Raw genomic sequence first — 72,089 nt, forward strand, 5'->3', positions numbered from 1 at the left:
AAATCCGTTAATGAATTATGTTGCTAATTTTTGGATTACGCAACTGTTTGCATTTTTTATTTTTTTTTGTGAAGCCTCGCATTTTTTTCAGTTGCATAAACACTATGCAGTTATTTAGGGCCACAGCCACGAGAGGGTCATATGATCATGGCCTGGGGGTTTGTAAAACAATAATGATTTTTCATTTAAATCCGATGTCATAAACGTTCAGATAAAAATGAAATTTGCTTCAACAATAAGGTTGTTTGAATCCAATTAGGAATGCGTGCAAAAATGAAAAATGGTTCATTCTGGGAGCAATAAACCCAGCATGAAACACAATAAATCACTCTAGAGATTGGATGTATGGCTCTTTGAAGGGAGCTGGATCTTAAGGAGCCGTTACTTTCAAAGAGCTGTTCAAAAGACTGATTCGTTATTATAGTTTTATTTAAATCAAAGAAACAAAGATGTGGGTCACAACAATTTAATGTATACAACTATCAAGTCTATTGGTGAGAATTATTCTGAAATATCATAATACTTTGCATTGTAAACATTCCATAAGGTGGTGTTTGACACTGTCATCACTATTTAGAATTTTCAATCACCAAAAAAAAAAAATGTAGCACAAGAGCATTTAAACACTACAGAAAAAAACCAAACATAAATAGTAAGGCAAAGCAAAATAATAAATTAAAACAATAATAAAAATAAAGACAATCAAGACTTCTATGGAAATGCAAGAACCGAGACTCAGATTTCCCTCGCCCGGACGCGGGTCACCGGGGCCCCCCTCCGGAGCCAGGCCCGGAGTTGGGGCACGATGGCGAGCGCCTGGTGGCCGGGCCTGTCCCCATGGGGCCCGGCCGGGCACAGCCCGAAGAGGCAACGTGGGTCCCCCCTCCAATGGGCTCACCACCCATAGCAGGGGCCATAGAGGTCGGGTGCAATGTGAGCTGGGCGGTAGCCGAAGGCAGGGCACTTGGCGGTCCGATCCTCGGCTACAGAAGCTAGCTCTTGGGACGTGGAACGTCACCTCGCTGGGGGGGAAGGAGCCTGAGCTAGTGCGCGAGGTAGAGAAGTTCCGGTTGGATATAGTCGGACTCACCTCGACGCACAGCAAGGGCTCTGGAACCAGTTCTCTCGAGAGGGGCTGGACTCTCTTCCACTCTGGCGTTGCCAGCAGTGAGAGGCGACGGGCTGGGGTGGCAATTCTTGTTGCCCCCCGGCTCAGAGCCTGCATGTTGGAGTTCAACCCGGTGGACGAGAGGGTAGCTTCCCTCCGCCTTCGGGTGGGGGGACGGGTCCTGACTGTTGTTTGCGCTTACGCGCCAAACAGCAGCTCAGAGTACCCACCCTTTTTGGATTCACTCGAGGGAGTACTTGAGAGTGCTCCCCCGGGTGATTCCCTCGTTCTACTGGGGGACTTCAACGCTCATATTGGCAACGACAGTGAAACCTGGAGAGGCGTGATTGGGAAGAATGGCCGCCCGGATCTGAACCCAAGTGGTGTTTTGTTATTGGACTTTTGTGCCCGTCACGGATTGTCCATAACGAACACCATGTTCAAGCATAAGGGTGTCCATATGTGCACTTGGCACCAGGACGCCCTAGGCCGCAGTTCTATGATCGACTTTGTAGTTGTGTCATCGGATTTGCGGCCTCATGTTTTGGACACTCGGGTGAAGAGAGGGGCGGAGCTTTCTACCGATCACCACCTGGTGGTGAGTTGGCTGCGATGGTGGGGGAGGATGCCGGACAGACCTGGCAGGCCCAAACGCATTGTGAGGGTTTGCTGGGAACGTCTGGCAGAGTCTCCTGTCAGAGAGAGTTTCAATTCCCACCTCCGGAAGAACTTTGAACATGTCACGAGGGAGGTGCTGGACATTGAGTCCGAGTGGACCATGTTCCGCACCTCTATTGTCGAGGCGGCTGATTGGAGCTGTGGCCGCAAGGTAGTTGGTGCTTGTCGTGGCGGTAATCCTAGAACCCGTTGGTGGACACCGGCGGTGAGGGATGCCGTCAAGCTGAAGAAGGAGTCCTATCGGGTTCTTTTGGCTCATGGGACTCCTGAGGCAGCGGACAGGTACCGACAGGCCAAGCGGTGTGCGGCTTCAGCGGTCGCGGAGGCAAAAACTCGGACATGGGAGGAGTTCGGGGAAGCCATGGAAAACGACTTCCGGACGGCTTCGAAGCGATTCTGGACCACCATCCACCGCCTCAGGAAGGGGAAGCAGTGCACTACCAACACCGTGTATGGTGCGGATGGTGTTCTGCTGACCTCGACTGCGGAAGTTGTGGATCGGTGGAGGGAATACTTCGAAGACCTCCTCAATCCCACCAACACGTCTTCCTATGAGGAAGCAGTGCCTGAGGAATCTGTGGTGGGCTCTCCTATTTCTGGGGCTGAGGTTGCTGAGGTAGTTAAAAAGCTCCTCGGTGGCAAGGCCCCGGGGGTGGATGAGATCCGCCCGGAGTTCCTTAAGGCTCTGGATGCTGTAGGGCTGTCTTGGTTGACAAGACTCTGCAGCATCGCGTGGACATCGGGGACAGTACCTCTGGATTGGCAGACCGGGGTGGTGGTTCCTCTCTTTAAAAAGGGGAACCGGAGGGTGTGTTCTAACTATCGTGGGATCACACTCCTCAGCCTTCCCGGTAAGGTCTATTCAGGTGTACTGGAGAGGAGGCTACGCCGGATAGTCGAACCTCGGATTCAGGAGGAACAGTGTGGTTTTCGTCCTGGTCGTGGAACTGTGGACCAGCTCTATACTCTCGGCAGGGTCCTTGAGGGTTCATGGGAGTTTGCCCAACCAGTCTACATGTGCTTTGTGGACTTGGAGAAGGCATTCGACCGTGTCCCTCGGGAAGTCCTGTGGGGAGTGCTCAGAGAGTATGGGGTTTCGGACTGTCTGATTGTGGCGGTCCGCTCCCTGTATGATCAGTGTCAGAGCTTGGTTCGCATTGCCGGCAGTAAGTCGGACACGTTTCCGGTGAGGGTTGGACTCCGCCAAGGCTGCCCTTTGTCACCGATTCTGTTCATAACTTTTATGGACAGAATTTCTAGGCGCAGTCAAGGCGTTGAGGGGATCCGGTTTGGTGGCTGCAGGATTAGGTCTCTGCTTTTTGCAGATGATTTGGTCCTGATGGCTTCATCTGGCCAGGATCTTCAGCTCTCACTGGATCGGTTCGCAGCTGAGTGTGAAGCGACTGGGATGAGAATCAGCACCTCCAAGTCCGAGTCCATGGTTCTCGCCCGGAAAAGGGTGGAGTGCCATCTCCGGGTTGGGGAGGAGATCTTGCCCCAAGTGGAGGAGTTCAAGTACCTCGGAGTCTTGTTCACGAGTGAGGGAAGAGTGGATCGTGAGATCGACAGGCGGATCGGTGCGGCGTCTTCAGTAATGCGGACGCTGTATCGATCCGTTGTGGTGAAGAAGGAGCTGAGCCGGAAGGCAAAGCTCTCAATTTACCGGTCGATCTACGTTCCCATCCTCACCTATGGTCATGAGCTTTGGGTTATGACCGAAAGGACAAGATCACGGGTACAAGCGGCCGAAATGAGTTTCCGCCGCCGGGTGGCGGGGCTCTCCCTTAGAGATAGGGTGAGAAGCTCTGTCATCCGGGGGGAGCTCAAAGTAAAGCCGCTGCTCCTCCGCATCGAGAGGAGCCAGATGAGGTGGTTCGGGCATCTGGTCAGGATGCCACCCGAGCGCCTCCCTAAGGAGGTGTTTAGGGCATGTCCGACCGGTAGGAGGCCACGAGGAAGACCCAGGACACGTTGGGAAGACTATGTCTCCCGGCTGGCCTGGGAACGCCTCGGGATCCCCCGGGAGGAGCTGGACGAAGTGGCTGGGGAGAGGGAAGTCTGGGCTTCCCTGCTTAGGCTGCTGCCCCCGCGACCCGACCTCGGATAAGCGGAAGAAGATGGATGGATGGATGGAAAGACAATCAATTCCAAATGTAGCTATGCTTCCTTTGACTGACTCGTGTTGTAGTCCAGGTGCCAGTCACGAGTGAGGGTCATAAATATCACATGAATGGATGCTGCATTGGGTGCTGTGGCGCAGGAAATTCGGCCGCCATCTTGAACCGGTATTCTACTCCTCTTTGAGCAGCCGAAAGAACAAAGAAGAACACATGGCATCGTATCGTTCTGCGCATTCTTGCACCAACCAGCGGACCCACTGTGAATATTAAACTACAACAATTCATTTGCACTGTATCAAATGACGTTTTCACTGAAAAACGCGTGAAAATCAGTTAAGTATTGAGAAAGTTATGATGGATTAAATGTGCTGACACTTCATCGATCCTGTCACTAGATGGCGATGTATACCTGTTAAAGATGGCGGCCCTACGGCTCGTCAGCGCCAATAGGCAGTAGCGATCGATGCTCGTCTCTCTAAGATATCTATGGTGAGGGTGATCCTGTACGGCTCCCAACGCAAATCGTTCAAAAGACTCGATTCGTTCACTAAAGTCACATCTGTCGTTCACTCAACGTGGACGTCATAACAAGGTCAAAGCTCTCATTTATGCATCCACGCCGACATTTGGGATCCAGAAGGGTACAAATATAATAAATCTATTTGTGCCAGCATTGGAAAAAAATTGTTTATAGTTTGCCTTTTGCATCTCATAGCACATAACTGTGGTGCATTCCGGAACCTTGGTTAAAGTTCGAAAAAAAGCCGTCGCTAGATGTTAACCCCCCAGTAAACGCACCAATAATGTATTGTGATGTATTATGATAATAATGACCTATTAATGATAATCCATGAATCAGATAATCAGAAAACCCTTTTTATCTCCATACATTTGTGACCCATATTTAAAATACCCATTGAAAACATGCATACAGTGCAAAGACTTTTATTGTGGAGGGTTACTTCCTGCCGCTCACTTCCTTTTAAGGAAGTGCTGCTCACTTTACCACCCCCTCCCGTCTGCTGTGGCTGCGGTGCTGTGAGACACGCTTGAGAAGAAGCTTGCAAAATCTTCTCATTCTCACACTTTGCAAACTTCTTAATTAGGTGAGTCTTTTGCCATGGCATAATCAACGGAATTCCAAACTCACAATCATGTGTCATGTCGCCAATATTATTTTAGCATTTGTTTTAGCATAGGCGCTAACCGCTGCCATTCTTCCATAGAGCCGGTGTTGTACCGAAATCTGTTACCCATCGGAATTTGTAACTCCAGGGGGCGATGTTCCCATGGCGTTTGTTTGATGGTTAAACGGCAAGCCCAAAGAGGAGGAGAAGAAGAACGCTTGCGTAAATGGCGGAAACTATCCTTAATGCTGAAACGTCAGTTGTCAGAATTTCAGCATTAATAAATTACACATATTCTGGAAATCAATGACTTACTTTCATTATAGTATGAGTCTATTGTTATTATTAATGCTGAAATTCTGACAACTAACGTTTCAGCATTAAGGATAGTTTACGCCATTTACGCAAGCGTTCTTCTTCTCCTCTTTGGGCTTGCCGTTTAACCATCAAACAAACGCCATGGGAACATCGCCCCCTGGAGTTACAAATTCCGATGGGTAACAGATTTCGGTACAACACCGGCATGTTCGATTATCGGGGCGTGCATGGTATGTTGTTTTGCCTCGATTACTCAGGTAATTATGTTTTATTTTCTTCTGATCATCCAGCCGATTTATAGGCAACAGTTTAGTCTAGCAAAGTGGCAAAGGGCTTTAAACTGCTAATATGCTTTTGCCACTTTGTGGATGCGAATCAGATGGAACGCAGGTGCGTGTATTTAGGTTGTTGCGCAACACTTTAATTTAACTTTGCTTGATTGTTTATCAATTTTGAATGTTTGGATAAGTACTTGAATATGAATTATGATACATTGAGTTTCTAATATCCATCCATTTTCTACCGCTTATTCCCTTCGGGGTCGCGAGGGGTGCTGGAGCCTATCTCAGCTACAATCGGGCGGAAGGCGGGGTACACCCTGGACAAGTCGCCACCTCATCGCAGGGCCAACACAGATAGACAGACAACATTCACACTCTAGGGCCAATTTAGTGTTGCCAATCATGAGTATTATTATGAAACTTGGTTATATAAGTGCACTTGTAATTGAATTTGTAATTGAACTTGTAATTGAATTTGTAATTTAATTTGTAATTGATCTATGATTGAGTTTTATCACTTTAGATAAGAAATCATGATCTGTTTTAGAAATGTTTTATGAATGTTCATTTTAATTGGACTCATGATTGTATATTAATCAACATGGTTAATTATGTCATATCAATTGGTTTATTAATAATGATAAATGGGTTGTACTTGTATAGCGCTTTTCTACCTTTAAGGTACTCAAAGCGCTTTGACACTACTTCCACATTTAGGAGCAAGGGTGAAGTGTCTTGCTCAGGACACAACGGACATGACGAGGTTGGTACTAGGTGGGGATTGAACCAGGGACCCTCGGGTTGCGCACGGCCACTCTTCCACTGCGCCACGCCGTCCCTATTAGTACAACAAATTAGTCATTCGGGACAATTGAATGCTTACATTATGCTTTCAAGTACATATATAATGTACTTTGCTAGTGAAGAGGTAACTAGGTTACTCACTTTGGTTTTTTTGGACTTTTAGGCCAAGTTTTTTTTTTCGGGAAGGAATACCCGTTGACCCAAACAACCTGAGCTTCCTATCCACCTTCAAACTCAACTCAACAAATGGCGAGCTAAACACCTACGCGGTAGGACAAGCATTTTTTTCTCCTCCGCCGCGAACCTTTTTGGATTACTTTTGTTTTTGAACTGAACTTTTGGACTGACGCGAAAGCGTTTGCGTACCTTTTGAACTGAACTGTGAACTGGTTCCGAGAAGGCAGAAGGACTGCATCTTGTATTTTTGTTTTGGGCATTATTTTTTTCTATTGTGTCATCTATATTCGTGTGTTAATACATTTCATGCAGTCGAAACCAAGATAACTAGTTGTCGACATCTTTCATACCTCAGGCTCCTAGACGAACCATCTTCTGTTACACGGTTTATACTTTTAACCCGCCTAGCCCATGTAAGCGTTACACATTACAAGCTGCATGTAAAAACCTTATTCCTAGCAAATTGAGTAGATTCGTTTTTATGTAAATACAGTACACCAAGTGTGTGTATGTGGAGCTATGACGTTAGGTTAAGGGTGGAGTCTCTAATAATTCAGTAGTCTTAATGATATTAAAAACCAAAGTCTTACATACATATACATAAATACACTCATGCATATAAACGTTGTTGCCCTAGGGGAAACTGGGTAACACATGGCACATTGACAAAGCTTAACCTATTGTTACTAAAACAATCTACAAGGTTAATATAGTTGGCTTGTCTTTCTTCCCCTCCATTTATCTGCTTTCTTTTGTATTCCAAATTATCATTACATATATGTATTGTTGCATTTGAAACAATTGTATTGTTGATAAGAGGTAATTATTGTTATTATTCATTATCAATAGTGCTATTTCTATTGGTATTTGTATTGCTCAATTTGTAGTGTAATAATGTTCATTATCATTTCTGTAGTATTATTATTTATTTCACTAACTGCTTCTTTGCTATCAATTTTACCATCATATTTGTACATATCCTATTTGCTGATGTTGTTTTGTTACTGTTGTGTTTGCTGTTGACTCTCTGTCTTATCCCCCTCTTGTCCCTGCAATTTCCCCCTCTTGCTTCCTTTTTTTTTCTCTTTCTATCCCCTCCTGCTCTGGCCCGGCTGTACCAAATAATAAATTCAAATACCAATAAGGCAACAAGAGAAGTATCCCACATTTCTCTTTTATAAAGTGAATCTGTTCAGCCGATATAATGGGCATCTACATCAACAATATTATTTGCCTGTGTAGCTGGGGGGAAAAAAGGAAGCACTTTAGTATGGGGAACACATATTCACCATTAATTAGTTGCTTATTAACATGCAAACTAGTAACATATTAGCTCTTAATTAGTCACAAAGTACTTATTAATGCCTTATTCTGCATAGCCTTATTATACAACCAGTAAGCCATTAACTAAAAGTCTTCCCTCAATAACCTCAGAATTATTGCTTATTAGTAACCCTAACACTTATATGTTCCCCGAGTGTCCAAATAACTCTAAATTAAGTCTGTTACTTTAATAAGCAACTCATTAACGGTGAATATGTTCCCCATACTAAAGTGTTACCAAAAAAATAACATCTTTTTTTAAGGCCACACAAAGCCAAGATCCTCCTTCATATGCACAAAAGCAGTAAAAAAAGTTAAAGTACCAATGATTGTCACACACACTAGGTGTGGTGGAATTTGTCCTCTGCATTTGACCCATCCCCTTTGATCACCCCCTGGGAGGTGAGGGGAGCAGTGGGCAGCAGCAGTGCCGCGCCCGGGAATCATTTTTGGTGATTTAACCCCCAATTCCAACCCTTAATGCTGAGTGCCAAGCAGGGAGGTATTGGGTCCCATTTTTATAGTCTTTTGTATGACTCGGCCAGGGTTTGAACTCACAACCTACTGATCTCAGGGCGGACACTCTAACCACTAGGCCACTGAGTAGGCCTAGTGCAACAGATACCAGATGCCTTTTTATCACTATAATGTATAAACATGTACCGTATTTTTCGGAGTATAACTCGCACCTGCCGAAAATTGCATAATAAAAAAGGAAAAAAACATAAGTCGCACTGGAGACCAAACTATGAAAAAAAACTGCGACTTATAGTCCGAAAAATACGGTATTTGCTATGTCTGTGCTAAATACTCATTACTGTTATTTTCAGTCTGTCACTTAGATGAATCATATTTATCTTACATTGGGAAGTTGCCTGAGATAGGCCCTTACACAGTTCGAGTGATTCAATGAGTCAGATTTGGAGTTGTAAAAATGACAAATATTCATGTTTATTTTGAGAACATTACAAGTAAATGGCACAGATGCAGAAAGATCCATAAATTAAACACACTAAAACATATTTCAAAATAGTATTTTTGGATTTGTGTTGTGCTTTAAAGTCACTTGACCCCTGCAATTTGTGAACAGTCCACAGGGGGAATCTTTACTTGCAATTACGTCTTTAGTGCGGACGGAAGTACCTCTCCAGGTCTTCAGGTAATTTGCTCCTCTTGATAGGTGGAGGTGGAGATGGAGCCATAAGGATCCACCACCGTCTGGGCGCATCGCACCACCGTCACCAGCAGGAAGAAACACAGAACGAAGAGGAAGAAGAGAGCGAAGCCCAGATCCACGTCGACTTCAAACGAGGGTGCAGGATGTCCGCCTTGGTCCATGTGGGTGAGAGGAGCTGCAGGTCCCGCTTTGATGAAACGGATTCCCCCCCAGGGTCGACCCAAGTGTGTGTCGGGCTTCTAAGGTGACGGTGATGACCTCATTCTGTAGAAGTGCAAAATATGAAGATGATAATGCAGTCCCAATACCTACATTCAATATAATACAGTGGTACCTAAACTTGAAAGTTAGAGTTGTCTCTCGACTAATTCTTATGCTTTAAGTTGCAAGCAAACATTTGAGTTGCCATTAGCTTATAGCGGGGGTCAGCAACCCACGGCTCTTTACTTACTTTCTGGTTTATTTGAAATAGGGACAGATACAGAAACATAGATATCTGAAACAGTCATCCAATGTATGCATCATAGTGTTTGTAGCCAAAGCTAATTTACAACACTTAACAACAACAACAACACAGATCTAACATCATTAAAATAGGAAAATAAAAAGAATGAGGCAAAGAGGAGTCGATAATAATGATAATAGTAATAATACAGACAAAGATAATAATGATAATAGTAATAATACAGACAAAGGTAATAATACAGACAAAGTGCAAACTAGATAAAAGCCAATAATAATAATAATAATAATAATAATAATAATAACACAGACAAAGTGCAAACTAGATAAGAACCAATTAGTAAAAATTTGTAAAAACTAAACATGGGAACACGATTGTTGCTCAACTAGCCACAATTTTTTGTTTGTTTTTTGGAAAGTGACAAGTGCAGGTATACTTTTCAAAGTGTCAGATAGAGAGTTCTATACTTGTGTTTAGCGCCGCCCTAGTGGCTCCCTGGACCTCTTTCAGAGATGTGTGAAAATATAATTTAAAAAAAAATATATTTTCTGTTGGAGAACACACATGACACAAACCTTCCTAATTGTTAGAAATCCCACTGTTTGTTATACATGTTTCCCTGATGAAAGTATTTGGCAAGCGCCGTTTTGTCCTACTAATTTCAGCGATCCTTGAACTCATCGTGGTTTGTTTACATGTACAACTTTCTCTGATGCTGCTACAGAAAGACGTGTTTTATGCCACTCCTTTGTCTCATTTTGTCCATCAAACGTTTTATGCTGCGCGTGAATGCACAAAGGTCAGCTTTGTTGATGTTATTGACTTGCTGGAGTGCTAATCAGGCATATTTGGTCAATCCATGACTGCAAGCTAATCGATGCTAACATGCTATTTAGGCTAGCTGTATTTACATATTGCATATTATGCCTCGTTTTTGTAGGTATATTTGAGCTCATTTAATTTCCCTTACTTTTTATATTTGCATGTCTCGTGACACATTATCTGTATGTAATATTGGCTGCGTTTCTCATAGTTGTTTATGTGCCTGTTGTTCCAGACCACAGCAAACGTTACCCAGCTTGCAAAGATAGTAATAAATCCATTAGAAGAAGACAGCCTGCCGTTTCCTTTAACTTGGGCACACACATCTATACCTTCGGCCATTCTGAGCCAGTAATTTCCAGAAGTTATCTCACCCTGTGAGAAGCCTCCATTTTACTAATGTTTTCCAACGTTGCAAAAAATGTGTAGAATAAAAATTTAAATAATAATAAATAATAATAATAACTGGGATTTATATAGTCGCTTTACATGTAGAACCCATCAATCATTCACACCTGGTGGTGGTAAGCTACTTTCATAGCCACAGCTGCCCTGGGGTAGACTGACAACATTTCTGTCAACGAAGATTTGCGTCAGCCTTTGATAGTAGGCTAATATAGCTAATATAGACACTTACGTCATGTGTTGCCTTCATTATAACACTTATATAAGGCTTTTTATTTTTTGCGGCTCCAGACTGATTTTTTTTTGTGTATTTTTGGTCCAATATGGCTCTTTCAACATTTTGGGTTGCCGACCTCTGGCTTAGAGGTAAAGATGGACAAAACTTTACTTTTCCAAAAACGGAAAGACAGAAAGTGGGTTGAATTAGTTGAATTAAAGAAATAAATAATCCAAAACATGGCAGAGCGCGTCGCAAAATGGCCGAAACTATTTGAGCCTATCACTGCTCGTCGGCACCACACTGAAGCAGAATCGGTCTGATGCCAGCCAAGGATGTTAAAATTATATTTAAAAAGGTGACATTTTTATCTATGAAATTATTAAAAAGCTTATGGAAGGAGTTACCAAGATTAAAACCGTAGATTATTATTACATTACTTCCTAAAAGAACTGTAGTTGTTAGAAGTACATTCTTTTCTTATCTAAAAGGTTTTATTTTAATTTTTTTAAAAGGCATGCTAGATGTTCAAATTGTGCTGTTTTGGTGGAGCTTTTAAATTGATCTTAAATATCTAAATGGGAGACTTGATTTGAGAAGTGTTTTGAGTTAAGGGAGACCTGCACTTTTTTGGGGGGAATTTTCCGTATCGTTCACAATCATTATGAAAAACATGACGGATGTATTTTTTAAAATGCATTGTAAATAGTAAATACATTTGATCAAAAGTCTGCTTACAATGGAGCCTATAAAGCCCTTAAAAACATCCAAACACCTCAATTAAAGTTTTACATACATGATGTAAGTATATATGTAATGGGCACATTTATAATACCATTTAATATTTACATATTTTGCTCATTTTAAGCATACGTGGTGCATTAATTTAATAAATGCCTCACAACGTTCGCTTTTTCTCCCCATTACATCACTGATTATTACTCACTGCAGACTTTGAGAGCCAACAAAGCAAACACCACTTACTGTACAATGTCTGCTGTCATTAGGATGCCGACTGCTAGGTTGTTCATATATTCCCATTTAGATGAAGAATGACTCATAATCCTCACAAAGAAAATGGTGTCGTTCTTGCCATTTTTGGGTGTAAATTGGCCTGTCAAAGTGTACCAAATTGTCAGATTACATCATCCACCTTCGACTATCTAGGTGAGAGGCATGATTTATGTTCTACAATAAAATGTGACGAGCAAGAAAACGAATAAACAGCAGTTCATCAATTGATCATGTCAACATAAGGACACACGTTTAGTGATCATTTCGCTGTTCTAAATGATAATGTCATAGCGACACTGAATATAATAATTTATTATTTTATCCTCAAGGATGCCATCTAGGGCCAGTTTTTGCTACGGGCAATGTGGGCGACCGCCCAGGGCGCAATCCATGTGAATTAAAACAAAACTCACCAGTTTTATAGACTACCATTCCCATAGTAACCCATTTTATATTGAGTTCCCAGTACAAATGGAATGCACCATAAAAGCCCGGACTGCAAATGATTCTCGCCCTGTGAGGGTCTCTGCTCTGCTCGCCTGTGAGTGCTTTGGAACAGGGCAGGGGCACACTGCTTTGGGCTTCCAAAACACACAAAAATCTTCAAAACTCACTAGACTTGTAGCGGTTCACAAAAATAATTGGCCAAGAGGAATTGAAAGTCACCAGATATAGCGACATAGTCGCCAAGATGACAACACTGGAAGAGGCAATTTGGCAAGGGGGAGGGGATAATCTGCTCCCAGGCCAGTGAGGCCACACAACACAAACTGCTTCCAAAGAGATTGTATTTCAATCCTAAAATTAAAATAGACCCATATAACTACATGTAATTATTTGGGTTATGTGAAAAATTTAAAAAATTTGTGCTTCACATGACTTCGAAACAGTGAAGCTTATTAAAACGTGCTTGAGATCCTCTAAGTCACAGGAGCATCTATCTGGACTTGCCATAATCAGACAGCATCAATCATACAGATTTGGTATGATGGTGTAATTGATGATATTGCATCAAAGGCGACAAAAGTTAACTTTTAGATTGCACATTCTTTTCTGTTCACATTTTTCAAGTAGAGTGTACATATATACACATACACACATACCTGTATATACATACACCTAGTACAGGGGTCGGCAAGCCAAAATGTTGAAAGAGCCATATTGGACCAAAAATACAAAAACAAATCTGTCTGGAGCCGCAAAAAATTAAAAGCCATATTACATACAGATAGTGTGTCATGAGATATAAATTGAATTAAGATGACTTAAAGGAAACTAAATGACCTCAAATATACCTACAAATGAGGCATAATGATGCAATATGTACATATAGCTAGCCTAAATAGCATGTTAGCAACGATTAGCTTGCAGTGACCAAATATGTCTGATTAGCACGCCACACAAGTCAATAACATCAACAAAACTCACCTTTGTGCATTCATGCACAACGTTAAAAGTTTGGTGGACAAAAATGAGACAGAAAAAGAAGTGGCATAAAACACGTCCTAGAAAGTCGGAGAAAGTTATACATGTAAACAAACTACGGTGAGTTCAAGGACCGCCAAAATTAGTAGGACAAAACGGCGCTCGCCAAATACTCGAATCAGTGAAGCATGTTTAATATAAACAGTGTGATTTATAACAATTAGGGAGGTTTGTGTCATGTTTGTCCTCCTACAGAAACCATATTAAAACAAAAAATATTTAATTTTTTCCCCTCATCTTTTTCCATTTTTCATACATTTTTGAAAAAGCTCCAGAGAGCCACTAGGGCGGCGCTAAAGAGCCGCATGCGGCTCTAGAGCCGCGGGTTGCCGACCCCTGACCTAGTAGAACGAATGATAAATTATGTTGAGATTTACAAATATATAACTGTAGAAATAAAGACACTTACAGGACAATACAAATGTTATCCCAAGTTGGACATGTCTGATTAACATATTAACTTTGTCCAAGAATCTGTCCTTGATTATTTGAAACATTGCAGACAGTAGCTCAATAAATTCAACCAAACAAGACAAGCAAGCCATGTGGTTTAACTTGCACACACACACACACACACACACACACACACACACACACACACACACACACACACACACACACACACACACACACACACACACACACACACACCCCTATACATTTTGTTACACTTCTAAACCTGCCACATTCATGGGGACATCCTAACATTACTGTTGCATCTTTTTTTCAAAGCAAGTACAAGTTCGTCATAAGTACTATTTCTATATTATTGATTTTCTACAAACATTCACACTATAATCGCAACAATAAGCTAAAAAAGTATATCATTTTTAAAAATGTTATAGATTTCTGACTTACCATGCATCCATTCTAGCAGCATGTAGTCCGGTAGACTACTGGGTCCTTCCGGTCTGGGTTCCCATGTCCCGTGTTGGTCCTCTGGGCACTTCCCTATGTCAGTTACACAATACTCATCAGCTTCTGCATACAAGTGCGTGTGCACGCACACACACACACACACACACACACACACACACACACACCTCAGGGAACATTACACTGTATCCCTGATAACATTGTATACGTGTGAACAGATTTATGCCCCTACAACTTGAGGGATAGTGGATACTCACACTCATGCAAGATTCAAGGCGTGCACTTGAATGTTGCGGCCTCCTGTGTACCCGTAAAGCCCTTATTAATACTTGAGCAGGAATTTGATAAGTCTACACAGCTCACAAGTGAATCAAACACCACATACACTGTTCTCCCGGCTCATCCACGGCACCAATAGGGTTGCACGACATTCTAAACTGCTGTGCTACCAAACCAGGTGACATAAGGAGAAATTGAAGAATTTAAGCCAGGAGGAGGGTATGGAAAGCCAACATTGGACCGCAACTGGATAGGAAAGCAGCGTAGAAACTGACCCTGCAAACAATAAAATGAAGTCTTGATGAAGTGTGAAGAGATTGGACATGACTGTATGCAAACAGCATTCAAGGCTTTTAAGGTTGCAAATAAATCAAAGTACCACGGAAGCAGAGGGAACTAAAATTGGCTTTATTTTGAAAGAAGCAAAGCCTGCATATGTTTCTCTGAACATTAAACCAGTGAAAGAGGTGTTCTTGTGTTAAGTTTTACGGCACTCCATATTTGCAGGCAGCTTTCCTCCAACATTTTAAGTGTCTACTGTGCGAATTTGTGTCCATCCAGAGGGTGAAAGAGAACCAGGCTACGAATGTGCGTTGGAACAGGAAAAAACTTTCCTCAACTGTTGGAATTAAGTATTTAAGACTACTGTAGCTTAGTCAAATTTACTTTACCCTTCAAGCTTGTTTAAAATCTTTTTGACTTTACTTCCAGTAAAAAATATTTACTGGATATTCCATTAATATACTCAGTCTGATATTACATCCCAGCAACACATGACACAGACTAAAAACACTTGTTTTCATAAAGGCAAAACTCTTTGAAGGACGCAGGACTTGAGGTGTAAAGGAAAACAAGGTGAGTCGAGGCCCAGAGTGCACATTTTTGTTGGGACACGAAATAGCACTTGGTGACAAAAAAAAAAAAGGAAGTCCAAATGATAAAGGCACTTGTAAAATTTCTTTCAACACCTCTTTACGATGAAACAAATTAAGCTCTTCATTCAACATTCTTTTGACAAACTGAAAGAAAACACTGATGAAAGCCAATCTCTGGTGGATATTAAAGCACAACGCAAAAACAAATCAGGACCCAATAGAGTCAGTCAATTACACTGGGATTGAAATGTAACACTGAATGTGGTTTGAGCCAAAGAGAAAGCCATAAAGTGCATCTTTGGTTAAAAAAAAACACTGAAAAGAAATGTTACGGACTTATGAATATAGGAGTGTCTCAACTTTTACAAACGACGGCTGCATACATGAAAATTGAAGGGTCATTTTGATACAATTTTGTACATTGAAGATGCTAAAATCAATCCAATGTAGCGTAGGTCACAATACATGCTAGGCTAACTGTACTCAGCTTAGCTTTGTGTTGCGAATTTCTGTACTAGAGAGGAAGCCGCTTTTGTTGACGTCCCTCAGACTGACTCACTGTCTCGACTTAAGCAGTTGTCGACGTAAACTAAAACCGATACCCAAACTAGCCATTGCCTGCACACTTACAAATGTTTTAACCAATGGGGTATTTCCTGTATTTGTCCATGCATCATTTTGTTGTATGTCCTGACCAAAAGTTTGGACGCACATTCTCATTTAACGTGTTTTCTTTATTTTCATGACTATTTACATTGTAGATTGTCACTGAAGGCATCAAAACTATGAATGAACACATATGGAGTTATGTACTTAACAAAAAAAGGTGAAATAACTGAAAATATGTTTAATATTCTATTTTCTTCAAAATAGCCACCCTTTGCTCTGACTACTGCTTTGCACACTCTTGGCATTCTCTCGATGAGCTTCAAAAGGTAGTCACCTGAAAGGGTTTTCACTTCACAGGTGTCACAGTTTTGATGCCTTCAGTGACAATCTACAAGGTAAATAGTCATGAAAATAAAGAAAACGCATTGAAATGAGAAGATGTGTCCGAACTTTCGGCCTGTACTGTATGTGTGCGTGTTTTTAGCTGCTGTGGTAGAACCCAAGTTAATACTACTGTGTTTTTAGTTTAGGCTTATTTTGCACTGAACAGGAAGTCACTGTGTGCACGTTTTGATGCTGCGTTACTACAAAGAGTAGCTATGTCGCATTTGTCTTTTCATGCTGCAAGAAAGTAAACAATTAATTTGTCACATAAATTTTGTGTCAACAGAAGCGGTCGACCATGTATGTGGAAGTGGACTTAAGCGTGCACTTTTTAGTATCAACACAGTTGATCGGGTCTTGAAGGGATGGTCGACACATGCGGGACGTCAACATAAGCGGGTTGTACTATATCTAATGACATAGCTCATGAATAATGATTGTTTTTTGTAGAATACGGCCGCACTTTGGACAAGTTTGTAAAAGTTTGAGCGACACTCAACAATTTTTTTCTCATTTAACTGGGAATTGAAAGCAAAAATCATATGAACTAAAAAAATATATAAATTGAAACATCAGCAAGACCAACATGTTAAAATGATTTTGGACCGTGAATGTGTTTTGTTTGGTATCGAGAAAGGCAAAGAAAAATGACAACAAAACTGAATTATTCCTCAGTTTAGACCATGGCAGCTCACCAACTGTTAAACCCTCTTGACTTATTTTGCTCTGCGCATTACTGCAACTAACGCAAATGGCCCATACTAAGACAGTGTACTTGCCGAGAAGACTAGCGCAATTAGCCATAAGCCGTTTGGTTTAAAGGCCGCAGTGTCACATCAGAAACTGTTGCGCAGGGAAAGGAATGTCTGTCCAATCCTCAGCAGCTCCAAAAAGACTTCCAGTGACAAGAAAAAGCTACAAGCAGTGTGGCAACAACAAAATGTGATTGGGTAATGAGAAAAGACACCTTAGTACCAAAGGCACTTGATCATGATATGTTCTTTGTTCAATATTAGGTAAGGTGTGTGTGTGTGTGTGTGTGTGTGTGTGTGTGTGTGTGTGTGTGTGTGTTGCCTCTCTCCAAGCCACACTCCCGTTCGCTGCCTTCCAAGTGCCACTTGAAGGGCTCAGATTTTTGGCACAGTTGCTCTCACAGTCCACTCAGTCCATCTTACTGCGGTTGTTGTTGAGAGGAGCGTGACCGTTCTGCATGTGGCCATTTTTCATCCTTCTATTACCATTGCCACTACCATCTTCTTCGTCAGACTCCGTCTCCTCTTTGTCGCTCCGCTCGTCCTCGACTATGCCCTGCGAACAGAAAACAAGACATGGTCGTCCACGTCTCACCTTCCCTTAATTGAGGTTGTTGGGTTTATAGAAGTGACGCTTCATACGTTGCCGGGGAGGAATTTGATGACCATGCGCAGGATGAGCACTGCCCAGAAGACGTGCAGAGCCAGCAGCAGTATCAATAGCCCGTTGAAGAAGTAGAAGCCAAAAAAGGGCTTGTAGAGGGTCAGAGGGTACACACACGTGGCGTGTAAGATGCTGCACAGGAAGACAAAGCAGAGCAGTGTTCATCACAACCACCAAAGGCCCATAAGACAAGGCCTGCATTGTCAATAATTTGCTTATTGTCCGGGTGGAATTGTTTTTTCTACCATATTACCTTGTTTATAATGTTTGTGTTACTTTCATACAGTGGCGGGCCGTGCGTTTCCCACCTAGGCCTTCAGTACTTTAATGCCATTGTTCTCTGTTTGAATAATTTTAATTGATCAACCATTTCTAACATTCCACAGTATAAATGTATAAAAAGGTATGTGCTATGATTCCTGCTGATACCGTATCGGATTATTATCGATATCAGATGGCCAACACTCAAGACTCCAATATGGGTATCGTATTGGAAGTGAAAACATCGTATCAGGACACACCTAATAATGTTTCTAAGGGTTGCCTTGATGACTATCGTACCTTTCAAAGACGTTCAATGCAAATGTTAATTGTCAGTTGTTGTACCGGTTTTCAAAGTCGTGACGAGGGCTGCGCCCAACAACTATTTTGGCTTGTGACTGACTCATTGTAAGAACAGGATCTTTACCAGAAAGGGAAAATGAAGAGGCGGGTGATGATGAAAACAACAGCAAAGACTGTGAAGATGCAGTTGCAGGTCCTCTTCCAACCTGCATAGTTGAACATCTTGGCTGACTGGAACAAAACACAAGTGTTACCATTTACATGTTTCCACCTCAAGGGGACAGACACTACACATAAAACACATTTTTAGACAGAGAAAAAACCCAAAGACAGAATACGCCAAAGTGATGCTCCCCTTCAGTACAGTACAAAAAGCCTTATTTTAAAAAGGACCATTAACACAGCGGTCCTTTTGACATATTAAAACAACAGTAAGACAGTAGCATTCATTGGGAGGCGGCAGGGGGATGTTTTCTGCAACTTTGTGTTGTCCCATTTGGTGTCTTAATGTTTGTCTTTGCACATTTTTTCAGATAATTAACTGTAGAATTCAGTCTTAGAAATTATTTTAAGGTACATTTTTCTGCATGCCACATGTTTTCTTGTTGCATTGTACAAGGAAAGGAGGTCGCTACAGTACCTATGTCCAAAGCATGTCATGCAATGCTGAAAATCATCAATGTAATTTACGTCAAACTGGCTGACTGAAGTCGACATTATCAGTTGTCGATGTAACCCAAAATAGCCACTGCTTGCCTGCTTGCACTTTTATCTTTAGACTTTTGCCTGAGACGTCTGGAGAATGGGCGTTAAACACCTACAACCAAGTTTTAACCTACGTCATTTTACATGGATGCATTTTGTTAGTTATGGAAAGGGGGATAAAATAACAGCTGACATGTTTCACACAAAAAAGTATCTTTGTCGAAGCTTTGAAGTTAGTAACATTTCATTTTCTGTCTCCCCTCTCACCTTCCTTGTTTTGATAAAGACATAACCACATATCTATCGGACCCACATAAGCAATGAGAAGCCCTCAAGAGAGCACAGACCTCACTCAGCCTGGCATTATTTTGAGCTATATTACTAACAAACAAACAAACCCCAGCATATCAAAGGATAAATTAAATTGCCAAGACCATGTACGTCCGTTGTGTGCAATTGTCGCTTTCAAAAAGGCTGCAAGAGTATTGACCATGTTTGTTCTAAAGCAAAATGAAGTAAACCCTCTTGTCAATCATCCACTATCTTTGTCTCTGTGAGTGAATGCAGCGAAGCGAAGCTCACACACACACACACACACACACACACACACACACACACACACACACACACACACACACACACACAGAGAGAGAGAAGTTCTTCCTTGTAACGTAAACGTAACCTAGTAAAAATAATTTGGATCACCCCCAAAATTTACACTTTTTCCATTGCAGACGTTTTCTTAAAAGTTTCAGCAAAATTAATCCATAACTTTTTGAGTTATGTTGCTAAATAATAGACAAAAACAAACCGACATACAGTTTTTTAGAGAAACTACAACGTAAGTGGGCAATTTTTAGAATAAAAAACATGGTGGACCAGGACTTAATTGGTCAACTGGTTCCACTGTAATAGATTAGGCTTGTCCTGAATTATTTGAAAAAAAATGTAGTTTTCTTCATTTGCCCCATTTAACTGGTTGTTATTAGAATCGTCTTAATTTTCTTCATACATAGTTACTGCATGTTCCACAATTGGATGACATGTTGAGTTAATCATAAAATCCAAGCTCCATGTCAATCACAGAGCTTTTTAGACTTCCAAAGAACGAAAAAGGGTGTGCGTAAGAGTAAGTTGTAATTTAGATAACACCTTTTGGCCATCATCAGGGTTTGGAATGAAGTGTGATGCTGTGATGTGACATGATGGTGTTCAAATTAACTGCTTAAAAAAGAAGAAACATCCTGGTTCTTGTTATATAAAATTAAACATACTGAACAACAAATTTGTAGAATATACCTTTGGCCCATTAAATAATCAGCAAGATCTAAGCTGGGTGTAGTACCTCCATAAGATAGTCAGCTGCGTCGTGTACTACCATGATCAAAGTCCCGCCCCTGACATAGTTGACCAGCCAGGAGAAACTGAGGAGGACGATGGTGGCAACGTGGTGAACTATTTGCTCTTTAAAATCCTGCAGAGAGCAAACAAAATTGTGTGAGAAGAAAAACTTAGTGCTAATCGAATGAGCTGTAATGATCGACATACAAACATTATACATCTTTTCTGACTTAGTAATGTGGTTACAATGTTGGATACTCGTGTTAAACAATGCCAAATCATCAGGTTCATGCAATTTTGGATGCCTCTGTTTGCTGGGTTTTGCAGTCTGACTACGACGTGACGTCAGAGCGAGGTGGACGTACTAAAAACTCAGCAAGAGGGGGAGGAGCGTCATGATGTGAGGAAGCACACAAAAAAGGGACGACACAGTATTATTTTTATGTAATCTTGGCTTGCGCATAGTAACACAGACATGACACATAAATGCTGCTTTTTTGTGCATAGTCTGAACCGATCGGCGAGTGTGCAGATGTACCTAATGATGTGACCGGGCGAATCCATACAATGTTCTGAGGTTTATTTTCGGCCATGTCTGGAAAAAAAATAGCGGTGACAACGCAAATATATATATATATATATATATATATATATATATATATATATATATATAAACTACATTTTCAAAGGATAAATTGGATTATATTGGAGAAGAGGTTTCATTTGCAATCTGGGAACGCCTACAGAATTGAACATGACGCAGACAAACTATCCATCCATCCATTTTCTACCGCTTGTCCCTTTTGGGTTCGCGGGGGGTGCTGGAGCCAATCTCAGCTGCATTCGGGCAGAAGGCGGGGTACACCCTGGACAAGTCTCCACAAAAAAAAAACGATTTCTTAATTTGTCTTGTGGAGCCAAATTTATACCAAAGCATATTCAATAAGTATTATCTGGACCACAAAGAAGTGTTTTAAATTTATATTAAAATCATTATAGGTCCCTTCACCAAAACAGTTGCAAAACATGTTTCAACACTATGGCATTCAGGAAAACCACAGAGGGCCTCAGTTACCGCTTGTCAAACTAGCATCAAAGCTCTTAGTGCCTCTTTATATGTAGCATAATATAGCAGTGGTTCTTAACCTTATTGGAGGTACCGAACCCCACCAATTTCATATGCGCATTCACCGAGCCCTTCTTTAGTGAAAAATTTAAAACAATAATAATTTCAAATTCAAGACAAAGTTATGTTTTTTTTTTTATTGGTGCTTAAATGAACCGTGCATGAACATCCCCTTGTTCAAAGAACAAAACCAACACATGAACTCACAACAAATTACACATCTGCAAATCAGATGGAAAATTAGAGGTAACATTGTTTGTTAGGTTGATAGGTTGATTGGCAACACTAAATTGGCCCTAGTGTGTGAAGGTGAGTGTGAATGTTGTCTGTCTATCTGTGTTGGCCCTGTGATGAGGTGGCGACTTGTCCAGGGTGTACCCCGCCTTCCGCCCGAATGGAGCTGAGATAGGCTCCAACACCCCCCGCGACCCCGAACGAGACAAGCGGTAGAAAATGGATGGATGGATGGATTGTTTGAGGGTATCCATAATACGCCGATAGGGAGAAGTTTTTATTTACACGATGAGTTGGGTGTGTCTTGACCTCCGCGGCGCAGGCTCCGCCGAACCCCTGAGGCCGGCTCACCGAACCCCTAGGGTTCGATCAAACCCAGGTTAAGAACCACTGATATGTAGCATATTAACTATCACCTGCATGAGGAATAGGAGATAATCTTATTCACCTCATGATAATCACAATTTATAAACAACTATTTACTCATGAGAACTTTATTGACTATTAAATTAGTTTGTATGACAAATTAAGCATAGAACTACAAGCGTGTTTGAAATTGCTATGAAAAAATTAATTAAAAAAGCTCTGCTTCATCCTACTCCTTTTCAGACATGCTGTAATGAGAAAGTGGAAATATGCGATGTACCATATTGTAACTGTACGCATGTTTGAAATAAATTCAAACCATAACCACGTAGACCTTGATGGTTACTGGCGATATCGAATTCAACAATACTGCTTGTTCACTGGGTTTTAGTGGTAGATACATTATACTTTTACCATTAGTACGATGTGTTAGTGGTCAAACTAGGCAAAGTCTGTGGCATTAGAGTTTTGTTTTATTAAATTATTCACCACATGGTCTTAGACTAGTCACTTGTTTATGACATTTGCCCAATTTAAGAGCTTGTTGTTAGAACAGGTTTTTTCCACACTAAAATCAATTACCCTTTGTGGTTTTAGCCTTAGTTATTCTGATACCATGGACATGTGTTTATTGATTATGAGAAATTACCATGGCAACGAACACAACCCAGCAGAACCCAGTTACTTTGAGGTTTAAGGGTATACAGTATCTACAGTATGATCATTTTAATGATCATTTTAATCTATAGTCAACACACTTCCAATGTGGTCTGGATAATACGTATTGGATATTCTTGTGTATAACTTCTGCTCCAAAGTCAAATTTTTAGCAAACGGTTCGCATGTGGAGGTGATAGCTTTCGATTGCAAATGAAACCCTCCACGCCCCACCCTATACATAGGTATCAGAATTTATATTTTTCAAAAGTGTATTGTTAAAATATATTTAAGACAAACATCCATCCATCCATTTCCCACCGTTTGTACCGATAGAGATTTTCAACAGTATATAGATTAACAGGTCACATCATTAGGTACACCTGCCCACTCTCAGATCAATACAGAGTCACATAAAAAAGCTGCTTTTACTAACATTTATGCCATTGGTATTGCGCACATGCCACGATTAGATGAAAATAATACTTTATCCTACTTCTATTGTTTCCTCAAACCAAGGAGTAATGTTGCCGTCTTTTTCCATCTGAGTTTAGTGGCTAATCCAATTTCGCAGTGCTTCATCTTGACAAAACAGTGCTGTGTAAAATGTCATAGACCAACTTTTTAAACAAAATATTTCTCTTTTGAAGACATCAGAGTTGGCGGGACGGCATGAGATGAGAAGGAATGACAAAGGAGGTTGTATAAGTTGCAGAAAATCGTCTCACAGCCTGAAGCACAGGAGGAGGCTGGCTGACAGTATACTGTATACTAGAAATGCCCACAAAAGGACTTACTGTTAAAAAGGACTGCAAAAAATAGTGTTCAGAGGCATCGTGCACTGCCCAAATGCATGATTTGACACTTAGGGATTGTTTAACATGAACATCCAACATTTTAACAATATTTTATAGTCAGAAAAGTGGAAAATCATCGTAGGTCCCTTTTAAGTTAGTATAGTGCAATGCAAAGTGGTGTTTGTCACCAAAATATGAATTTATTGGGTAATTCCAAGATACCATGACAAGATTACACATTTATATAGTTTCACATCCCAAAAAAGGAGGATTCTGTTTCATTAATGCACTGGAGTTTATGGCAATGATAAACGACAGATTTAATGACAAACTTAAGCATGGATACTTTCGTTTTTTTGCCCTGTATGCAAAAATGGCTAAGCTGTCGGCATCACGGGACTTTTTCCATCACTGCTCGCTTCAGTCACACATTAACGCATTTAGCACCTTGTGAAACACACCATCAGCAATGAAGGTATAAGTGAAATTGAACACGTTTGACGCTCTAAAAGTACACACTAACAAGTCAAACTTTTTGGTTTGACGGCGAGTAAACATTTAGACTGCCCACACGGCTTACCTTACGTTTGACATCTGATGCAACGCTCACAATCAGGGACACATAGAAGCCCAGTTCAGTCATGTAGTACCAGTATTGAGACTGTAATATTGGCTGGGGGGAAAAATAAATAGTTGATGTTATGCATTGAAGAAAAAAAATGTTGCATATAATACAGGCTGGCCAAAAAGAGCTAACAAAAATCATACGTGTTCTACAGCGGACATTTTTTTTTGTTCATTTCTTTTGTCAGTTACAAAAATAAGTAACTCCGTTACACAAAACACAAATTTGAAATTCTTAGTTATTGCTAAGTCGAAGAAGCTGGCCCTTTTTAGCAATATAAACACAGCAAACCTGGACATAATGAGTTGGTTGCCTTAAAGGGGTTAAAAGTTAAAGTACCACTGATAGTCACACACACTAGGTGTGGTGAAATTACCCTCTGCATTTGACCCATCCCCTGGGAGGTGAGGGGAGCACTGAGCAGCAACAGTGGCCGCGCTCGGGAATCATTTTGGTGATTTAACCTGTCGACAGAAACGGGTTCTACTGTACACTTAAAAAAACATGGAAGCATATAAAATGTACATACATTTCCCAAACTATTTAGGAATATTTGCCCATGTTTGGATGTTGAAGTATTTAAATAGCGCAAAAAACTCCCTTTTGTCACACATGAATGTTTTTGTCATAAAGACGGTAGACCGTGATCTGTTTGTGTTGCTGCTGTGAGTAGTTGCCCTACGCCAACACCCAGCCACCACAAGCCCAGATTAAGAAGGAAAGGGTTTGGCATAAAAAACGAACCAAACTCTAATCACGCATTTAGGGACGTGTACCTTTCACATTTTAAGCGATACGGTACCAATTCCCCATACCTGGAAATCAATACCAATACTCATCGGTTACAATTTTTGCCTTTTTTGGTACTTTTGTGTTTGTTGTGTTTGTAAATGTTATAATTACATTTTTGTTAATTCAAAATGTTACACTGAGATGACATTGATAACTGCGCTGTCCAATTGTTATAGCTTGTTTTCTTACACTTCTGAGTCTCATTTGAAAGTATAGTATAGACTTTGCATCTAGTTGCAATTCCAAGACTTTCGATGGCAGTAGTATATAAGCTAAAGCGTGTGGCCGTAGCAAGGAAGTAGTCTTTGCCTTTGAGCTGAATTGGCAGTCTTGTATTTTGTTGAGCCCTACCAGTGTTTATAATGTAAATAGTGTACTTGTAACATGCATCTCAGTTGTAGTTTTGAATACCAAATTTGGAGGTGTTGAAATTACTTTGTAGAATCGCTAACGGTAATATGTCAATCCACTGTTAATTAGCTAGCGCATTTTAAAAAGTGGAGCCTTACTTTTGCTTTGTTTGCATGGAGAAATGCAACATTACATATAGACAATCCGGCTGAGTTTGCTCTGTTTGTTTCCCTGCCAAGTGCTTGAGCTGGTGCAGAGTCTGCAACCCGACGTGATGTCACGTGCAACAAAAGGCAAGGCAATATGGTACCGTTTGACTTTACGTGAATCTGTACCCGGTAGTACCAACAGAATACGGTCGTTGCCTATTAAAGTGGCGAATTCGGTACCCATCCATACATGCTTTTGACCTGCTGTGTCGACCCCTAAGTGGAAAAGCCATAAAAGACAACAAAATGACAGTTACAGCATGATATAGAGTAAGCATACCATTTTGGGGAAGTTATCCCACATCCTCGTCATATCATAGAACCATGGTTTCTAAGATAAAAGACAAGTGTTACAATTTTTTACATTGAAAAGTCTGTCAACGAGACAGAAGATAAATATGCTGTACCTGCGGTCATTGACAGGATTTCATAGTTGCAATGTGTTATGTTTTATTCTTTACTTTGACTTACATCAATAAGGGTTGCCAGGCCAGCGAAGAAAGCAAGCAAGTAAAAGGTGAATCTCCAACTGTAAAGAGAAAATGTTTACACAAAAAAACATTAAAGTCAGATATTATTTGAACATTAAGTTCTGTGTTCCGTGCACCTTTATCAACGTTATTTTACTTAACACCATGCAAGACACTAGTCATCCAACTACACTTTTTATCAAAACACATGCTTTTATTCAAAGTCACAGACTGTCTATAGCGGTTGACTTGCCTGACTTTTGTGCAGGCAATTTGGGTCACACACAATGACGGACAGTGTGAATGGTTGTCTATATTTGCCCAATAAGCCGCTGCCTGACCAGGACTGAGAAAAGACTCCTCCCACCCCCACCAAGGACTGTTTTCACTGCTGGACTCTGGAAAGAGGTTCCACAGCCTTCGTAGCAGAACCTCCAGATTCTGTAACAGCTTCTTCCTTCAGTCCATAAGACTCTTGAACGCATCATAATAATACCCTCAATTCCCCCCAAAAACGGATTAACTCGCTGGACTATAAACACAATATAACATACATCCGTAAACGTGGATGCAAATGCAAAAGTGCAATATATTTATCTGTACAATAATCTATTTATATCTGCACCTTCTTTTGTAAATGCAAACACTCTGCACCTTATTGTTCTTTTATCATACACTACAACGAGCTAATGCAATGAAATGTTGTTCTTATCTGTACTGTAAAGTTCAAATTTGAATGACAATAAAGGAAGTCTAAGTCTCTCTCTCTAAGTCTCCATAATTGACTGGTGACCAGTTCAGAGTGTAGTCCACCTTTCACCCAGAGACAGATGGGAAAGGCTCCAGTTTTTCTGCGACCCTGAACAGGGTAAGCAGTAGAAAATGGCTGGATGCTTCCATTTGACTGTACTTACAAACAGCCTTGTACAAACAGCCTCAGACCTTTATTTGCACGTGGCAAACAAGAGAAACAGAAGCATTAGGCAGTTTGGGAAAAAAGTACAGCAACACTTGGAACACTCCAAACTTGCAACTATATGAAAAGCTTATGGTGCGCATATTAAGAGTAAAGTTATATTTACGGTGGATTGAAAAATTGTTCATATTCATTGAAATGTTCCACACTTTGTAACGTTACAACTCCCAAGCACATGTTTTCCTTCAACTTCGCAATTTTTGACCCCTTTTGTGTTAGACTTTCACATAACATCTTGATACATTCAGAGTAATAGGCAAGGTGTGAAAATAGCTTCACGCCAACATTTCTATTCCCATTTACACCAAAATGTATTCTTGTTGTGCGCAATAAGGTGGAAAATGCACAGAAAATATTTTCTTGGTACTTAAAAACATTTTAAAAAGACAGCAATGCCATGGATGACTTCAGTGTAAACTAGGGCTGCGTTCGACTAAGGATCTTTTTAGTCGAATCAAATTTGTTAGATTTTGCCCATAGTCAACGATCAGTCCACTATACAGCATTTTTTTTCAAACTATGCAAAACAACTTTTCTTACCTGTTGGCACCTGTTTTTGTGTATTTGGAATCCCCAACTCACGGGAGATATTAAGACACTTTTGCCTCTTTGCAAACAGGCCATTGAGATTTTGAGACTTTAGTGACATATTTTGCCTTAGTTACGTGAGCAGATATGTCCTATACTGTATGGTAAAGTTTTTCCCCAAGCGCTTTCCACGAGTTCGCCATATACAGTACATTACAATTTTAAACTGGTCCGTACATGAACATGCATGCTAAAATCCTCCACGGTTGCCATTTTATATACAAAGTAGCGTATAGTTCTTATATCTCCAAAAAAGGCTAAACCAGTCTGATAAAAAAAAAAGATATAGAGATTGGATAGTTTAGTGAGGACTTCAGCTTTGGTGCAGCACACGGGATTGGGCCAGCCGGAGGCACGTGACGAGCTCCGTGTCTACGAGCAGTGCGTCACAACGAGCCGCCGTTTGACACGTTGAAAAATCCAACACGATTCGTAAAAGATTCTCGCATGCAGACAATGAAAGATGTGGGAGGTCAAAACACAGCCAGCTGTTTTTAGACACGACACACCAGGAAACGGCGACCGCTCTAAGGAAGGCTGAGGTAACAGCTGAAACTGTAAGCAGAAAAAGGTTATCTCTTACTCTCAAAAATGTATTTGTCTGCACACAATCTTTTTTCTAGTATTTAAAGATTTAATTTATTTTAATGAAGGCAATCGATCTGTCCTCTCAACGCACCCGCAGTACGCAAGGGGGCCTTAGCGGGTACTCAACTTGTTTCCCTCCCATGTAGGAAAGGGGTTTAATGCCCAAAGTTAAACTATTTTAATTATATAAAATGCACCCTTGTGATTGATTTAAAACACAAATTGTGTGGCATACACAAAATTTATAGCTACCTGGCTTCTTGAAACTTCTTTATCTTGCTGGGACGGTCCTGGTTCCTCCGCTGCTTGAACCATCGCTGGACTTGTCGAACTGAGCAGCTTGTTTGCTTACTTAGCTTTTCTAAAGAGCTCTGAGAAGAAATGAGAGAAGAAAAGAAGAAATTATTGGACTTTTGACAATCAAGTGACAATAGTGAGCCTATTTGCTACATATATATATATATATATATATATATATATATATATATATATATATATATATATATATATATATATGTTTCTATTTAAAGGGGCAACGGTTACGCTAGGCCTGGGCGATATATCGATTTTATCGATATATTCAAGTTTTTTGTTGCAGACGAAAAATCGTTTTTTTGTAATCTTGCACCGACATAAGTTTTGCCCCTCAGGAGCTTCTGTAGCTTGCGCTGTCCCCTTTCTTCCTTAGCGGCTCATGTTGCACAACATGGCTAATGCTAACGCTAACGGGATCGAGACGTTTGAAAAGAAAAGTGTTGTCTGCACTTTGGTTTAGCGGCAACAGGCGTGGAACAAATGATTGCATGCTGCAAAGTCCCTCTCAAAAAGTCATCCGAACAACAAACTTGTTCCAGCATCTGAAAGTACCGAAGCATCCAGTCGAGTGCGGAAAATACAACTCTTTACGAGGCAAACAAGACGCAACAACAAACAAACTCCGGGCTAAAAATGTACCTTACTATGGTGGAATCATTTACAGTAGGTATGTATGATGATGCCATGTATGATGAGAAAGAAGCACAATGCATAGAGTGATTGCAGTTGCTCTGCGTGAATGAAAACGGCTGCGTTTACGTTGTCTACTTACTGAAACAAACTATAGTCCTCTCAATGTTTTACATCAATATTTATCTGGATACAATAATGTATAATACTACATTTTTATTTATATAAGTATGTTATTCAGGACAGAAATTTGAAGTTTGCACTTTATTGATCTCAATGTTGGAGATTACGTATTTACATGCAAAATGTGCAATGCTGCATTTTTGTTAACATAAGTATTCTATTCAAGCAGAAGTATTGCTTCCCAAGGGAAGCTCTTTAATTTAATTATTTGAAAATGATTCCATAAAAAGTACAATTTATATCAGGTCTAAAAAGAACAACATTATACAAATTTGAATTCTGCTAAGAGTAAAATGCAGTGTATGCAGTTTCATTTCAAACTACTAGTTTTTAATTAAATTAAGAAAAACATGTTTTGATTTATCTCTGTCATTTGCATTCAATGGTTTCTTGAAAAAAGTAGGGGTGGAAAAAACATTTGGAAAAAAATAAGAAATCCAATTTTTTGTGAAAAAAATCAAGGAGTATATTTCTAGGCCATATTGTCAAAGCGCAGAATATGCAGCTGTAGAGTGGCCGCTAAATTTGAAAACATACTGCAAGTATTGTATCCAGTCCACTTTATGCTAAGGGCATGTAAATGACGCCCCCACGTTACACCCCACATTATGTTTTTTGTCCGCTAATGACAGCGATCTGGCAAAATGTAATAACAGTGGAACCTCAATTTACAAACCCCTCAAACCCTCATCGTTTCCTCCAACAGTTGTGTGCCTTTTTACATAATTTTGCCCTGTTTTGTTAGCTCAACATAAGTCCAAAGAAAGCACTGCCTCCTCTCCCCCAGACTCACGCGGCAGACAAATAAAGTGTATTTTATTTTACTCCTAATCATTGTCGCAACCTGGCAGGTAAAGTTGAAGAGTTTTGTGACAACGTGTGTGTGGATGTGGCGGGTGCATAGGGAAAGACTGTTAATCTGTTGTTGTTTCTTTGGCTTTGTTAATAAATAGAATGTCAATACATCCCCCCTAAATATACAGACTTTAAAGCATTTTATGTGTGTTCATATTGTACAAACATGGGGGGTAGCACATCAGTCATCTACCCTTAGCAAATTCCATTTTTTTTGTAGCATTCACTACTTTGTTGGCTAGAAGACTCCATCCATCCATCCATCCATTTTCTACCGCTTGTCCCGTTTGGGGTTGCGGTTGCAGGGGGTGCTGGAGCCTATCTCAGCTGCATTCGGGCGGAAGGCGGGGTACACCCTGGACAAGTCCCCACCTCATCACAGGGCCAACACAGATAGACAGACAACATTCACACTCACATTCACAAACTAGGGCCAATTTAGTGTTGCCAATCAACCTATCCCCAGGTGCATGTCTTTGGAGGTGGGAGGAAGCCGGAGTACCCGGAGGGAACCCACGCAGTCACGGGGAGAACATGCTAACTCCACACCGAAAGATCCCGAGCCCACTGTCCTTTGAACCATTCCTAAAAGACTCTGCAATTTAGCCTCCGAAGGTGACCGGAATGTCATATGTGCAGTTTGTTTACAACTGAATGGAATGCTTATGCGTGGGATTCTGACTATTTTGGACTGGTAGTAGTCGATCTACAGCAATCGTGCTGTCACACAACACTTCAATGCTAACGAGGGGAATTTCCACTTCAACGACGGTCATTGGCTTTGACTGTTAAGATTGCTCGTTTGCATTAAAACAGTTGTTTTTTTCTCACTACGATCGGGCAAAATCATCCTTGCCCAGGCACACCTTCCTGGTTTTTGGAGTATTAAATATTTGGGGTTTTGGCACCAACCGTTGGACTTGATCTGACCAATCTAAGTGTATGAGCACCAACTGATGAAACCTACTTGGATGAGCGGCAAAACATCTTCCTAGAAAACCAAGCAGTCCAGTTGCGAACGATTGAATGCCCTGAGATGACAACGACCTGGAGGAATGAGAACCTTCTTTGGTATAAAATATGTAAAAGACTTCTCAAATTTAACCCTGATTTAAAAGTAATTGAAAGTTAGATAATTGAGGAACCCTTTGTCTGCTTTTGTGTATTGCTGCACGGTGTTGGGGAGTTTTTTTCCCCTAGTTTATTATTTAAATATAATTTTTCATATGATTTTTGTGGGTTGCTTGTTTGGGGGAGAAAATAAAAACATTTGACATGTTTAATTGACTGTGTATGTCAAAAATAATAATAAACAAATGTATTAAAAAAATGTCCAAACATTTGCTGAAATATAGACTTTGGTCGAAGCTGGAATGTTTATGTTGTTTCTTACAGAGAAATTTGCTTCAATATACAACATTTTCAACTTATGCACCTTGTTCAAGAACCACTTAAGTGTGTAAATCTAGGTTCCACTGTAATTGTTATCGATCATTAAATGTATAGCCTATGGTAATCAATGGTTGCTTCTCTTGGAATGCTTTTGTCTAAGTGCATGTGCTCTGGGCATGTACCTGTGTACCAGACAGCTGTAAGTGACAGCTCATTTTATCCTGGCCAAATGACAATTTGCATTCAGTTTAATTCGTAGTAATCTGTTATTTTAAACAACTAATGGTAAAATATGATAACCGGCGGTGGTCATTTGGGCAGGGTGATAGAACGATATCAATATATGTTGCGACAGACACGTAATCATTTTCAATATTAATTAAAAATGCGTTCCACAAAACGTTCCATATATATATTTTTTTTTCTTTGTCAGAAAATGCCGGAAGTTGTGAAGGAAAGTTGGGTGCATGAATAAGGGCACTTGCACTCTCTGGTAACTAACCGAGCAACACAGGAAGTGATTACTGATTAGTGGGAGTGACACACTAGCAGCCATTCAGGTAACAGTTACTATTAAGTTCAGTTGCGACATCTTTTTTTTCTCACGGTTGATTCTTTGCATGGAGTGAGAAGAGAAACTAAAAATGAGTGCTCCAGAGACCACCGTGCTCACCCTTGAGCACAGCTGGCACTAAACCTGTAGAAAATAGTTTTTCTCAAGGGTTTGTCAATGTTTACATTTTCACACTTTACACTATTTTGTTAAACTGTATAAAGTATTTCTTATGTATTCCTTATTCCTTATATTTGTATATCCTTAATTTAAATAGGTTATTGTTAAGTCTTCAATGTGATTTTAGAATTTTGTTTACATTTACGGTTTTCCATGGTTGTGTTAACATTTTCTTTCCCTTCTGCCTTAATAGCTGAGGGAATTATAATCAGAGGAATGCTACATTTTAAATAAAAATCTTTACATTTAATATATTTTTCTCCTGGTCCTTGTTTTCGATAGGTCATAAAACATATCAATAATCATTGATATTAACCAATATAAAACACTTATAAAGTGATACAGTTTTCAACCATATCACCCAGCCCTAGTGTTCAACCTTACATTTTTTGTTGTTTACCAAAATGTTATTATGAGCTATTGACATACAGCAGCTTTAACTACTCATAATAGAACAGGATTTCCCCTTAATGTAATTGAATGTGGCGTGCCGCCACAGCATTTTCATTACCGCTACACCTTGAAGATAATTTTAGTTTTTTTACTTGAAAACAAACTAAATATAATATAATTGCTGTAGCCACCAGAAGAAATCACACAAAGTCCAACACTATTTTTAACTTTTATTGGCAATCTTATGATAACAAACGGCACAATTCCAACAGTTTTAACTCCCGTGCAAACACTTTATCTCGTGAGTCCTTGCTTCCCCCGACGCACAACAACCTTCGTCATTCTCCGCCAATAACCTTGCAGGCACGGACGGTGTGTTTGAAAACATGGGAAAAAACTGACATAAAACCCAGACCACACGAACATAAAACATTAACATTATCTGGTGGTTACAGTATGAATTAATACATATAGCCTATTATTTGCACACAATTGACAAGTGATGTAGCTAAAAACCTGACCACCGGAAAAATAATTTGAATCACAGAAAAGTGCGCTACCGAAACAGGATGTACACAAAATGCATGTCATTGAGACAGTCTGGAGCGTTGTCAGCATGTCTGCAATGTGGACCCAATTTTTTATATATTGCAGATATACCCGCGAACAGCTATCTACAAAATGAGCAAATATTAAGAGGACAGTGACGACTTTTAAGAAGAGAAAGTCCAACTAGAGCAACAGAACCAAGCAAGTGTGATGTCATGCTCATTGTGGGACAGCGACATCGTGGGACAGACGTTAAGAATCTCTAAACACGAGTACATTTTATGATAACACCAGAATAAGATGCTAAATTTGTTGCAAGTTATTTTTAGTTTTAAAAAAGTCATTAAAAGTCAGTTAACACTTGAACAAATCGCAAAGTACATTGTACAAAAAGCAGCAAACATTCAAAATATTGCAAAACTTTTTTTTAAAATACTATTAACAGATTTGTTTTAAATTTATGTATACATTTTTTGAGCCTCTTTAAAGAAAATCGTATCATCATAGCAAATTACTCAATGATGTTATGGTGACCACGCCAATAACTACCACACATAATCTGGCAGTCTAGAGTGAACCTTGTAGAACCATGCAACATGTGGCTTTGTCTCTATGCATTCAAGTCACTGCAATATTTATTACCAAGGTGTGTGGCTATGTCATTTTACCTGTGTGGGGTGCTTGGATATGTTGCAGAAATAGGCCTCCAGCGAGGAATTCAAGGGAGGAAAAACACGTCTCTTGTCACTCACACCCAGCACAGATGCCATAGGAATTGCTACCCACCTGAAAAGAAACAACAGAGGGTGGATATACTGTTTAAAGAATGTACACATAAAAAACAATTTGACATTTTGATGCTAACTTGAATTATTAGGCAAATGGCGGTCATAAATAGTTACGATAACTTGCCTTTCAAAAAGCGGTCTGATGACCAGAAAACAGATAGCAATGGGGATGAAAGCCCAGAGATCCGGAGCGTGAGGTAAGACGATGTCATCTTTGGGGTTATTGAAGTCGGCCCAACCATGGCCTTCAGGAAACCAAATCCAGTCTGCCCATAGACACTTATTTAGCCACGATAACATCCTGAATATTCAAAAAGAGAAAATTATTTATGGGTGGTATTCATGCTAAACCTTCCTTGAATGGCATAAAGCGGGCAATAACTACACAAATACAAGGCCAAAGTCCAAACATGCATAATATATTTTGGAATCAAAAATAACAATGAACAAATTAAAACATACAAAACACATATCTGTGTATGTGTTTTGTATGTTTTAATACATAAAACATTTTCATTACTATGGACAAATGCATGCTTCCAATATAGTTTTGATGAAAATGGTTAAAATTGAGACTGCCCAACTTTAAATGTGACAGACAAAATTATCTGCTCTCTAATGCAGCTAAAAATGTTAATGTGTATTTATTTAATGACAAATCCATTGTTTTAAGTGAAAACTTGTTGGACGGGAAAGTACACACTTGGTTTCATCTCAAATACCATGGAGGAAGTGAATAATTTCCCTTTGCAGCAAGTATAGTAAACTATTACACGTGGTAGGTTTACAACTTTAAGCAGTTCAAACTGCTTTAGACGCGCTTTACTCTGATGGTCACGTCATGGATGTCTCCAAATATAAAACATGAAACTAGGGATGGCTACCGAATTCAGTACTTTTATCGGCACAGACCAAACTCCATTGCAGTGTTTGCCCTTAAACCATTTGATCATGGCGGTGCGCCATGGCAAAATATTAGCAGCCACACTTTAAAAAATATTTTTTGTACATAACAAATTTATGTAATATAATGTATTGTCGCCTCTAGGAGAAGACAAAAGGGGCAGCTTAGCTCGGTTGGTAGAGCGGCCGTGCCAGCAACCTTAGGGTTTTAGGTTTGATCGCCGCTTCTGCCATCCTAGTCACAGCTGTTGTGTCCTTGGGCAAGACACTTGACCCACTTGCTCCCACACTGGTTGAAAAATGTAACTTAGATAATGGGTTTCACTATGTAAAGCGCTTTGAGTCACTAAAGAAAAGCGCTGTATAAATATAAATCACTTCACAAAAAGTCTGACATTAATTTTAACTTTTTTTGCCAATCTTATGCTAATAACGGGCCCAATTCCAACAAGTATTTCCTCCTTGCACACACGTCTGCCTACGTGCTTCACTACCAGACAAACAACACGGTTTGTTCAAGACCAAAGGAAAAATGACATAACACACGAAACATACACTTAAACACTAGCAGGTAGTTATAACATGAATGGATATATAGTTTATTATTTGCGTACTATTGACTAGAGATGCACCAGAAATTTGGCTGCCGTAAAAAGACGTACCGTACTTTAGTCACCTGAACAGCGCTGCCGAAACAGGCTGTTGTGCTGACGTAAGCATACGTATGGGGTTGTCTGGAGTAGAGGCAGCATGTCCGTGCCGTTGACATATTTTAATATATCCTAGATATACCTGCGGACAGTGATAGTCAAAATTTAAGATGACAGTGGCGGCTTGTGTGATGTCCTGCTCTCTGCAGCATGCTTTTCATTGCAGACATGGAGCGACAGAAGTAAAGAGTCTCTACACACGAGTACAGTCTACAGTAACACCATGAATTGATTACGTGGACCCCAACTTAAACAAGTTGAAAAACTTATTCGGGTGTTACCATTTAGTGGTCAATTGTACAGAATATGTACTGAACTGTGCAATCTACTAATAAAAGTTTCAATCAATCAATCAAACCAGAAATAGATGCTAGATTTGCCGCTTGTCGTTTTTAAAAAAGAAAGACTGACCAAAAGGATTGGAGAAATCTGTAGGAAAAAAATTCTCAACAAAGTACATTGTACAAAAAGCAGCAACAATTGAAAAATATAGCAAAACAACATCTTAGAAAATTATATGTTAATACTGTGGAAAACTAACAGATTTGTTTGAAATGTTTCTATACATTTGTTGCCTTTAAAAAACAACAACATGTGCATCATAGCAAAAAATATGATAATAGCCACACCCCCAGCACCACAGGTATATCGGCAATCTAGAGGAAACACTGCATCGGTACTTCCAGGTATCGATTCATATAAAATAAAACTGTGCCATATTTTTGATACCTTTATTGCGCGTGCATGCTTCCGGTTGCGTTGCTCTGCTGGCTACCCGTCATTTTTTATGACATTTAAGTGTTTTTTCCAAGTGTTTTCTAAGTGTATTATTTTAATCGGTATTGTGCCACTGCAATAAGTTTGTGTTGGACTGACCACCGTGGCGACTTTGGTACAAGAACTACTCTGGCGCTGATTGTTCTAGAAGATGAGAGCAACCCCACCGGCTTATCTGTCCGATGATGTGAAAATACAAGCCTCTAGGAGAAGACAACTAGTGATGTGCTGAGCCTGATCGATACCAGAACTTTATGTTCTAAATTAGAACATAAAGTTCTGGCTCTGATCTATATTAGAACTTCTAATATAGATTCTCACAATAAAACTTTGATACTTTTGATGCAGTAGATGTTTGAGATAATGTGGATCATTACCAGGACCACAGCGTAAAGTAACTAAATAATTGCGATGTCTAAATGAAACGCGATTGAGGGAACTACTTTTTCTTCAGTCAATGTGCAGCTCTCTCCACTACAATCGGTGCACAGCTTTGCACGCATTCACAGTGTGTTCCAAAGCGCTTGCCGGTTGACACGGCACAAGTGGCACACAATTGACATGTTAGCGGTACGCCAATCGGTAGTAGAGATGTAACAATATGAACATTTTATATCACGGTTATTGTGACCAAAATTATCACCATTGTTGAATGTCCTCAAGAAGTACTTAAACGATTAGCGGCACTGTAGCTGCTAGCCAGCGATCAACGTGCTAGCTCGTGATTACCGCGCTAGCCAGCGATAAGCGTGCCAGCTCGCTAGCTGTTTCTCCAGGAAATTAGCATCACCATGCGGTGACTTTATCAATCACTGTTTTCCAATAATTAACATTCAACACGGTACTAGGGTTGTACGGTATATCGGTATTAGTATAGTACCGCGATACTAATGAATCATTTTCAGTACGATATTGTCTCTGAAACGTACCGGTCCCGCGTCGTGTCATTGCTGGTTTACGAGCAGACGAGCATGTTCGGCGGCACACAATCACGGAGTACTTACAAACAGAAAATGTGTGTAGACAAAAAAGGGAGAACGGACGCATTTTGGCTTAAAAACTGATGATAAAGGTGAAGTTATAACACTGAAACGCCCTCAGGAAGAGGTGCTTTAAGACATGGCTAGCTAGCTAGCAGCTAACGTCCATCTGCCGTCGGCAGTGTTTTAGCTACTTCTAAATCACTAGTCCTCGTCTCCATGGCGACAAATAAAGTATGTTTCTTACAAGTATCATCCCTGCAGGACAAGGAATAGCTAAACATGCTTCACTACACACCGTAGCTCACCGGCATCAAAATGTAAACTAACGCCATTGGTGGATCTACACCTGACATCCACTGTAATGATATCTAGTACAGGAACGTATCTAGTCGATACTACTATGATTACTTTGATATTTTTTGGCATCACATCTTTTTTTGTTTAAAAAAAATGTATTTTATGTTTATAAACTCAGGAAATATGTTCCTGGACACATGAGGACTTTGAATATGATGTATGATCCTGTAACTACTTGGTATCGGATTGATACCCAAATTTATGGTATCATCCAAAACTAATGTAAAGTATCAAACAACAGACGAATAAATGATTATTACATTTTAACTAAAGTGTAGACAGAACATGTTAAAAGAGAAAGTAAGCCGATATTAACAGTAAATGAACAAGTAGATTAATAATTCATTTTCTACCACTTGTCCTTAATAATGTTTACAAAACAATAGAATGATAAATGATAATATGTTGCTGCATACGTCAGCAGACTAATTAGGAGCCTTTGTTTGTTTACTTACTACTAAAAGACAAGTTGTCTGGTATGTTCACTATTTTATTTATGAGCTTAACTGCAATAAGAAACATATGTTTAATGTACTCTAAGATTTTTAGTTAAAATAAAGCCAATAATGCAATTTTTTGTGGTCCCCTTTATTTAGAAAAGTACCGAAAAAAATTTCAGTACCGGTACCAAAATATTGGTATCGTTACAAGACTACACAGTACTAATAACCGTCTGGAATTTTACCGCGGGTTATTATTAATACCGATAACCGTTACATTCCTAATCGATAATATGCTTTAACCCCAGATTGGCATTTTAAAAGCAATGTTACCAGAGCTCTTCCGCCAGTGCACAATAACGCGCCACGTCGCGTTGGTCAATCCATATATATCGACAGTGTCGATAACAAGGGTTGTATCCAATCAATATGTTGAAATCAAAATGTTTCAGTTCAAGTCTGTTTATAGCTGTGTTTTTTGTGTTTTGTTTCGTTGTTTATATTGTTAAATTTATACATTTTTATAGTGCTCTCAAACTCAGGGATTAAGTTTGAGGACACAAAAGAGGGTTTTGGGGGCAAATGACAGTAGTCGGTTTTGGGGGCGATATTGACCAAAACTGAGCTACGGTGGGGGCACATCGGCTGTGCGTGTAGGCGCATGTGGCTGGTGATTAGTGTCGGCAATGCGCGGAAGCGACTCTGGACGCGCGCTAGATCTTTCATACACGCTGCACCCTTCCTCAACTAGGGTGTTGCGCCGCTCGGTCGCAACAAAGGCACATCAAAAGATACCGGTATGACGGTATTGTCTCATATATATATATATATATATATTAGGGCTGCAACTAACGATTAATTCTGGCCTGGGAACGCCTCGGGATCCCCCGGGAGGAGCTGGACGAAGTGGCTGAGGAGAGGGAAGTCTGGGCTTCCCTGCTTAGGCTGCTGCCCCCGCGACCCGACCTCGGATAAGCGGAAGAAGATGGATGGATGGATGGATTAATCTGTCGATTATTACTTCGATTAATCGAGTAATAATCGGATAAAAGAGACAAACTACATTTCTATCCTTTCCAGTATTTTATGGGGGAAAAAACAGCATACTGGCACCATACTTATTTTGACTATTGTTTCTCAGCTGTTTGTGCATGTTGCAGTTTATAAATAAAGGTTTATTTAAAAAAAAAAAAAATATATATATATATATAAATAAATAAAAAAAATTTAATTGCCTCTGCGCATGCGCGTAGCATAGATCCAACAAATCGATGACTAAATTAATCGCCAACTATTTTTATAATCGATTTTAATCGATTAGTTGTTGCAGCCCTAATATATATATATATCTTTCTAAAATATACCGGTATATCGCCCAGCCCTACTTGACAAACCGTTGTAAATAGGGATGTCCGATAAAGGCTTTTTGCCGATATCCGATATTGCCCAACTCTTTAATTACCGATACCGATATCAACCGATACCGAAATCAACCGATATATACAGTCGTGGAATTAACACATTATTATGCCTAATTTGGACAACCAAGTATAGTGAAGATAAGGTACTTTAAAAAATTTTTTATAAAATAAAATAAGATAAATAAATTAAAAACATTTTCTTGAATAAAAAAGAAAGTAAAACAATATAAAAACAGTTACATTGAAACTAGTAATTAATGAAAATGAGTAAAACTAACTGTTAAAGGTTAGTACTATTAGTGGACCAGCAGCACGCACAATCATGTGTGCTTACGGACTGTATCCCTTGCAGACTGTATTGATATATATTGACATACAATGTAGGAACTAGAATATTAATAACAGAAAGAAACAATCCTTTTGTGTGAATGAGTGTGAATAAGTGTAAATAGGGGAGGAAGGTTTTTTGGGTTGGTGCACTAATTGTAAGTGTATCTTGTGTTTTTTATGTTGACTTAATAAAAAAATAAAAAATAATTAAAAAAAATAAAAAATTTAAAAAACGATACCGATAATAAAAAAAAAACGATACCGATAATTTCCGCTATTATATTTTAACGCATTTATCGGCCGATAATATCGGCAGGTCGATATTATCGGACATCTCTAGTTGTAAACGATATATTAATAATGTAATTATGTTTTACTTTGTCTTATACTGTTGTTATTCCTGTGTTGAATGTAAATATTCATCCATCCATCCATTTTCTACTGCTTGTCCCTTTTGATTGTTCAGAAATACTTTTGTTGATAAGAATATTATTTGGTTTACTTAAAATCTTTGTCTTGTGTTTTACTCAGATTATATTTATGATCAACAAAATAAAGGCCAAATTAAATCTGTTCAATGATCTTGACAAATTTTAGTAAAAATTATCAGTATCAGTCAGTGTACAAGATCCACCCTTCCCTCGACGCAGATCACGCGCTGTGCGTAGTAGTGACTTGCGAACTGTTTGGGGCCCAGTTATGCGTGAAGAAGGGCATGTTAAATAAATGTCCATTATTGAATGACATGGCGCTTCATTTGAAAAAATACCGCAAACATATTCTTAGGCCTCTTCCACTGATACGAATATAATGGCAAATTTCTCTCTATATATTCTTACTGTCCCCCACAGCACACATCGTTATTGCTGATCCTGTAAACAATTGTACGAAGATCTATTCTTGGCCGGAGATGTCACAGGAAGATATGCAAATGTATGATTTAATTTGGTATTTTGTAACGAGAAAATTAATGATTGAACAATCTATTTACCTTGAATTTTTTTTTGTGTGCAAAAAACATGCTTTATATTAAAATTTTATTTAAAAAAGTATAACACTTATTTCAATACTAAGTGTGGACATTTTTGTAATGGGAAAGAGGGCCCTCGACCTGTATTTACTTAATTATTACTATTTACAACTGGATCAAACCCAAAATTTGTACCGGTAGTATCGCCAAACCTTAATGTTAAAGGGGCTGTTAGCAACTTGCTCACAGTAACAGTTTTCACAGCAAAAAAAAAAGAAGAACAGTATTGGCTCGCTTGTGTTATCATTAGTGGTTTAACAGAACACATTTAGGTTAAAACGGTCTATATTTTTCACAATTACTAAGTTTGTGTAGTAACATTTTTTACTGGCCCAAATCAAATTATTGGGGTTTACAGCGGTCACTCACCCGGTCTCATCAACACGTACACGCAGGGAGTGCGTGCACACATACAAAAGCAGTCCAAAAGAAGCAACAATTTGCAGTCCTGTTGTTACGATAGGATATACATTCAAACTATATACAAACTATCCAAATTGTTATTATTCGCGAACAACACCCAAAACGCGTTCATGTGTTACGTGAAATGAAGTGAAGTGAATTATATTTATATAGCGCTTTTTCTCTAGTGATTGAAAGTGAAACCCAATATCTAAGTTACATTTAAACCAGTGTGGGTGGCACTGGGAGCAGGTGGGTAAAGTGTCTTGCCCAAGGACACAACGGCAGTGACTAGGATGGCGGAAGCGGGTATCAAACCTGCAACCCTCAAGTTGCTGGCACGGCCACTCTACCAACCGAGCTATACCGCCCGTACGTACGTAGTTACGTCATTACGTACTAGAAGCTGTAAGAGGGCGGGATACTCTGTGTAAAATACAATGGAAAGTTAGCGCCCTCTCGGCATCTGTGTAAATGTTGCAAACACCCCCTTTAATAGGCCTGGCCTGATAATACATTTTGCTGGATGATAAATTGTCCCACAAATTATTGCTGACAAACACAATTATTTTCAACGTTATTTTTATAACGTTATATTTCCCTTTGAAGCTAATCAAACCCTAAAAAACTGGATTGTGTGCCTGGACTTTAACCCCACCCCCATTATACTGCACTTATAAAGTCAAAGTGACTGTGGCAGGTGACTTGACACAGCTTGTCACTAATCTGCAACAATGATAACAATGATTTATCTTGCTCATTGTGGTTTGACTACAACTGTGAACAAACAGGTGAGCAGATAACGGCCTCCCAGTGGTTCAGGTTGAACTTTGTACATGACTGCAGGATTTTATTCAAACCTTGGGTACATTATGGGACCTGGACTTACACAAAAAAAAATGTTTCTGTTGAACTGGGCCCAAAATTTGCTAGTACAAAGTTGTACTGTAATAATTATTTCATTCCCTCCTGATTTTTTATTTACACCCTTTGTACAGACGTCCACAGGAAAATCATTGACTAAACTCTTGCAGAGCCAGCATAGGGAGAACCGGGAACATGTTCCCAATGACTTGGGACTATCGGCGGTCCTTGAAGTACAAAATCCAGTAGTGCTGTTTTTTCCCCCACAGTGTGGACTTGAATTATTTTGCTAAGATATGTTTAGTGTTTTTGTTTTGTAAAGAAAATATGTTTTTTTTATTTTTGAAATCACAAACTGTTTGGCGCCTCTCCCCGAGCTTGGAAATTTGCTCCAGAGTTCAATGTCCGAGACAAACGGTATCTCCGTTCTTCCGTATGTCTTATATGTACGAAAAAATTGACAATGAAAGTACTTAAAGTTTCAATAAAATAAGGCCCCTTCCGCCAGGTCCACCCAAGATCATTAACCAGCTGCTGCCTTGTAATTCTCAGCCAACCCTTCACATTTCTCACAATCATCCTTATTAACCCACGAGGTGAAATCATGCACGGAGCGTTCCATCAAGCAGTACAGTACTTGCGTTCAGAGGAATTGAGACACAAACAACAAAGGGCAACAATGGAGCCCATTTTCTATTGTTCTATTCCTGTTGGCGATCAACAAAAAGCAGTGTTCTTTCTGTAGTACACTGAGAACAGAACTAGATATATGTGGCACATAAGTATGAATGCTCATAAGAAACACTATTGTACAGACGGCGCATCTTTAAGATGATTTTTAAACAGAGGCACTCACTTCCTGTGTCACTGCATTCTACGCCGTTTGCTAGTTGCTTGGTGGAATTTTTTTTTTTAACATGTATACAGTATTATATATCACATATTTTACATAGTTTCTTTACATGTACAAAAAGGAGTATGAAGAAGCAAGGCTTATCTAATCCTCCCCCTATCCTCTTCATAGCAATTACGAACACATACTTTATGTTCTAAATTTGTACTCAAATACATATTTTTTTTCTAAATACATCAGTTCTTCTCATAAGTAGGTAAATCAGTTATGATTCGCTTAATGAGATGAACCTTTAACATTTCATTTTCAATAAATTCATGACGTTAATCATTATTCTTCTTTGTACTTTATAACACTTTTAGTTTGAACAGCTTCTTAGACCGGATCATATTAGTTAATCCCTTTGTGTCAAAGTCAAGGCCGGATTCATTATCTATGGCCCCAGGGATGATATTTGATTAGTATTAGAACCGTCCCGCAGGCCACAGCCGCCTGCTGCTGTTTTGCACGCACCAATACTCCATCAGTGTTGGCGCTAGGAACTTTCAAAATGGGGTCCCAGGGACCCCGTCAAGTCATAAAAATGGGGTCCAACAGTAAAATTTTTTGGTCCCACTTTTTTGTAAGCGTTTTGAAAACAAATGATAAATGTATGCATTATCCTGTTATATCTCACATTCTATATTGTGTTTTGGAAAAAGGTTGTCAAAAATGTTACTTAATTCATTCAAAGAAATAATACAAAAGAAACCACATTTTTATGCATATGTAAATGTATTCAGTTATAAACATTCATTCACTTTCTTCTTTCTTTCATGGATCTAAACTTTACCGCTGCCGGTATTTTTTTTCCTATATTTATATTGTGATATTTTCAGAATGTGTTTGTTCCATTTTTGGCCAAAACAAGACAAAGAACACAATCTGAAGTTGTCTTTATTTTTCAGTTTTAATGCCACGATTTTGATAGTCCGGCCCGAGTGTGCACAGTTTTTCCTCCATATGGCCCCTGAGCTAAAATGAGTTTGACACCCCTGACTTAATCCATTTCATAATTTAATTCCACATACGGCTATGCTAAAGGTCTTAAGTGTTGTACTAGCATACAGAGGTTTTAAGTTAGATTTTTCTCTAAGGTTATATTTCTCCTCTTTTGTTGATCGTTTACAAACTGAGTTCGGAGAGCAAGTGACGCCAGAAAGACCGCGACCCACACCGGAAGTGACATCAGAAAGAACGCGCCACAGCCAGCTTCATAATAAAGCGGTTTCGTAACTCGGAGCTAACCACTGGAAATATGAAGGTGAGTCATCCAGACATCCCCGTGTTTCTCCTTCTTCTACATGTACAGACGCTTGTGGAAATCACACATGAATACCTTAAGTGAAAGCGATTGCAGCTATTTCGGATACAACACTTCTCAGGCGGCAAGACAACTTTCCAATGTCAGCTGTGATTCTACTTACAGAAAAACTTTGTCCATTTGTCGAAGGAGAGACAACGAGAATGCGAGCTCCTGTGAATGTGATAAAAAAGGTAGCGTGTGCTTTGTATTAAATGGCCGTCGAGGGAAAACTATGGAAAACATTGAATGCATTTGGACTGGCAAAGCAGACTATCAGTTATTGTCCGCCATGTATGTCGCGGACTCAACGTCTAGGTCCAGAGTATATAAAGTCACCAAAAACGAATGGACATTGAAAGAGTGAGGAGTGTTCTGACCAGATATCTAGATCCCTAGTTTGATTGTTGTAAAATGTTCTTTATCACATTGTTTACGTGTCCAATAAAGATTTGATTAATTTATGATGGCTCAGGTGTGATTCACTACAATAGGGCCCTACAGCACACTGGATTCCAGTTAATTAAAATATCACAACACTGGATATTGTTCAGATAAGTTAAATTTAAGAACTTGCACACAAAGCAACACTGGATGTGACTATGACTTGCGCATTTTCCGCGCATGCGTACTAGGTCGCGTTGCGCTGGTGGACGGAGGGGAGGCGGGGCCTAAGACCCACTTTTATTCTCTGGCTTTTAACACTACGTGAGTTGTGTGGTCCTCTGTGTTTTTACATTTGTATTTCTATTTATTGTTTTAATTGGTTTTACTCTTTATAATCGTTTTTAATCATATTTATTTTTATATTGGTTTTATATTTATTTATTTTGTTTTTATTCAGTCATTGGTGAAGCTAAGGATAGTATTTGAATCTTGCTTTTAATATTTTTGTGCAGCACTTTGGAAACATATGTGTTGTTTAAATGTGCTATATACAGGGTTCATACACCTTTTCCATAGCCAAATTCAAGCACTTTTTAAGGACTTTCAAGATCAATTTTCCAGTTTTTCTAGTACCCTTCAAAAGGCGAAAACCAGTGTGAATCAATCCATAGCCGTGTTGTTTGAGGTCACCAATTGCTGTCTGTAGGAAAAATACGTAAAATCTGCTAAAACCTAAGCCTAACATTGAAGCAGCAGTTATCATTAACTGAATGGGGCATAGAAAATGAAGCACTGCTTCTGTAGAATATTCAATGTCATTGGTGTTTGCAAAAGTGTCTCCATTTGTGTTGTTTTTCAAATTTCTTGTTCTTTTTCTTACTTACAGCACTCAATGACATTGAACAGCACGAATTGATTCACACCGTATTTGTGCTTGTAAACTGCATAATGTGATGTAAATACACGTACCCTCAAAATGTCAATTTCACTCATTTATTAACAAAACTGTTCCACATTAATATAAGGATAATAAATTAAAGGAAAATATTTTGTTTGTGTCACCTTTCATTAAGCATATCTAGCCTTATAACTGTGGCTATGATAACAAATTAACAAAAAGACAAAAGTTTACTTTTTTTGCTTTCACTGAGGTAGCCTGACAAGTAAAGTAGACAACGAACATAATAGAGCAAGAAATGCATACAACCATGCTGTGTAAAAACTACAAAATCATTCATATTACCTCAGCTCTAAGTTGTTTATACATTACATGACCTCCACAGTACAAACAAGTCCAATAATGTAACATTTTAATGCAATTAACCAAAACATCAAAATGTAACTTGTTTGCTTTAACTGAGGTAGTCAGACAAGGGTGAGTATTTGTCATTTTCCATCCAATGTTCATTAAAACGACATCCTCCCAGCATGATGGACCGATGCACCACTGTCCTCTTGGGGCCGACACAGAGCCGTATATACATGACAACAACCTAATGTAAGGGCTCGTGCAAAGCCAACAGATCAAGTGTATAGATTTCATTTTTAAGGAAACTTATTTTATTTTTTCCCATTTCATAATTAGCCTATTGAATCGAGACTGCCGAGAAATATGATGAACATTTCCAAGCACTTCACCCAAAATTGAAGCATTTTTCAAACCTTGAAAACACAACATAGTTGGCTTCTCTTTCTTCCCCTCCATTTCTCTGCTTTCTTTTGTATCTGTAGTTCCCCTCCATTTCTCTGCTTTCTTTTGTATCTGTAGTTATCATTACATATATGTGTTGTTGCATTTGAACAACTGTATTGTTGATAGTAGAGGTAAATTATTGGTATTATTCATTATCAATAGCGCTATTACTATCGGTATTTGTATTGCTCCAGTTGTAGTGTAATAATGCTCATTGTCATTGTCTATCATTATTTATTTCACTAGCTGCTTCTTTGCTATTACTTTTACCATCATATTTGTACATATATGTGTTTGCTGTTGTTGTTGTTGTCTCCATGTCTTATCCCCCTCTTGTCCCCACAATTTCCCCGTCTGTCTTCCTTTTTTCCTCTTTTCATCCCCTCCTGCTGCGGCCCGGCTGCACCAAATGATAATATAAATACATTTAATAAAGTCAAATATAGAGATGTCCGATAATATCGGCAGTAAATGCTTTAAAATGTAATATCGGAAATTATCGGTATCGGTTTCAAAAAGTAAAATGTATGACTTTTTAAAACGCCGCTGTACGGAGTGGCACATGGACGTAGGGAGAAGTACAGAGCGCCATTAAACCTTAAAGGCACTGCCTTTGCGTGCCGGCCCAATCACATAATATCTACGGATTTTCACACACACAAGTGAATGCAAGCATACGTGGTCAACAGCCATACAGGTCACACTGAGGGTGGCCGTATAAACAACTTTAACACTGTTACAAATATGCGCCACACTGTGAACCCACACCAAACAAGAATGACAAACACATTTCGGGAAAACATCCGCACCGTAACACAACATAAACACAACAGAACAAATACCCAGAACCCCCTTGCAGCACTAACTCTTCCGAGACGCTACAATATACCCCCCCCGCACACACACATCAACCTCCTCATGCATGTCTCAAATTTCAAGCTGCTGTTTTGAGGCATGTTAAAAAAAATAATGCACTTTATGACTTCAATAATAAATATGGCAGTGCCCTGTTGGCATTTTTTTCCATAATTTGAGTTGATTTATTTTGGAAAACCTTGTTACATTGTTTAATGCATCCAGCGGCGCATCACAACAAAATTAGGCATAATAATGTGTTAATTCCACGACTATATTATCGGTTGATATCGGAATCGGTAATTAAGAGTTGGACAATATCGGCAAAAAAGCCATTATTGGACATCTCTAGTCAAATACAAATAAGGCAACAAGAGAAGTATCCCACACTTCTCTTTTGTACAGTAAATTTGTATCTACATCAACAATATGATTTGCCTGAGAAGCTGGACAGGACAAACAAATAAATTAATAAATAAAAAAAAGAAAACAACATTACAATCCAAGCATTTTCAAGGTTTTCAAGCACCCGTACGAACCCTGTATATAAATAAAGTGGAGTGGATTGTATTGAAGATGGTTTTTAAACAAGAGGCGCCCACTTCCTGTGTCACTGCATTCTACGCTGTTTGCGTACATCATGCTTTGGGAGTGGCTCTAACGCGCGCACGCACGCACACACACATTCGTAGTCACCATCACGTGTACGCGCACATGGCGCAAGCCGGGAGTGACCCGGACATAGCGGAACCACGCATTGAGATGACAAGAAAAATACGTTTTCACTAAAAACTAACATAGTGTATTTTTATTACCAAACACAGGCATTCGCCACGTTTTAAATACTCTCCCGTTAAAAGAACCTGGAACAACTGTTGATGTACGTTCGAAAAAAAAATGTACGTAGCAAAATGCACCTGAGTGAACCGAATAGAACCGTTTCAGAATTCAAAAATCCACTTTTACCCCAGAAACTGCAGGCATTTATGGTCATATTGCCTTTTTTAAATCACACTTCTCAAACAGCTGACGCCCGGACCAGTCAGCTAGCTAAACTTTGATGTTAGCTAGCTAAACTTTGATGTTTTCCGCATGTCGGTTTTTGCTGTTTAAATAAACTTTACACGGCTCGAATATCAAAACACGCCAGAGTGGAACCAAAGTTACCTTAAATCTTGATAAAGTCGAATCCAACAGAGAGTCCATGAAGTAACGGTGCCAACTTACCTCTCGACCGTATGCGGGCAGGTATTATTCTCCTTTCCTGTTGAAGCTGGCAGAATGAAATAAAAGTTCCTCCATTAAAGACACTCCCACTTGCTGCTGAGCGTTCAACGAGCCGCAAGTAGCGAGTTTCCCGTTCTGAGTCAGCTCAGGTTCGCCTCATTCTCCGGGGAAAAGATGTCGTGTTTCAACGCCACGGCAACTCTTCTTTGAAGTGGCACTTCAAACCAAAAGGGGGGGAGGAAACACGGTGGCTCTTCGAATATTAAGTCAAGTATGGCGACCCGGCAGACAAATGGATGTATGAAGGGAATGGCAAGTGTGTTTAAACTGGGTCGAAGGGTTGTTAAACCGTAAAAGTGACGTTAGCTTTCCTGTAAAGAGGGGCGGTTTATGCCGTCCTCGGTACAGATGTTTTTGCTTGTTTAGCCTCCAGGGGGCAGCAGAAACATGATCCGTGCTGCATACTTTAGGGGTGTGTCTTAAAGCGGAACTGCACTTTTTGGGGGGGAATTGTGCCTATCATTCACAATCATTATGTAACACAAGCACACACATGTTTTTTCTTTTCTTATGAATTCTGACGAGTAAATACATACAAAAGCCAGCGTACAATTGAATGGAGTCACTCTATTCTGCCAATAAAGCGCTTGAAAAACATCCAAATGCCTCCATCAACGTTTTATATACACATATGTATTGTAGTAACAGGCACATTCAAATAACATTTAACATCCATGCAAAATAGATGAAATAGATCATGGATTCAATTAACATTTTACATCTATTTTGCTTACTTTAGGGTTGTGTCTTAAAAGAGAACTGCACTTTTTTGGGGGGGAATTGTGCCTATCATTCACAATCATTATGTAAGACAAGCACACATGTGTTTTTTTCTTTTCTCATGCATTCTTACTAGCAAATAAATGTGGTCAAAAGTCAGCTTACAATGGAATGGGAGTCACTCTATTCGGCCTTGAAAAACATCCAAACACCTCCATCAATGTTTTACATACACATATGTATTGTAGTAACAGGCACATTCAAATAACATTCAACATCTATTTTGCATACTTTAGGGGTGTGTCTTAAAGCGGAACAGCACTTTTTTGGGGGGAATTGTGCATATCATTCACAATCATTATGTACGACAAGCACACATGTTTTTTTTCTTTTCTTATGCATTCTGACTAGTAAATACATGTGGTCAAAAGTCAGCGTACAATGGAATGGGAGCCACTCTATTATGCCAATAACGCGCTTGAAAAACATCCAAAATCCCCCATCGTTTTATATACACATATGCATTGTAGTAACAGGCACATTCAAATAACATTTAACATCTATTTTGAATACTTTAAGGGTGTGTCTTAAAGGGGAACTGCACTTTCTTTTGGAATTACGCCTATCATTCACAATCATTATGTAAGACAAGCACACACATGTTTTTTCTTTTCTCATGCACTCTTACTAGCAAATAAATGTGGTCAAAAGTCAGCTTACAATGGAATGGGAGTCACTCTACTCTGCCAATAAAGCGCTTGAAAAACATCCAAACACCCCCATCAATGTTATATATACACATATGTATTGTAGCAACAGGCACATTCAAATAACATTTAACATCTATTTTGCATATTTTAGGGGTGTGTCTTAAAGGGGAACTGCACTTTTTTTTGGAATTACACCTATCATTCACAATCATTATGTAAGACAAGCACACATGTTTTTTCTTTTCTTATGCATTCTTACTAGCAAATAAATGTGGTCAAAAGTCAGCGTACAATGGAATGGGAGTCACTCTATTATGCCAATAAAGCGCTTAAAAAACATCCAAACTCCCCCATCGTTTTATATACACATATGTATTGTAGAAACAGGCACATTCAAATAACATTTAACATCTATTTTGCATATTTTAGGGGTGTGTCTTAAAGGGGAACTGCACTTTTTTTTGGAATTACGCCTATCATTCTCAATCATTAAGTAAGACAGGCACACATGTCTTTTCTTTTCTTATGCATTCTGACTAGCAAATAAATGTGGTCAAAAGTCAGCTTACAATGGAATGAGAGTCACTCTATTCTGCCAATAAAGCGCTTGAAAAACATCCAAACACCCCCATCAATGTTATATATACACATATGTATTGTAGCAACAGGCACATTCAAATAACATTTAACATCTATTTTGCATATTTTAGGGGTGTGTCTTAAAGCGGAACTGCACTTTTTGGGGCGGAATTGTGCCTATCATTTACAATCATTATGTAAGACAAGCACACACATGTGTTTTCTTTTCTTATGCATTCTGACTAGTAAATAAATGTGGTCAAAAGTCAGCTTACAATGGAATGGGAGTCACTCCATTCTGCCAATAAAGCGCTTTAAAAACATCCAAACACCCCCATCAACGTTTTACATACACATATGTATTGTAGTAACAGGCACATTCAAATAACATTTAACATCTATTTTGCATACTTTAGGGGTCTGTCTTAAAGGGGAACTGCACTTTTTTTGGAATTGTGCCTATCATTCACAACATTATGTAAGACAAGCACACACACGTTTGTTCTTTTCTTATGCATTCTGACTAGTAAATACATGTGGTCAAAAGTCAGCTTACAATGGAATGGGAGTCACTCTATTCTGCCAATAAAGAGCTTGAAAAACATCCAAACACCTCCATCCATGTGTTGTATACACACTGTAAGTATATATGTATTGTAGTAACAGGCACATTCAAATAACATTTAACATCTATTTTGCATACTTTAGGGTTGTGTCTTAAAGGGGAACTGCACTTTTTGGGGTAACTTGTGCCTATCATTCACAATCATTATGTAAGACAAGCACACACACGTTTGTTCTTTTCTTATGCATTCTGACTAGTAAATACATGTGGTCAAAAGTCAGCTTACAATGGAATGGGAGTCACTCTATTCTGCCAATAAAGAGCTTGAAAAACATCCAAACACCTCCATCCATGTTTTATATACACACTATAAGTACATATGTATTGTAGTAACAGGCACATTCAAATAACATTTAACATCTATTTTAGGGGTGTGTCTTAGAGGGGAAATGCACTTTCTTTTGGGAATTGTGTCCCAGGGAAACAGTGCCCTTGGTTCTGTTTTTAGGAAGTGCGGTATTGCATTTCATTTTTATGCCGATGATTGCCAGATCTATTTTCACATGGCACAAAACAACACGGTTCAAAGTCCCATTGACTGCCTGCACGACATCAAAGCCTGGCTTTCAGCTAACTTCCCGAGCCTAAATGAAGACAAAACAGAAGTTATGTTGTTCGGTCCAAGTCGCTCTCCCTCCCCCAACGTTGACCTCGGCACTCTGACCTCGTGTCTCAGCGACTGTGTCACAAACCTGGGGGCAAAATTCGACTCGGATTTTAAATTCGAAAAACAAATCAGCAGCGTCGTACAAAAAAGCTTTTATCAATTACACTAAATAGCGAAAGTGAAACCGCTTCTATCAGGACATGATCTCGAGAAATTAATCCACGCCTTTATCTCGACTCGTCTAGACTACTGCTACTACTTTGTAGGCATTAGCCAGGCCTCCCTTGCCCGCCTGCAGCTTGTGCAGAACTCTGCTGCTCGTCTGCTAACACAGACCCGCAGGCGTGAGCACATCACCCCTATACTAGCGTCCCTTCACTGGCTCCCTGTGTGTTACCGAATCCATTTTAAACTCCTTCTATTTGTTTTTAAATGTCTAAACAACCTCGCTCCAACATATCTCTCCAACCTCCTTCAGCCTTACTGCCCCACCCGATCCCTAAGACATACTTGCCAACCCTCCCGGATTTTCCGGGAAACTCCCGAAATTCAGCGCCTCTCCCGAAAACCTCCCGGGACAAATTTTCTCCCGAAAATCTCCCGAAATTCAGACGTAGCTGGAAGCCACGCCCCCTCCAGCTCCATGCGGACCTGAGTGACGTGTCAACAGCCTGTATTCACGTCCGCTTTCCCACAATATAAACAGCGTTCCTGTTCAAATACGTTATAACTGTAGAATGATCGAGGGCGAGTTCTTGGTTTCTTATGTGGGTTTATTGTTAGGCAGTTTCATTAACGTCCTCCCAGCGCGGTAACAACACACAACAACAGCAGTCATGTTTTATTCTACCGTAAAGCAGTTCGTCTGCCGTAAACAGCAATGTTGTTGTAATATATTGAGTTGGAGGCAATAACCAGGCGAGGTGATGAAGTACGTCTCTTCTCTGTAGACTTCAGAACAGACTCACACACTTGACGTCAGGTGCGCAACACCACGTAAATCGTTGGCCAACCAAAAAGTAACCCCAGTACGCTATAGCCAACATTCACCAGGAGATGGCAACAGACAAACATAGATCACTCTATTACATTCCCCCCCTTTTAGAAATGTAGAAGTTACTCAAAATAAATAAACAACCCAACCAAAAAAATGCAGCAGCTCAATTAAAAAACTGTACTTAAGCCACATTCTTTTTTTTTTTTTTTAAGTACTGAACTCTTAACCCTCATTTGTAAACAATAACATGCTTATTATACAAACAGTATTTGTACACCTTTAACACAGATTTTTATACTGTCTTCAGAGATTTAGTTTTTTTGGTGGTACTCGAAACCTTTCTGGGTACCTGCGAAAGTGTGTTCAGCATGGTTAGAAAAATAGTGACAGAATAGAACAAGGATGGACAATTCAACACTTAACTCAACAATGAGTAGATGAGTATTATGTGTGTGTATATGTGTAAATAAATGAACACTGAAATTCAAGTATTTCTTTTATTTATATATATATATATATATATATATATATAATATATATATATATATATATATATATATATATATATATATATATATATATATATATATATATAAAATAAATATATATATATATAGCTAGAATTCACTGAAAGTCAAGTATTTCTTATATATATATATATATATATATATATGAAATACTTGACTTGGTGAATTCTAGCTGTAAATATACTCCTCCCCTCTTAGCCACTCCCCAACCACGCCCCCCCACCCCGACCACGCCCCCCCACCCCCCACCTCCCGAAATCGGAGGTCTCAAGGTTGGCAAGTATGCCCTAAGATCAGCCGATCAGCTGCTACTGACGGTCCCTGACACAAGGCTGAAGCTTAGAGGTGACAGAGCTTTCGCCGCTGCTGCTCCCAAGCTCTGGAACGACCTACCTCTGAGTGTTAGACAGGCCTCCTCTCTTCCTGTTTTTAAATCTCTCTTAAAAACATACTTTTATTTCATGGCTTTTAACACTGAGTGATATCCATCCTGCTATGGTGCCCCATAATACACCTGATGTGAACCTGTTTTTATGTTTTATTTATTTTATTTATTTATTTTTTATCGTGCTCTGTTTGTGTTGTGTTGCATTTGCTCGGTTCTCGTATTATCTTTTAACCTGTCCATTGTACAGCACCTTGGCTACCCCTGTGGTAAACTTTAAATGTGCTTTATAAATAAAGTTGATTAGATTTGATTAGATTTTGTGCCTATCACACACATGTGTCTTTTCTTTTCTAATACATTCTAACTAGTAAATAAATGTGGTCAAAAGTCAGCTTACAATCGAATTGGAGTCACTCTATTCTGCCTTGAAAAACAGCCAAACACCTACATTCATGTTTAATATACACACTGTAAGTATATATGTATTGTAGTAACAGGCACATTGAAATAACATTTAACATATATTTTGCTGATTTTAGGCTGTGCATTAATTTCCCAAACTGATCGTGGCAGTGACAAAACTGTGCCATGCACTTTATACTTACGAACAATTGTCTGCACAATTGCTCTTGGGACCTTAAGCTTCTTTGAAATGGCTCCAAGTGACTTTCTTGACTTGTTCAAGTCAGTGATTCGTTTTTTCAGATCTCTACTGAGTTCCTTTGACTTTCCCATTGTCGCGTTTGTGACTGAGTCTAATGACTGCATCACATGAGCCCTATTTAAATGGGCTCAGAGAAGTCAACAGGTGTCGTCAATCATAATCACTCACATGAAGTTAAGAGGCCATGCCATGAAGCTAATTTGATTTGATTGTAACTTTTCTACATCACCAAAATTGATAATGTATGTTGCTGTATGTATACTTTTGACCCAGCAGATTTGGTCACATTTTCAGTAGACCCATAATAAATTCATAAAAGAACCAAACTTCATGAATGTTTTTTGTGACCAACAAGTATGTGCTCCAATCACTCTATCACAAAAAAATAAGATTTGTAGAAATTATTGGAAGACAGCCATGACATTATGTCCTTCGCTGTGTACATACATCTACTGATGCCTAGTCCGGACACATCCTCAGTGACCTCTTGGATTCACTGGGCTTTTCGGGTCTCTCAACTGATCATACGCCCTCCTCCAAGCGAGCCAACCGGGGGTGATTAAATCCCCTGGCTTGTGTCCAGACGGCTAGCAATCTACCATGACTCCAAGGATCTCCTCTTTTGAGCCACAACCATCTCAAGACCCTTTCCGCCGCTTTGGTGGTACTCCGGATGGCTCTCCTCTTTCTCTCTTAAATCGATGCCCAAACTGCTGAAGGCTCAGACCAAGGAACGGGCTGCAAATCCTCTGCATCCAACCTCCACAGGGAAACACCTTGCTCTCCAACCAGCCTGTTGACAGTCGCTGACCAGTCCTGCATACTTGGAGAGCTTCCTCTCGAAGGCTTCTTCCAGGCGATCTTCCCATGGGACTGTCAGCTCCAGCAGCACCGCTTGTTTGGTGGACTCAGACACAAGGACAATGTCTGGTCGCAGGGCGGTGACTGCGAACTGACTGGGGAACTTCAGCTGGTTTTCAAGGTCCACCAACAACTGCCAGTCTCTTGCAGACGTCAGGATGCCTGCTGATGTTCTTCTGGCAAGAGTTGGCGTGTCCCCAGCTCTGACAAATGCCATGGTTTTCTTGGAGGGGTGGAACTGTTTTGCCATGCCAGTCCTGCGCTAATGGCTTTGTCAGAGTGTATAGGTGACGAACCCCAAGCTGCAGAGATGGCGGCAGGCATTGAGCAGGAAAACATGATTTAATTTAACACTATAACCAAAAACAAACAAAAGGTGCGCACAAGGCGGAGAACAAACTTGGCTATGAACAAAACTAACACTTAGACAGAAACTATGGACATGAAAAACTACACTTACTGTGACGTGAAAAAACAAACACTTACGTGGCAAGAAACGAGACTATGGCATGAGCAGAGTGAACAGAAGTAGACACAGCTACAACGACAAGTATAAATGACAGGTTAAAGTTAAGTTAAAGTTAAAGTACCAATGATTGTCACACACACACTAGGTGTGGCGAGATTATTCTCTGCATTTGACCCATCACCCTTGATCACCCCCTGGGAGGTGAGGGGAACAGTGGGCAGCAGCGGTGGCCGCGCCCGGGAATCATTTTTGGTGATTCAACCCCCAATTCCAACCCTTGATGCTGAGTGCCAAGCAGGGAGGTAATGGGTCCCATTTTTATAGTCTTTGGTATGACTCGGCCGGGATTTGAACTCACAACCTACCGATCTCAGGGCGGACACTCTAACCACTAGGCCACTGAGTAGGCTAGGTAGTAGCGACAATAATCCAGCGCAGAGTGGAGGACAAAGCAGGTCTAAATAGCAGCTGGCTGATTGACACCAGGTGTGGCCCGGTGCCAATCAGCCACAGCTGAGGGGAAAAAGCACTCAGGGAGACAATCAGGAAACAACCAAAATAAGAGTGCTGACAGGAACTAAAGACAGGAAACAAAGACAAACACAGAGGAAAAACTGAGACATAGCCAGACTGTCAGGGACAAGCCTGACAGGCTTCAGCGATGGTCTTCAGGACTTGGTCATGCCTCCACCTGTACCTTCCATCTCCAAGTGCCTTTGTACAGCACTGTTCCAGGGTTCCTCGCTTGGAGCACAGTGGGCATGCTGGTGTCTCTGCTATGCTCCATTTGTGCAGGTTTGAAGGGCAGACTGTATATATTTATGTAAATATACATATTTATTTCTCTCTTTTGTTTGCTGTTGATTTTTTTTTTTTTAAACGGTACACATTTTAGCCATTTTTTCCTCACACATCTTCTAATTTACCGAAAACTGCAACTTTATTCTTTCACTATAGTATGACCTTTAAAAAAAGTATCAACATTCGACGTTTCCCCCTCGTAACAATATGACTTTATTCTCATGAAAAGTTGACTTTTTTTCTTGTAAGATCACCATACCATACCATTGATTGATTGATTGATTGATTGAGACTTTTATTAGTAGGTTGCACAGTGAAGTCCATATTCCGTACAATTGACCACTAAATGGTAACACCCGAATAAGTTTTTCAACTTGTTTAAGTCGGGTTCCACTTAAATTGATTCATGATACAGATATATACTATCATATATACTATCATCATAATACAGTCATCACACAAGATAATCATCAGGTTGTATACATTGAATTATTTACAATTCGGGGGAGGAGGGGTTTGTTATCATCAGTCATCAACAATTGAGAACAGAGAAATGGATATTGAAACAGTGCAGGTCTGACTTGGTAGGATATGTACAGCAAGTAGTGGACATAGAGAGAGAGAGAGAGAGAGAGAGATCAGAAGGCATAAGAAAAATATCTGCATTTGATTACCATACCAACTTTATTTATAAAGCCCTTTAAAAACAAGCACAGTTGAAAAGCAAAGGGCTGTACACCACAAAGAAATAGAGGCAAAGGACAGACTAAAAACTAACATTTAAAACAGAAATAAAAATACACATTTAAAAAGAAAATATAAATTACCCTAAAAACAGTTTGTTGGATAAAAAACAGTTTAAAAGTTAAAAACAGTTCAAAAAGTTAAAAGCTAAAAACAGTCACAACTCTTTTCTCATAAGAATGTGACTTTATTTTCTCTGAAAGACACGCACCTGGGGCAGCACGGTGTCACAGGGGTTAGTGCATGTGCCTCACAATACGAAGGTCCTGAGTAGTCCTGGGTTCAATCCCGGGCTCGGGATCTTTCTGTGTGGAATTTGCATGTTCTCCCCATGACTGCGTGGGTTCCCTCCGGGCTTCCTCCCACCGCCAAAGACATGCACCTGGGGATAGGTTGATTGGCAACACTAAATTGGCCCTAGTGTGTGAATGTGAGTGTGAATGTTGTCTGTCTATCTGTGTTGGCCCTGTGATGAGGTGGTGACTTGTCCAGGGTGTACCCCGCCCTCCGCCCCAATGCAGCTGAGATAGGCTCAAGCATCCCCCGTCGACCCCAAAAGGGACAAGCGGTAGAAAATGGATGGATGGAGTACGATTTGATTCTTGTGAAGTTACTGCTCCTTCTTTTCCATTTTAAGCGCCGCTTTATGTTAACGTTGCCAAGCTGTGACCAGAAGGTTTCATATTTCCGTCTTTATTATTGAAGGTTGCAGTTTGCTGCCGCAGAGCACCGCATCATACAGATTGGTGTCTTGGAAAAAAAATAAAAAAAATTTGGTTGCCAAAATGGTAAACATCATCAGTATGCTGCACTGTATTTGCAGACTGCAAACTACCTCTCCATACACTTTTCCCACATTACAATTACTGCATGCTTTTTAAACAGTCAGTCAAGCATTAGTTTGGATTTTGATTAACGTTGGTTGCTGACAGACTTTTTTTTTTTTTTTTTTTTACATTTCCAGCCACACTTTTCAGCACAAATGAGACACGAGTCGCGCCTCAGACATGCCAAAGTGAGCACGTTTGGACACGTCCGGCCAAACCCAGAATGCTTTTACGCACACCAGCTGTCTCTTCACAATCACACATATTCCACATTAGCTCACAGCAAGAGTCGGTAGTATGCTGAAAATTCATATTTACACCCCTTTTATTTGTTTGGTAACACTTTTAGTATATTCTAAGTAACAAAAGACTTAATTTAGAGTTATTTGTAAAGTTAAAGTACCAATGATTGTCACACACACACTCGGTGTGGCGAAATTATTCTCTGCATTTGACCCATTACCCTTGATCACCCCCTGGGAGGTGAGGGGAGCAGTGAGCAGCAGCGGTGGCCACACCCGGGAATCATTTTTAGTGATTTAACTGTTATGTTTGTTGTCTTCTCCCTGCCTTCTCTATTGGTTTTTCAGTTTCTTCCTCAGTCTTTTGTCCCCAACGAGGCACACCTGCTGCTAATCACTTCCTGGTAGCATTTAAGCGCGTCTCCACCAGCTGGTCCCTGCCGGTTAATGTTCCTGAACTCTGCTCTGACATGTGCTACCTTGATTCTGCTTCCCTGGTATGTTGCCTTCGCATATTTCTGTAATATTGACCTCGTTGTGTTTTTGTTTTCCTAGCCACCTTGTTTTGAGAGGACTAGTTTTTGCCACGCTGTGTGCGTCCTGACCTTTGCTCCGCCAACCTCTGAAAGAGACTACTTTTGTTATATTTCCCATGGTGTGCACTTTTGCCCCATCACCCTTAGTTACCATTTTGGACTTATTAAATATTTTCATTTTTTATCACATACCTTGCCTCCATTCTCTGCATCCCGGGGTCCACCCTTGAACTCAATCCTAACATTAACCCCCAATTCCAGCCCTTGATGCTGAGAGTTAATGGGTCCCATTTTCATAGTCTTTGGTATGACTCGGCCAGGGTTTGAACTCACGACCTGCCACTCTAACCCAGTGGTTCTTAACCTGGTTTCGACCGAACCCTAGGGGTTCAGTGAGTCGGGCTCAGGGGTTCGGCGGAGGTCCAAACACACCCGACTCATCGTGTAAATACAAACTTCTCCCTATCGGCGTATTACGGCTACGGCAACAACTGAAGTCAGACTGATTTGCAGGTGTGTAATTTGTTGTGAGTTTATGCACTGTGTTGGTTTTGTTCTATGAACAAGGTGATGTTCATGCACGGTTCATTTTATGCACCAGTAAAATAAAACATGGTAACACTTTAGTATGGGGAACATATTCACCATTAATTAGTTGCTTATTAACATGCAAATTAGTAACATATTGGCTCTTAACTAGTCATTATTAAGTACTTATTAATGCCATATTCGGCATGGCCTTATTATAACCCTAACCCTCTAACCCTGGCCCTAACCCTAACCAAATAACTCTAAAGTAAATCTTTGTTACTTAGAATATGTTCCTCTAGTGTCCAAAAAACTCTAAATTAAGTCTTTGTTACTTAGAATATGTTCCCCATACTAAAGTGTTACCAAAAACATATAACTTTGTCTTGATATTTGAAAATAAACACAATTTTATTTTTCACTAAAGAAGGGTTTGGTGAATGCGCATATGAAACAGGTGGGGTTCGGTACCTCCAACAAGGTTAAGAACCACTGCTCTAACCCTAACCCTATTTGGACAGTAGGGGAACATATTCTAAGTAACAAAGACTTAATTAAGAGTTATTTGGTTAGGGTTAGGGCAGGGGTCGGCAACCCGGGGCTCTAGAGCCGCATGCGGCTCTTTAGCGCCGCCCTAGTGGCTCTCTGGAGCTTTTTCAAAAATGTATGAAAAATGGAAAAAGATGAGGGGGAAAAATAAAATATTTTTTGTTTTAATATGGTTTCTGTAGGAGGACAAACATGACACAAACCTCCCTAATTGTTATAAATCACACTGTTTATATTAAACATGCTTCACTTATTCGAGTATTTGGCGAGCACCGTTTTGTCCTACTAATTTTGGCGGTCCTTGAACTCACTGTAGTTTGTTTACATGTATAACTTTCTCTGACTTTCTAGGACGTGTTTTATGCCACTTCTTTTTCTGTCTCATTTTGTCCACTAAACTTTTAACGTTGTGCATGAATGCACAAAGGTGAGTTTTGTTGATGTTATTGACTTGTGTGGAGTGCTAATCAGACATATTTGGTCACTGCATGACTGCAAGCTAATCGTTGCTAACATGCTATTTAGGCTAGCTATATGTACATATTGCATCATTATGCCTCATTTGTAGGTATATTTGAGGTCATTTAGTTTCCTTTAAGTCATCTTAATTCAATTTATATCTCATGACACACTATCTGTATGTAATATGGCTTTTAATTTTTTGCGGCTCCAGACAGATTTGTTTTTGTATTTTTGGTCCAATATGGCTCTTTCAACATTTTGGCTTGCCGACCCCTAGGTTAGGGTTATAATACGGCAATGCAGAATAAGGCATTAATAAGTACTTAATAATGACTAATTAAGAGCCAATGTTACTAATTTGCATGTTAATAAGCAACTAATTAATGGTGAATATGTTCCCCATACTAAAGTGTTACCATTTGTTTCATTGACGTTATCTTGCTCCTCTGCACTTTTCTAGAAAACCGTAGAAGGGAAAGACCACAAGTTAGAGCAACATCAATTTCAAAGTGTTCACACATTCAAACCACAACGTTTTCTTCTAAATTGTACTTTATTGTTTTAAAACAGCGATTGTAGAGAATAAATAAAGAAACATGTCCTTAAATTTATGTCATTAAAAACTCTATAATAAGTATATTCATTGTCTTGAAGGAATCCATTATCTTCTTTTCTTAAATTAGTTAAAAAAAAAAAAAATGCACATACCGGTACTTTTCATCAAGTTGATTACTAAACAAATTAAGCATACAACATAAAAGATATAAAATATCCCAGCCCTTCCTTCCACTTTGTGAATTTGAAAAGTAGTATTTTTTTTTTTTTTTTTTGTACAGCAGAATCTACTCAAGCGTCTTTCCGTTTTAAAAGCCCATCATAAAAATCAAACTAACTACATAACAAAATGACCAGTCGTGGTCACACAGAATATATTTCCATTCCCCTTCGGACACAAATCACTATACAGTAGAACCCTGTTCAGTATCACATCTCACCAGTGATGTGGTTTTTCTTTTAACATGTAGAACACTGACACTAGAATATGTACATCGTATGAATGTATCCCGCTGTGGAATGATTAGGAACTCATTCAGCCGCTCGGTATGCTTTTTGATGATAACGTTACTGCGTTTGGCTGCTGCTCGAGGAAAGCGTTTAGCACGTGACGCCGCTTTTGTGAGGCGACGCTCCTGTGCTAACATGGTTGGTCAAACAACCAAACAAGGCCGGGACATCCCCCCAGGTGGTTTTTTTTTCTCTTGATTGAACTCCTAAATTCTTCTGGAGGTAAACAAAACAAATTGAGAGAGACAGAAAGAGGAGAGAAAGGGAAAGACAAAAAAAAGGCATTTTAAAGCACATGAAATAAGTAGACATTTGTTTACGCTCATTCTTAGTAGTGTTAATGCACACTGCTTGTACCCAGGCTGGGTTAGTGTATGTTTTGGTCAATACATTTTTTTTTCTCCATGAATGGGAATTGGAAAAACAAACAAACAAAAAAAAAAAGGAATAGTTTCTTTGAATTTTATTTTGAAATACAAAACCCCAAACCAGTGAAGTTGGCACGTTGTGTGAATCGTAAATAAAAACAGAATGATTTGCAAATCCTTTTTTAACCTATCCCTCAAGCCGTTAGACTCTTGAACGCATCATAATTAAATTATCCCCTCAACTCCCCCCAAAATGGATTAACTCGCTGGAATAAAAAAGGCAATATAACATACATCCATAAATGTGGACGCATGTGAAAAAGTGCAATATATTTATCTGTACAGTAATCTATTTATTTATTTATATATATAAATAATATATTTATATATATATAAATAGTATATAAATATACAGTATATATAAAATAAATAAAAAAATTTATTTTATATATATATTTATATATTATTTATATATATTTATTTATTTATATATGCACCTTATTGCTTTTTTATCCTGCACTACCATGAGCTTATGTAGCGAAATTTCGTTCTTATCTGTGCTGTAAAGTTCAAATTTGAATGACAATAAAAAGGAAGTCTAAGTCTAATTGAATAGACTGCAAAGACAAGAGTCAGCGTACCTTCCGTTCATTTTATTTCCAATTCTTAAATGCAAGTCAAAAAACACATTTTGGACCATTTTTTTCTATTTTAATTTCTGAAACAAAAGTTGGACAACTATTTAATGACACTTTTTTAAAACGACAATAGGACTCGTGCTGAACAAAGATGTTACCGTCATGCTAAAACACGTTAAATGCAAAGGAAAAGCTAAAGTACTGCTTCCGGTTTAATTTGTCATCACACAGATAAACAGGCATGTTTGCATTTTGGATGAACATGTATTCGATTTTTGTGTTTATCTGGAAAAATAAAAAACCATAAAAGGAAAACAGCACAAAATCCAATTTGATGGCAAGACTTGAATGAAAATCAACCCTTTTTTGCTTGTTTTGAAATCTGCCATATGTAATAAAAATCAAAAAACGGCCCTAATTTTATTTTTCGATTTGCGTTTCAGAATTGTAAATAGAATGAACAAATGGTGCACAGACCATCTTTGTTCAGCAGGCGTCCTATTGTCGTTTAAAAAAAGTTTCATTAAATAAATTAAATTAAACTTTTGTTTCAGAAATGAAAATAGAAAAAAATGGCCCAAATTTTATATTTCCAAAGAATTGGAAATATAATGAACGGAAGGTACACGGACGAACATGCCAGTCCACAGTCCGTTTTTAGTAGCAACTTCTAGTTCTGGTGTCGAAATAGGAAAAAAAAATTATTTTTTTGGTGAGTTTTTTCGTTTATGCTGACTCATGATTTTAATTTTGGTTACACAAAATATAAAATGAAAATACAACTGTTGTTTTTTTTACATGTAGTTATTGCTCTTCAACATTAAAAAAGAAGAACGCTTTGTTTTTAAACATTAGTTTTTTGTGTTTCAAAATAAAACGTAATTAAACCAATCATTCTTTGGTTGTTCAATTCCTAGTCGTGAAAAGAAAATGCAAGGACCAAACCACACACTGACCATGCTGGCAGGGCCACCTCAGTCATGGCATCCATGCAGCTCAGTCATACTGCTGCAAGTGTACGCACATTCTTATAAATAATCTCATTTTGGCAGGCAAATGAATTAAGAACATGCACAATAGGAATTCTGGTAGGTATTCACGCCAATGTCTTTGGTTTGTACGCTTCCATTATGCATTTTTGAGATTTTGGGATTGAGGCGCCATCATTTTCTTTGCAAACAGGTCATCTGCAGACGTACCAAAACTTTTGTAGTGTTGGACGATTTTGATCTTACAACGCCAAATAATGTTAATCTTATTTTCCTGTTTACTATTTGGCTCATTGACGAGAGTTGCACGTTTTATTGTCCTTTCTGCATAGCTATTATTTTAAAAAAACAACAACAACATTATGTTTGTTATTAATTTAAATTGCAGGTCGTATGTGGTGACTTTTTGCAACCAACACATTGTCAGTGCAGTGTCAATACAGCTAGTGAGTATGCCACATACTCACTAAGGCAGGGGTGTCAAAGTCAAGATCCGAATGATCTATGGCCCCCGGGATGATATTTGATTAGTATTAGAACTAGAGATGTCCGATAATATCGGCCTCCCGATATTATCGGCTGATAAATGCGTTAAAATGTAATATCGGAAATTATCGGTATCGGTTTTTTTTTTTTTTTTTTTTTTTTATTAAATCAACATAAAAAACACAAGATACACTTACAATTAGTGCACCAACCCCAAAAACCTCCCTCCCCCATTTACACTCATTCACACTCATTCACACAAAAGGGTTGTTTCTTTCTGTTATTAATATTCTGGTTTTCTACATTATATATCAATATATATCAATACAGTCTGCAAGGGATACAGTCCGTAAGCACACATGATTGTGCGTGCTGCTGGTCCACTAATAGTACTAACCTTCAAAAGTTAATTTTACTAATTTTCATTCATTACTAGTTTCTATGTAACTGTTTTTATATTGTTTTACTTTCTTTTTTATTCAAGAAAATGTTTTTAATTAATTTATCTTATTTTATTTTATTAATTTTTAAAAAAAGTACCTTATCTTCACCATACCTGGTTGTCCAAATTAGGCATAATAATGTGTTAATTCCACGACTGTATATATCGGTTGATATCGATATCGGTTGATATCGGTATCGGTAATTAAAGAGTTGGACAATATCGGAATATTACTGCTGCTGTTTTGCACGCACCAATACTCCATCAGTGTTGGTGCTAGGAATTTTCAAAATGGGGTCCCACGGTAAATTTTTGGGGTTCCACTTTTTTGTAACCATTTTGAAAACAAATTATGAATGTATTTTCTATCCTGTTATATCTCACATTCTATATTGTGTTTTGGAAAAAGGTTGTGATAAACGTTACTTAATTCATTAAAAAAAAAGAATACAAAAGAAAACACATTTTTATGCATATGTAAATGTATTCAGTTATAAACATTCATTCACTTTCTTCTTTCCTTCATGGATCTAAACTTTACCGCTGCCGGTATTTTTTTCTATATTTTTATTGTGATATTTTCAGAATATGTTTGCTCTATTTCTGTCCAAAGAAATCAATCTGAAGTTGTCTTTACTTTTTAGTTTTAATGCCAAATTCTCCTCCATTCACCCATCATTATGTGGACAAGCTACGACATTCTGATAACGACGAACCGTCATTTATAAACTCATTTTCACAAAAGCGTACTAGAAACTCTTACAACCGCGCTCAGTTCATCATGTCAGGAAGACACGTCGACCAACTGCCACAGCTCGACTCTAGATCTCCTTCAGTTTTAGCGTAATGTGGGTTTTAGTGAGGTTACCGGTGTTGTGAGGGAAGACCTTCCAGTATTTCTGTCTGTATATGTTTACAGCGCCACGTGGGGGTGTGGCTTATGCATTATGTCGTCATCATTTCTCGATATGGGCATTGTTGATCCGTGTGTGGACAGGGACTCAGTCTCTGTGCCTTTTTTAAATTATCTATGCCAGCAAAATAAGCCATTATTGGGCCAAAGAAAGTTGTAAAACCTTCGAAAAGAAGGTGAGAACACTACTGAATTCAAGAAAGAACTTGTGGTAAAGTACATGTGGCTTTTCCCCTTCTTCCTCTCCACACGTCACCATATTCGCCAACCAGTCTTCAATAAATGCTCATTCATCCATTTCATGTACAGTACAGGCCAAAAGTTTGGACACACCTTCTCATTCAATGTGTTTTCTTTATTTTCATGACTATTTACATTGTAGATTGTCACTGAAGGCATCAAAACTATGAATGAACACATGTGGAGTTATGTACTTCACAAAAAAAGGTGAAATAACTGAAAACAATGTTTTAGTTTCTTCAAAATAGCCACCCTTTGCTCTGATTACTGCTTTGCACACTCTTGGCATTCTCTTGATGAGCTTCAAGAGGTATTCACCTGAAATGACACTATGACACTTCACAGGTGTCATAGTTTTGATGCCTTCAGTGACAATCTGCAATGTAAATAGTCATGAAAATAAAGAAAACGCATTGAAATGAGAAGGTGTGTCCAAACTTTTGGCCTGTACTGTATGTATTTGCCATCGTTTTTTCTCATGGAAAACTATAATCATTTCCTATTTTGTGTTTGTATTTTAATGTGTTTAGAACAGATTTAGATAATTCATTCTCGGAATAATTGCTTTGGTTTTCACACAATTTAGTTTTCCGAGGTACCAAAATACACATCCGTAAAGGAGATTTACATATTGTGGTACCTGATGAATATTAAAAGCCTATTTTGGCTGGCTGCAAGTCATTCAGAGCACTTTGTTTGTAATTATTTTTTAAAACAACGTTCAAAGTACATATTGGTGCAAAGAAAACCCCCCTTACTAGTTTTTGTGCAAAAATGTTTATTTTTATTTATTTATTTTTTTTTTTTTACAAAATATCAGCATCACCATTTTTTTTTTTTAAACAGGGCCTGTTTCATCCTTTTAAGTAAATAGGAGTACTTTTTAAAATACATTTCTTTTTAAATTACTACCAAAATTGACTTTATTTTGTTAGCTTTTACATTTTATTTTATTGTATTTCATGATAAACACTGCATGGTTTGTCCTGTGATTGGCTGGCCACCAGTCCAGGGGGCACTCTGCCTCTCGCCCTTCAGCTGGTATAGGCTCCAGCTTCATCTGTGAGACAAATGAGGACAAGCAATATATGGAATGGATGGATATATTTTATTACTACCATTACTCTTTTATTGTTCATTTTGCATGGTTTAACCTATTCAGTGTCACGGGTGAGCTGGAGCATATCCCAGTTGACTTTGGAGGAGAGACCATCAATTTTTATTTAATTTAATTTTTTTATTATTTTTATTTTCCCCTTATTATATTAGTTTAATTTTGATGGAAGTATTTCTACTCGTCTCTAAGGCAGAACTGATAAAAATACTGCATATTAGTTTATCTAAATGTTGAAAAATGTACTCTATATTATAATAAGTACTTTTTATGTCCTACTTCTTGTTGGTCGCATGCAGATGCCTGGTTTCACTGAGCAGGACAAATGTAGGTTGAATAAAAATTCTAAATAAACATATGGTCATTGTCCAACAAGAGCATGTATCTCCAAATTGCATTTTTTAAGATAAAATAAAACAATTCTATAACAACAACAACAACAAGGCAAATTGTGTATGGGTTTGTGTGTGTGTGTGCACGAGCTCCCTGCGAGACAGCGGTAAGTGACAAGCCTGAACACTGAACCAATTCCTTGGGCCAACACGCATTTTCAATTCAATATAATTAATAAACATGAATATAATAATAAAATAACATATGTATAACTATAAATAAAATACACATTTATATATGTATATACATATATATAAGAATGTTGTCTGTCTATCTGTATTGGCCCTGCGATGAGGTGGCGACTTGTCAGGGTTGTACCCCGCCTTCTAACTGAGTGCAGCCGGGATAGACTCCAGCATGCATGCATGCATGCATATGTATATATATAAATATATATATATATATATATATATATATATATATATATATATATATATATATATATATACATACATATACAGTATATATACGTATACGTACATAGATACATACATACATACTGTATATACACACATACATACATACATACATACATATATATATACATAGATACATACATACATACATAGATACATACATACATATATACACACATACATACATACATACATACATACATACATACAGTACATACATACATACATACATACATACATACATACATATATATATTACAGGCCAAAAGTTTGGACACACCTTCTCATTCAATGTGTTTTCTTTATTTTCATGACTATTTACATTGTAGATTGTCACTGAAGGCATCAAAACTATGAATGAACACATGTGGAGTTATGTACTTAACAAAAAAAGGTGAAATAACTAAAAACAAGTTTTATATTCTAGGTCCTTCAAAATAGTCACCTTTTGCGCTGATTACTGCTTTGCACACTCTTGGCATTCTCTCGATGAGCTTCAAGCACACCTGTGACATGAAAACCATTTCAGGTGACTACCTCTTGAAGCTCATCGAGAGAATGCCAAGAGTGTGCGAAAAAGTAATCAGAGCAAAGGGTGGCTATTTTGAAGAAACTAGGATATAAAACAAGTTTTCAGTTATTTCACCTTTTTTTGTTAAGTACATAACTCCACAAGTGTTCATTCATAGTTTTGATGCCTTCAGTGACAATCTACAATGTAAATAGTCATGAAAATAAAGAAAACACATTGAATGAGAAGGTGTGTCCAAACTTTTGGCCTGTACTGTATGTACATATATATATATATATATATATATATATATATATATATATTTTTTTTTTCTCCATGTGAAATTTCCCATATTTCAAAATGCAAATGTTGACAGGTGTTAGAGAACGCCCAAAACACTCGCATCCTATTGCATAGTTGATGGTGCATGCATTAGCTAGCATGTGCTGGCATAATCATACAGACCACTAAGGCTATGCTACGCCATTTGGTTATTAAATTTTTTATTCTTTGCCTGGGTTTTTTCGATTTCTGGAAATCTGTCGAAGTCTGAGAAGATACATGCTTCTTGGTTGGACAGTGACGACATTTATCAAAAATTTGATGTTTTGGTCTCCCAGAATTCCTTAAGAGGAATGCAGTTCCTCAGCACATGTCACATAAACCAAACAGCTTTACCCGAAACCTTCAAAAGTAGTGTCTCAGAAATAAACACTTGATTCTTCTTCTTCTGTCTCTTGACATAAATTTAAACACCTCCTGACAGAAAGCGTCCTTGACAGTGGACTTTTGCGGACGCGCACTACGGCTATTTTCCCTAGATTCAGTGGACAAACAAACGTCCACTTCAGAGGACGCTGACTGTCAGGAGAATATGCTTCATTTCATTTAGTCTCACGATCAAAAGTTTACATACACTTGTAAAGAACATAATGTCATGGCTGTCTTGAGTTTTCAATACTTTCTACAACTCTTATTGTTTTGTGATAGAGTGATTGGAGCACATACTTGTTGGTCACAAAAAACATTCATGAAGTTTGGTCCACACTTTTAAGTCAGGACTTTGGGAAGACCATTCTAAAACCTTAATTGTAGCCTGATTTAGCCATTCCTTTACCACTTTTGACGTGTGTCTGGGGTCATTGTCCTGTTGGAACACCCAACTGCGCCCAAGACCCAACCTCCGGGCTGATGATTTTAGGTTGTCCTGAAGATTTTGGAGGTAATCCTCCTTTTTCATTGCCCCATTTAAAGCACCAGTTCCATTGGCAGCAAAACAGGCCGAGAGCATAATACTACCACCACCATGATAGACGGTAGGATTGGTGTTCCTGGGATTAAAGGCCTCACCTTTTTTCCTCAAAACATATTGCTGGGTATTGTGGCCAAACAGCTACATTTTTGTTTCATCTGACATCACATGGCCAAAGATAAGACCTTCTGGAGGAAAGTTCTGTGGTCAGATGAAACAAAAATTGAGCTGTTTGGCCACAATACCCAGCAATTTGTTTGGAGGAGAAAAGGTGAGGCCTTTAAACCCAGGAACACCATACGTACCATCGAGCATGGTGGTGGTAGTATTATGCTCCGGGCCTGTTTTGCTGCCAATGAAACTGGTGCTTTACAGAGAGTAAATGGGACAATGAAAAAGGAGGATTACCTCCAAATTCTTCAGAACAACCTAAAATCATCAGCCCGGAGGGCGCAGTTGGGTGTTCCAACAGGACAATGACCCCAAACACATGTCAAAAGTGGTAAAGGAATGGCTAAATCAGGCTAGAATTAAGGTTTTAGAATGGTCTTCCCAAAGTCCTGACTTAGACGTGTGGACAATGCTGAAGAAACAAGTCCATGTCAGAAAACCAACAAATTTAGCTGAACTGCACCAATTTTGTCAAGAGGAGTGGTCAAAAATTCAACCAGAAGCTTGTGGATGGCTACCAAAAGCGCCTTATTGCAGTGAAACTTGCCAAGGGACATGTAACCAAATATTAACATTGCGGTATGTATACTTTTGACCCAGCAGATTTGCTCACATCTTCAGTAGACTCATAATAAATTCATAAAAGAACCAAACTTCATGAATGTTTTTTGTGACCAACAAGTATGTGCTCCAATCACTCTATCACAAAAAAATAAGAGTTTTAGAAAGTATTGGAAACTCGAGACAGCCATGACATTATGTTCTTTACAAGTGTATGTCAACTTTTGATCGCGACTGTACATTAACACACATCTTTGGACGTAAACATTACCTGCTCCACAATGTAGACAAACACAATCATTGCATTTCCAGTCTCACAAAAACAACCAACGTTCAAGCACAAAATCACATGGAATTGAGTTATAGCAAACAAAATCCCCCTCATGACCTCACAGAAAACTACCACACCGACCAACTAAACAAAGGGAAAGTGTAAGAATGATAATCATGACAGATAAAAAAAGAAGAAGAAACAAAACGACAACAAATGTATTACATCCATGTTTGATGGACTTGTTTTGGTTGTATTGAAATTTGGAACATGTCATGATAATCAGTTCCTTACAGATACGGAGGTGATGTGACTTATTGATCAGTGTTTGCAAGGATTCAAACCACGACAAAATAATAAGAGGAAACTCACAACGCACCAAACACAGTTCACGGTCGCCACAGTAACCCGCCATGCAGTTGAGCATGGTGAATCAAGGCAACGGTCCCAAAAATGAATTAAAAAAACAAAACAAAAACAATCGCTAACGGCAACCATCACAGGCAATATCGCCACAGCAACCAACACAGGCCAATTAACTTACGACGCGGTGAGAAGGAGGGGGGGGAGGTTTATGTGGCTGCTAAGCAACTGTAGCCATAGCGACGCACATCTCCACGATATATGTATGTCGACGGGACGGTCTTGAGCGTGGTGATTTTGTGTCAGGAAAAATGGCGCATGGCACAGCACAAAAACAATAAATGAAAAGTGAAAGAAAAATTAATGACGGGCAGAAAACTACACAGCATGTCTGATCTAAGGATGATATTGCAGGTACTTACTGGAAAAAAAACATGTCCACACAAACATGCATTTTAAAAAACGCATATTTTTATTATATGTGTACAATATACGATGCAAACTCAAATCGATTGCCGTATTTTTCGGACTATAAGGCGCACTTAAAATCCTTTCATTTTCTCAAAAATCGACAGTGCGCCTTATAACCCGGTGCGCCTAATGTACGGAACAATTCTGGTTGTGCTTGCCGACCTTGAAGCAATTTTATTTGGTACACGGTGTAATGATAAGTGTGACCAGTAGATGGCAGTCGTAAATGAGAGATACGCGTAGACTGCAATATGGCGCCAGTAAACGGTACCAACACCTTAAATGTTCCGTTGAAAATAAAGAACATTACACACGGCGCTCAAAAATCCGTCAAAATGTTTGAGTAGGACTTTGAAACCGCACCGTTTGATGGATTGTCGGCCCATTACGGCTACCGTAGTCAGAGATACAAGTATTACTATGGTGTGTGTGTGTATAAGGCACCCATTAGCAGATATATTATCTGCCGTTTTGTTTCGCAATATTATGCAAAAGCAACTTTTCTTACCTTCTGGTACTTGCTGATCTGTATATGGGATCTGCATAAGTCCTGAAAATGTGTATCTTCTTTTTCACTATCTTCTCGTTATGGGACATTCACCCTCTGCTGTTGCCATTTCTAATTAAAAGTAGCGTAAAGTTCCAACTAGAGATGTCCGATAATGGCTTTTTTGCCGATATCCAATATTCCGATATTGTCCACCTCTTAATTACCGATTCCGATATCAACCGATACCGATATATACAGTCGTGGAATTAACACATTATTA

The 72,089-nt window shown here is 39.1% G+C and overlaps 2 protein-coding genes and 1 long non-coding RNA gene across 9 annotated transcripts in view; 1 reads left to right on the plus strand and 2 right to left on the minus strand.

Annotated features, from left to right (window-relative positions):
* The first annotated feature begins 4,920 nt into the window (after positions 1-4,920).
* LOC133621002 (uncharacterized) lies at positions 4,921-13,335 on the plus strand. 2 transcript variants are annotated; one of them, XR_009817596.2, is made up of 3 exons: positions 4,921-5,012; positions 6,600-6,705; positions 9,117-13,335. It is a non-coding gene; the product is annotated as an uncharacterized lncRNA (long non-coding RNA). The 2 variants fall into 2 exon arrangements; XR_012051048.1 differs by having other exon boundaries at positions 6,600-6,685.
* Positions 13,336-15,061: 1,726 nt separating this feature from the next.
* On the minus strand, positions 15,062-49,157 carry LOC133621001 (ceramide synthase 2-like). 2 transcript variants are annotated; one of them, XM_061982757.2, is made up of 11 exons: positions 48,760-49,157; positions 34,310-34,486; positions 34,066-34,183; positions 28,600-28,718; positions 26,197-26,254; positions 26,006-26,056; positions 24,329-24,421; positions 20,573-20,701; positions 18,647-18,753; positions 17,937-18,090; positions 15,062-17,850 (listed from the first exon to the last, which is right to left on the minus strand). In XM_061982757.2, exons 2-11 carry the CDS (start codon positions 34,483-34,485, stop codon positions 17,704-17,706), a joined length of 1,152 nt encoding a protein of 383 aa, XP_061838741.1. In that variant the 5' UTR covers position 34,486; positions 48,760-49,157; the 3' UTR covers positions 15,062-17,703. The 2 variants fall into 2 exon arrangements, with proteins under 2 accessions (XP_061838741.1, XP_061838742.1); XM_061982758.2 differs by having other exon boundaries at positions 48,700-48,762.
* A 12,044-nt stretch (positions 49,158-61,201) lies between these two features.
* Positions 61,202-72,089, minus strand: part of LOC133621000 (CUGBP Elav-like family member 3) — a 111,521-nt gene continuing 100,633 nt past the window's right edge. For 2 of the 5 annotated variants that reach the window (XM_061982755.1, XM_061982753.1), the window contains exon 14: positions 61,202-61,936. The gene's annotated coding sequence lies outside the window, so the exon portion shown is untranslated. Of the gene's footprint in view, positions 61,937-71,029; positions 71,130-72,089 lie in introns of all 5 variants that reach the window. The other 3 variants (XR_009817595.1, XR_009817594.1, XM_061982754.1) reach the window with 3 other exon arrangements.

This window comes from Nerophis lumbriciformis, linkage group LG21 (genome assembly GCF_033978685.3).
Source record: "Nerophis lumbriciformis linkage group LG21, RoL_Nlum_v2.1, whole genome shotgun sequence".
Taxonomy (NCBI): Eukaryota; Metazoa; Chordata; class Actinopteri; order Syngnathiformes; family Syngnathidae; genus Nerophis; species Nerophis lumbriciformis.

Bases quoted from the DNA above. Each gene is read 5' to 3' on its own strand.
- LOC133621001 (XM_061982757.2), bottom strand. From the start codon at position 34,485: ATGTTATCGTGGCTAAATAAGTGTCTATGGGCAGACTGGATTTGGTTT. The intron at 24,422-26,005 runs GTATGCTTACTC...TTTTCCCCCCAG, and splicing joins GGGATAACTTCCCCAAAATG to CCAATATTACAGTCTCAATA. The intron at 20,702-24,328 runs GTAAGCCGTGTG...TGCTCTCTGCAG, and splicing joins CATCAGATGTCAAACGTAAG to GATTTTAAAGAGCAAATAGT.